General features: G+C 45.2%; 1 protein-coding gene across 2 annotated transcripts; it reads right to left on the bottom strand.

Annotated features, from left to right (window-relative positions):
* Nucleotides 1–45,409: 45,409 nt before the first annotated feature.
* OSR1 (odd-skipped related transcription factor 1) lies at nt 45,410–68,900 on the bottom strand. 2 transcript variants are annotated; one of them, XM_083431804.1, is made up of 3 exons: nt 67,514–68,900; nt 50,856–51,536; nt 45,410–46,610 (listed from the first exon to the last, which is right to left on the bottom strand). In XM_083431804.1, the coding sequence occupies exons 2-3, from the start codon at nt 51,500–51,502 to the stop codon at nt 46,475–46,477; spliced, it is 783 nt and encodes a 260-aa protein (XP_083287930.1). In that variant the 5' UTR covers nt 51,503–51,536; nt 67,514–68,900; the 3' UTR covers nt 45,410–46,474. The 2 variants fall into 2 exon arrangements, with proteins under 2 accessions (XP_083287930.1, XP_083287929.1); XM_083431803.1 differs by lacking the exon at nt 67,514–68,900 and adding an exon at nt 66,686–66,798.
* Between the last annotated feature and the right edge of the window lie 3,189 nt (nt 68,901–72,089).

Raw genomic sequence — 72,089 nt, 5'->3', positions numbered from 1 at the left:
AAATGCAGAACTGTTTCTCACACATCTTTTCACATAGACAGTTACATATTATAGGCCCAACACTGTATTTCTGTTCTTTTTCAGACACAGAAGTGACTGATGAAGCTGCCTTGAATCACAACTGAGGTACCGGGAAGAAAACCATAAAATATCCTTCATAAACGTATCCCACTGTGTCGCAAAACCAATGAGATTCTTTCTTCCCACAACTGCTCCAGGGAGACCTAATGCTTCTATTCACACAAATTGACCAAAACAAAGTACATCTATAAAGCCGTAAATCCTCAACACCAACACCACTGCCACTGATTGCTGCCACCGCCGCTCCCAAAAAGAGTTGATAATGTAACATAGCACACACGGTGCTAAGTGCCTTACAGCAAAAGCATAGTTAGTACAGGCAAAGCCTGACATTATCCATTATGAACAGACATGATTTATGTGCCTGTCAGCAAGAAATCAATCAAGTCAATGGAAAGCCAGCAGCAACGTCAACAACAGTAGCAAGAGGGGAAATATCATAGCCAAGACGGGATGGGTCCTCTCAACCACCTGGGGAGAAGGCAAAGAGAAAGAGGAAGCAGTCAGATTCACAGTGTGCCGTTGTCCAAAAAATAGTGACGCTGCATTTTACTTCTTCTCTTGAGGTTGACTAATTCTTCACATTGCTTTTGATTACTGATAGGGTTGTGATGGAAAGGGGAAAAGAGATGACAAGTAGAGATGTTTGGAAATGCCATTAAACGAGTGGTCTGGATTTCCAGAAAGGAGGGCAGTGAGATACAAACATCACATCAAAGATGATTAAGGAATTGGTCATGGAAGAAATGTTTTACCAGATGAAGACGTTTGGGTCTGCGGTTTAGCACAGATGGCGCACACACACACACACACACACACACACACACACACACACAGGAAATGAAAACTTAGAACTGGCAGAAGAAACAGAGGCAGAAAATAAAAGCTCTGGGGACAAGGTTTTCATAGCCTGTCTTGCAGGTCACTGTTTGGTCGACCAGCTGCAGTGATCATAGCTCTTTGATAAGTACATGGTTAAGATGCAGAAATGCTATATCTTAGGTTGAGGATGAGACAACCGTGGTCCTTCCATGTAGACTCTCATCAGCCCCAGACAGCATGGCCAATGGCCAGGGATGAGCAACCACATGACACTTCACCGCCTGAGACTGACCAGCCACTGTCTCCTCCTCGCCACTGCCTTTTCCCTTCTCCTTCTGCCTCCTTCTTCCTGTTTTTGCAGAATTAAAGTTGCAATTTCTTCTCCTGCAACAGAATAGTTTCATACCTAAAATCCTACAGCACTTATGCAACATAGCTAAATCATTAAAGAAACATTGTGCTCCAAAAACATCCCAGTGCTCATTAGAGACAAAATTATCTACTTTGTCCAACAGATACATGTTATCATTTAATGAACCTCTCTGCTAAGAAACAGAAATGTGAGCACTGGTTTTAGCGCCAACCCTTGCTAACAGTAACAGCTTTGTTACAGGGACTATTAATTAAATGGGACATATGGTACGCATCTTGCCAAAATGCCAGTTCTTTTAACAGTTGCACTACTTTCTGGTCTGTTCCTGACCACAATTCAAAGTGCTGGTTTTGACCTACAAAGCCCTAAAGAGCTTTGAACCAGGTTCGTTAAAGGATTGCCTGTAACCACATGAGGCTGGTTCTGAGGCCTTGCTCCAGATCCTACCATCTTTCTAGGTGAAGTGGATGGTGACAATAGACAAGGCCTTGTCTGTTGTAGCACCCCATCTATTGAACTGCCTTCCTCAAGAGGTGCTAGCCCTCTTTGCTTTTTGGCCAGTGCTTGGTGAAAGCCTTTCAGGTATTTTAAGTGTCTGAGCTGGCACTTGTTGTTATGCTGGCATTTGTGTCTTTATTGCTCTACTGTGTCTTGCTGTTTTCATGAGTCAATGTTTTAAACTGTGATTTCATTATTATACTGTAAACTTCTCCAAGAGCAATGCTAAACAGCAACCTGTGTGCTTTCTAAATGTGTACAACCAAAATGATTTCACTCTAGTATGCTATCTGTTGCTATCAAGTCTAGTAGTATCATCTTCAAGACCAACCAAATATATTTTGCTGCCTGAGACAAAGGAAGAAGAAGAGTTTGGATATGATATCCCGCTTTATCACTACCCGAAGGAGTCTCAAAGTGGCTAACATTCTCCTTTCCCTTCCTCCCCCACAACAAACACTCTGTGAGGTGAGTGAGGCTGAGAGACTTTAAGAAGTGTGACTAGCCCAAGGTCACCCAGCAGCTGCATGTGGAGGAGTGGAAACGTGAACCCGGTTCACCAGATTACGAGTCTATCGCTCTTAGCCACTACACCACACTGGCTCTCTATGTACAATACGGACAATATGTCCCGGTACATGCACACTCAATGTACAGAAGCCAACTAAACTAGCAACTGAATATTTCTTCAGTATTAATTATCCACTTCACCTGAAGGCAGCCAACAAGCTTGGCACAGAGAGGGCCACATAGCTGTGTTTGACTGCAAACCTTTCACCCCTAGCATCATGTTAGCGAAGACTGTGATAGTCTCAAGGCCAATTTAGCATGACTGCTTTTGCTATATAGAAGAAGAAAACCTCACTACATGGTTGCCAGTTTATGCAGAGAGTAAAATTCCTTTTCAGCCCTGCTCACCAGTGGCTGACCAATGTTCACAGAAAGAATATATCAAAATAGAGGTGAGTGAGTGAGGAAGTCACTGCAAACTCTGGCACAGAGTAAACAAACCTGTTTTTAAAAAATTCTTGGCTTTGGCTTTACCTGCCCATCAGTGAGAGAACTAAATATCTTCTTCTTTGGTGATCACTCATAGCTGAGTAAGATTGTCTTCCATAAACACGGTTTTAAGAGTGAGTCCGTAAGTGACTGAAGGCCAGTTCTGGATCCACACGTCCTTCCACAGTGGGGACATAGGTTTCCGGGTGGGAGTTGATCATGGTGAGGGTTTGCCAAGTGTGCCTTCCTCTTAGCACGTTTCTCCCTTTCGTCCTGAGTTCAAGCGTCTTCAAAGTCCATGACACCATTGGGAATGGCTGTTCTCCAATTGGAGCGCTCGCAGGCCAGTGTTTCCCAGTTGTCAGTGTTTATACTACATTTTTTTTTAGATTTGCCCTGAGAGAGTCTTTAAACCTCTTTTGTTGACCACCTGCATTACACTTTCCATTTTTAAGTTCGGAATCAGTGGAGAACTAGATATAATTTCAGGATAACATTAATATCTGCATATACAAAGAAATAACCAAATACTGCAAAATGTAATGAGAAGAGGCCCTGAGTTACCTGAGATAATTCACCAGCGATATGAACCTTCAGCCATGGAGATGAATCTGTCATAACAAGACACACATACACAGAATAAAAAGACAACACAAATGATATATTTGTTTGTAATGGATAACACTACTGTGTAGCTTGCTTGGCAGCCACACATACCCTTAGGCCCCAAAGGAAGACAGACAAAGACACACAGTGAAGAAATGCCCGCACTCCTTCCTCAGTACAACACAACTCATTGTTCAAGCTTTCAGATGATAAAACAATAGAGGCTGTTTCCTCCTCCCAGTCCTAGTGCAGGAAGCCGAGAACATGTCTCTCTCAAGACTTGGATTTTCCTTTTTATTAAAAGAAGTTGCTTTCTCTACAGAACACACTGGCACCGAAATATTGGCCAATACCTTTAGGTTTGTTGTGCTCAGTTACATTTTCTGTTGGTTCTCTATTTGGTTTGAAATCCATACCAAGAGTGTGCACCAGGCAACAACAATCTGAGCTCCAACTGCAATGATTAGCGGCACAAATATGTTTATGTTCTCCATCAAGTTCGACCCGGCTTACTTCCAGGTATAAGACTGCAGCCGAAACCACGTCCATCTCACACTATTCTTGGCTACAAAGGTGGAGAAGAAAGGTCTATAGACCTCTTCAGTTGAGGCTTGAGGAAAGGGAGTTATCCTGATATAAATGTGCAATCCTGTTGAAAGGATCTGTCAGAGGGATCATCAAACTGATCAATGCAATCAGCTACTTGCCCACTGATTCTGGGCAATCAACAGAGCAGAAGATGGCTATAGAGACAGGGTTTATAAACATGGCAAGGCAGTGTTATCTCGCACTGACAAACACTGCTTTAACATGCCTCAAAGCTTAATGTGAACTATGGATGGATGGATCTACCCCAGCCAATTCCATCGTGTTTCCATAAAGTAAATCACATTCCATTTCTGTGCAAATTGTTCAGGATAATTACAATGAAATCCTAGAACATATCCGTGTGTGCACACACAAATTAAGGAGTAGCACTTAAATGGTATACCAAGAGCTGTTCTCTCCATTTTCTTGCTTTTTCACAGTGTAAATCTGCTTAAAGCAGCTTCAAAGCATGGCACTTCCATCACGTCAATGGGTGAAGGGAACCCAGAATAGTACAGTGAGTTACAAACGCCTCAGGTTCCAAATGCTTCAGGTTACAAACTCCGCTAACCTGGAAGAGTTACCTCGAGTTGAGAACTTTGCCCCAGGATGAGAACGGAAATCGTGTGCTGGCGGCACAGTGGAAGCAAGAGGCCCCATTAGCGAAAGCACGCCTCTAGTTAAGAACAGTTTCAGGTTAAGAACGGACCTCCAGAACGAATTAAGTTCATAACTAGAGGTACCACTGTATCCTAAACATGTCTCAGGAAACCATCACTAAAGAAAATGAGAAGGTGGAAGAGTATTTACTAGAAACAAAGGTTCATCTTCCCCTTTTTTACACTTTCCTGAAAAGAAGCATGTTAGTGTTGGATTGCAAGAAAATTATAGATTCTCAATCTGGGGAAAGACTGGCACCCGTATACAGTGGGACCTCAGGTTAAGAACTTAATTCGTTCTGGAGGTCCGTTCTTTACCTGAAACTGTTCTTAACCTGAGGTACCACTTTAGCTAATGGGACCTCCTGCTGCCGCCACGTCGCTGGCGCGCAATTTCTGTTCTCATCCTGAGGTAAAGTTCTGAACCCGAGATACTATTTCTGGGTTAGCGGAGTCTGTAACCTGAAGCATCTGTAACCTGAAGTTTCTGTAACCTGAGGTACCACTGTAATAATATAATTGGCTCTGCAGTATTACGTAATTTCCTAGCTAGATGTGCAACTTTCTTAGGAATAGCTATTCTCTTCTCCTATTTTGTAAGGGGGGGCGGGGAGACAGGAAGCAAACCAGGAATGCTGGGACAGTGGTCCCCATGTCCATAAAACTCCCGTGAAGCGTGCAGCTGGCATGTGGTAGCACAAACATCTCAAATAAGCAAGTGGTATTTGTGTCTCACCAACAGGGGGAAGCAAAAACAACTCCTCTTCCAAGTATTGTTCAAAGGGGTATTCAGGACTGAGCACATAAAAAAACAACTGGCAACAGCTGTTTAATGTTAAAATCTAAGGTGATGTTTTATTTCTGAACACAGCTTTCTTCATTAAGCCCGCAGTGTGTTTGCCACAGCATCCCCGCAGCACAGCGAACAGTAGGATGCTGGCACAGTGTTCACAGTCTTGTACGAACACTAGGAAGCCGCAGAAATATCAGTCAGCCCATCATAGCTTCATTTCCCAAATGCTTGTAATGAAATAGATTTTATTGAACTAATCAGCATGAAATCCTTAGCTTTGTTTTTGCAATTGGTATTGTGTTTGTGGAGCCAAATGTAGAGAACTTTGATACCAAATACCTCATATGTGTTAATTTTGGCAACAGCGAAAGATTCTGTGGATGCCTTGCGATGTTACTACCACCTCTGCCATCTACTCTTCAACTTCTCCCCACACTTGCCCCCACCTCCTGGGCCCTGGTCCCTCTAAACCCTACAAAAGTGTTTCTTTTTCAATATGTTCTACCTAGGGTGTGGGATGGGGACTGCAGAGAACTGGTGTGATATTTTAGCAACATGAAACCTGATCTCCAAGTGTCTGAATGACCAGAAGTTCTTAAAGAAAACACTTCTTAATTTGTGTGTCTGCTGCTGCTTCAGAAAGCCAACTAGATGTGATGGGAAACTCTAGAAAGCTTGTCGCCAGGCATTGCAGCAAGAATAGCAAACAGGACCCAAAACAAATAAACGAATAGGCAAAAGGCGGCCATCTTCAGCACCCTCCTAGTCAATGACCTCCTCTTCGTGGTCAGTAGGATGGCTGAGGTATTAGATGAAGACCTTACAGGTTAATTAGATCTGACATTAGTTAACAGCAGCAATTACTGGAGAGCAATTAATCAGGGAAAGTCTCCAAACAGAAGGTGGAAAAATAAACAGGCAGCAACATTTTGATCCATTTACCTCTCAGATAAGGACATGGCCCAGGTGTCATGCTGAGGTGGAGATAATCCGTCTTGCTCCATTTCAAGTTGGAAATTCAGCCTCTCCCTTCACCCATCTGTCTTCCTTCACATTCAGGCAAATGGACTTTTGCCGTTTTCTAAAAAGTGAATTATAACACACTGGGGTGGGCGTGGGGTTGGAAAACAAATATTCACAAATAATTCCTTATTTTGGGGTGGGGTTGGATGGGGGGGTTGAAGTCTACAGAATGCAAAGTTATGCCACTGTTGAAATGGAAAAGAGAAGAAGAAGAAGAAGAAGAAGAAGAAGAAGAAGAAGAAGAAGAAGAAGAAGAAGCAGCTTTACTATACCAGAATAACATTTAAATTGTTGATCTGAGTCCAACTAGCATCAAAACACATAGCTGAATGAATGTAATTTGTCATGGTACAATTTTGTGGTTCTGAATGGCTCCCAAAACCATATGCCAATAACTTTCCAATACTACAAACTCCTCAAGCAATGTTTCCCTGTATACCTAAAGGACAGACCATAAAATTTTATCAGTTGTGATGACACAAACACCAGAAATAGAACTTCAGGAGATGTAAAATGTAGCCATGACTGGCAGCCGAGAAACCCAGTTTGTGTGGAGAGAGCAGACTTGCTGAACACTGATTGGTTGTAGCACTGACAGATTGCATGGTGTGCTACATGACAGGAATCAAGGAAAATAAAGATCAATATCATAAAGTATTTCCTTAAGAAATGTTAGAAAAATAACCCAATTTTCCCCACTCTCACCCCAAAGAATTTTAAACAAACGACCACCTGAGAACTTTGAAAAAAGCCCTGTACTTTATAGCTCATAACTATTTCAGTGAGAAAATTCAGGCTTTTTGTTGTAAGTGGAAGCAAAAAACCCGAACTATTTTTAAAAATGCATTTACAGCAGTAGTTTATGCTGACATCTATGCACAACTTGATTTGCTTCACAAGGCCTGGTGAAGAGCTCTTTGAAGCCTGCGCCAATTTTTCCCCAGAAAAAGATAATGTATTAATGCACAGGGACACAAATGGCTGCCATTTTGATCTAGTTCAGAATTGCTTAAACTGCATGGCAGTGTCTCTCACAACACTCAGAGAGGATCAGCTGAACCCCACTTAGTGCATTCATAGAAACGTAGTATGGTGTAGTGGTTAAGAGCGATAGACTCACAATCTGGGGAACCTCCACATGCAGCTGCTGGGTGACCTTGGGCCAGTCACGCTTCTCTGAAGTCTCTCAGCCCCACTCACCTCACAGAGTGTTTGTTGTGGGGGAGGAAGGGAAAGGAGAATGTTAGCCGCTTTGAGACTCCTGAAGGGGAGTGAAAGGCGGGATATCAAATCCAAACTCTTCTTCTTCTTCTTCTTCTGCAAAGTTGAAAACTGCAAAACTAGCCATGCAGTTTTCTGTTTTAAAAATAATAAGTGAGATGTATCTTCACCAACATCATAAACCAAGAGAGCACCACAAGTTGAACATTAGCCAGAAGGCTGCTCAGATTGTGGATCTCACAGACTTGGGTTCCAATAGCTTCCAACTGTGTTCAGCCTCTTGCATTGTGAGCAGCAGATAATCATCACTGCTTTGCCTCCTAGCGCAAGCCTATTCCCCTTGAGGAACAACAACAAAAAAAGCTCTAAATATACTGTGAATGTTTCCATGTTCACCTCATATAATGAGCAACACAATTTTGATAGCCAGCACAAAGGCTATTCTGTTCAGCGCAGATAGGCTTAAATAGCTTTAACCTAGTGACCCCCTTTAAATAACACTACAACAAATCACAATTAAGTAAATACCACTTGAGAGTTTGGATTTGGCTCAGCTGCCAACATATTTGCGGAGAAGGAGTGGGTAAAGCTTTAATTATAAAATGAACATTGTTTCCAAATATTATTATGAATTTATCCCGAAGGTAAATGAAAAGTAGCGAGCGCCGCTATGAGAAAAGAGCATGGGAGAAGAAGGAGAGCCAAAAATAAACAAAGAAAACGTAGCCACGGAAACTATGAACAATGCTTTAAAGTCACTAAATTATGAGGACTAGTTATATGTGGCAAAATAAAGGCAGATACTTTCATGGGAAACATGGCAATATAGTGCCTGGAAGTTGAGAGAAAAGAAAGCTTAATTTTAGTCACTGCTCTTTAAGCAAAACGTTTTGAGAGAACTGTATGTAGCTCCAAAGAGGGACATGGAGCATGTAAAGTTATTTCGTATCAGAACTAGCCCACCTCTGCCACAGGAAATGGTTGCACAAAAGGTAGGGATGGACAGATCACTCAGTTTCTGATCCACCCAGGTGCTGGGTTTGACCTAGAAAGTAGGGTTGCCATATTTCAGTTCGGAAGCAAAAGATGTTAAGGATTTTTGGGCAAAGTTACTGAATTATTATTCTTATTTTGCCGAAGTTGTTTTTAGTTTTATCCACATTTGTTGAGCTTTTTTTGCAGTACAGTGGTACCTCAGGTTACATACGCTTCAGGTTACATATGCTTCAGGTTACAGGCTCCGCTAACCCAGAAATATTACCTCGGATTAAGAACTTTGCTTCAGGATGAGAACAGAAATCGTGTGGCAGCAGCGGGAGGCCTCATTAGCTAAAGTGGTGCTTCAGGTTAAGAACAGTTTCAGGTTAAGAACGGACCTCCAGAACGAATTAAGTACTTAACCCGAGGTACCACTGTATCGCTATATTTTGATAAAATTCTGAGGATGCAGGTTGCAGATTTTCCCATGCATTTACCCGGTTTCTTCCCGGAAACTGTTTCCAAAAGTTGAATCCTGGTTATGTCCAGGAACTTCTGGACATATGGCAACCCTACTACTGTGGTACCTCAGGTTAAGAACTTAATTCGTCCTGGAGGTCCGTTCTTAACCTGAAACTGTTCTTAACCTGAGGTACCACTTTAGCTAATGGGGCCTCCCAATGCTGCTGCGCCGCCACCGTGCGATTTCTGTTCTCATCCTGAAGCAAAGTTCTTAACCCGAGGTACTATTACTGGGTTAGCGGAGACTGTAACCTGAAGCGTCTGCAACCCGAGGTACCACTGTATAAAGCTCTTCACGGCTTAGGATTCCACTATCTTCCGGAGCCCCTCTCACAAAATAATACCCAGTCACTTTGATCTTTGATCAGCCCGGATAGCTCAGTTGGTTGGAGCATAATGCTGATAATGCCAAGGTTGCAGGTTTGATTCCCATATGGGACAGCAACACATTCCTGCATTGCAGAGAGCTGGACTAGACCAGGCTTCCTCAAACTCCAGATGTTTTGAGACTACAATTCCCATCATCCCTGACCTCTGGTCCTGCTAGCTAGGGATCATGGGAGTTGTAGGCCAAAAACATCTGGAGGACTGAATTTGAGGAAGCCTGGACTAGACAATCCTCAGGGCTCCTTCCAACTCTATGATTCTTATGAAGCCATCCATCAGAGGTCTCCCCTCTGACAGAGGTTCAGAGGGCAAAGGTGAGCCAGAGACTTCTGTGCTGACGTTTAAATAAATGCCTGCTGAAAACGTTTCTATTCTGCCAAGCCTATGCAGGCAAATAAGAATAAATCCCCCACAATGGCCTATTGGTGTTTTTTTAATCATTATTCTTTTGCTTTTAACTTTTTATGGTTTATAGTTTTTATATTCTTGTAAACCACTCTAATATATATTTATGATACAGCGGTATATAAATATATGTTTTTAATAAAAAAATAAAGGTCAGGGGATTTCAACAGGAGGTTACAGGATATGCACTGATTAGAAATGAAGCAATGTGGCTGCCCCCCCCCCCTTTTGGAAAACAAAATCAGGTTTGAAAGCAGAATCGCATGCAGCGCCTCTGATAGCATCATAAGCAGAAATGCTCACTAATGCACAAGGAAAAGGATGCATTCAAATACCAGAAACGGGCCCTTGTCAAACTCCTTTCCTAAAACACTTGCCCTGAAAATTCTGCATTGAACAGTAATGAAACTCTTATTTTAGACTCTTATTTGAGCACTGGTCACTGACTACTATAATAATGAGGAACGTGTACCATTTTGAAGAGTTTAGAGGGAAAAACAATACCCGCTGAGTAAAAGAAACCTTTCAAAGTTCTGAGGAGTGAATGAAAAAGTGAGGGAGAAAGCAGAAAAATGTGCAGAAAAATGTGCTTGAAGGTACATGAGGGTTTTAAAAGCATTGTTGAACCACTTGTCAAGAAGTGTAGTAAAACAGATTTCAAGTCTCCATTTTCCTTTAGCCAACAACCACAAGCCGGAAGCATGCAATGATATCTTGAGTATCTTTGTACAGTATGTAAATATCGCCAGTGTTTGGCCACGCTAAAGATAAAACTGTAGTCATTGCCTGCAAGGTTTCAGTGAAGTCTGATGACAAAGGATGATAACGTTTAACTACAGGGAAGCAGCGCAAAGATTTGCTGCAGGTCAAGTCTGAGATGAGCAGTATTTTATAGAAACCATGTGAGAACCAGTATAACACAGAGCAAGAGAGAAGAGGTGGAATAAACTAGGGTTGCCAAATGTCTGGAATTTCCCAAACATAGCTGGCAATTGGTTGTTGGAAACAACTTTAAAAAGCTCTACAACTTTTCTTTCCGGATTTTCACTTTTTGAAATATGGCAACCCAAAATAAACAATAGTCCTGGGAGCAGGGTTCCCCGCCCCCCAGTCGGAACTCACTGGAACTCAGTTCTGGCACCTCTCGGGTGGGTGCCATTGCCATTATAAGAGAACGAGGGAGGCATTCAAGGTGAGTTCCGGCACCTCTTTTTCTAGAAAACAAATAGCACTGCCTGTGAGGCTTCAGAACCTGGGGCCATCAACATGGTTGAGAGCAGGGATGGGCCAAGATGTTGTGCTGGCTGAAGTGGAGTAGCAAATGGTACCCCTGAATCGTAAAGGTAAAGGACCCCTGGATGGTTAATTCCAGTCAAAGGTGACTAATGGGTTGCTGCTCTCGTCACTCTTTCAGGCTAAGGGAGCCAGCGTTTGTCCACAGACAGCTTTCTGGGTCATGTGGCCAGTATGACTAAACCACTTCTGGCACAGCAGAACACCGTGATGGAAACCAGAGCGCATGGAAATGCCATTTACCTTCCTGACGCAGTGGTACCTATTTATCTACTTGCACTGGCGTGCTTTCGAACTGCTAGGTGGGCAGGAGGTACCCCTGAACTACTACATGACAAGGTGCATCATAGGGATGAATGGACCCTTTCCAGGCCATGCCATTTCTGCAAGGAGTTGGGACTAAGTCTGCCCTCATCCCACTTCTGTGCAGATTGGCATCGCACAGCAACTCCACCACTTCCTGCACTCATAATGTTGCACAAAGACAAAGCTCTCACAATACCCATGCATGGGTAATCAATGCATCACAATCACTGTATGACTCCATGGCACCCAACCTAATGCTCATATACTCTCTGCACTGAATGTACTGGTATAACCAAAGAGTCAACAATGCTTTCCCCTTGCACAAGCCTCCAGAGTGATGCAAGTAGGAAAACTTAAATGGGAAGCCCAAAGATGTCTTAGGTGGAGGTTTAGTAACTGCTATGGCAGCAGGGCACATAAATGTCATAACCTCGCACCCAATATGTTTGCGTTGCTAAGGGAAAACAGGATTTCCCAGGAAGGAGGAATTGTGGGGCTACTTGCATGGGGAATAGCAGAAGTGACAGCAACAAGCAGGAAGTACTGTGAGCTCTCTGGTAATTCAAATGGTGAGGGCAATGCAAAGGAGAGGATGTTGAGTCCCAGCTTTGAAAGATACTGAGGTCTCACTAGCTTCTGGTGGTTTGGCTGGCAACAGTGAGTTCAGAAAGAGGAAAGAGAGAAGCAATAGGGCCAAAATTCAGATCGCGGCATGTTTTGCAGCAAGAGACACGCCTTAGTTGTGAACAGAGGTAATGTGATTGAACTGAGGAGGTGGCAATTAGAGAGATGTTCAAGATACTTGCAAAAGTATCCCAAGAAACAAAGACCAGCCACATGGATTGAATCCAGCTTCCTCTTGTTAGAATGTTTTTGCAAAAGTCCCTTTTAAAGAAGGGAAGGGCGTGTATAGCCTTGTAAATGTAAGTAACGCTTGTAATAAAAAAAAAGAGACACAGGGAAGTATTGATTTACTTTTATAGTGACTTTCTTCATTAATTTATTCTTTAATTAATTGTTATGGCTTAGATGCTAAAGTGTTAGCTCATTACATTCATGTTATCTGTGGATCTACGTATACTTGGAGTTCATGGCTTTTTAATAGAACTTTAATAGAAATTAAAAAGAACTTGCATCCAATCTTAACATGACATGAAGTATATTAATGGTATCTTTAAGTGCCACTGATTTCAGTGATTACAGTTTAGCAAATGATAACCCATGAGGCCTATATATTACAGGGGTCCTAAAGAGGGTACAATGTGGGCCTTGAAGAGGTGTGGATCTCAAATGTGGAGGAAATTTCCTTTCAAAATGCTCTGGGCCTCAATGAGAGAGGTAGAAGTTAAAAATAGTGCAAAAATGGCAAAAATGGCATGACTTGTTGATCGGAAGGTCGGCGGTTCGAATCCCCGTGATGGGGTGAGCTCCTGTTGTTCGGTCCCAGCTCCTGCCAACCTAGAAGTTCAAAAGCATGTAAAGTGCAAGTAGATAAATAGGTACCGCTCTGGCGGGAACGTAAATGGTGTTTCCGTGCACTGCTCTGGTTCACCAGAAGTGGCATAGTCATGCCGGCCACATGACTGCGGACAAACGCCAGCTCCCTCGGCCTATAGAGTGAGATGAGCACGCAACCCCAGAGTTGTCTGTGACTGGACCTAATGGTCAGGGCTACCTTTACCTTTACCTATTATAAGTGGGACATTCTGGGATCAAATCAGAAAGCAGTGTGGCTTCTGTAAATCTGGGACTATCCCTGGAAAATAGGGGCACATGGAGTGTTTGATTAATAAATATTTTATTGCTATTGGTAAGTCCAGAGTCTAAAATCACCTAGCAGCACCACTTGGTCTCTACTCCCAGTGACTGGTGTAAAGAAGTATTTTAACTCCTTGCCAACAGAGTCCCAAATTGTAGCCTGTTTATTTTGTCCTGCAGAGGCGCTGGAGATCAAATCCACTCCTGTTATGGGTAGGCTAACCCCTTCTTCGTCTGCTCTGTTTGCTGGTGGCCCTGATGCTCCAAACATTTTGGATGTCTCTCTAGACGTGTTGAGCAATGAAACCACATGGCTGAAACACTGGAAGACAAGAACCTTGGGGAGCCGGATATCTAAAATGGGATAATACGCTAAGCAGACTGTGTGTTCCAAGGCTACCCCATCAGGAACAGTCTTATGCAATGTAGACAGTCCTGAAGCACAGAAAGATTGATTACAAAGGATCCATGATCCAAAATAATCGTCACAGTCCCTGGTCCAAGTGTCCCATTGGCTTTAGTCTACAGACACAGGCCATTTATCTAATAACAAACACATTTGTAAAAGCACGAATACCTTACACAGATAATTTGCTAGGAGAAGCAGGATGCTAAGTGCATTAGATAATTTGCTCTCCACAGAGAGTTCCTCAAGGCCTAATTGGGATTACTGTACACATTTCTCACAGAGCAGTGAACATCCATCACTGAGGAGACTCAGCCCTCTTCATCCTTTCCCCTGCCCCTTCTGCCCTGCAGCCTTATCCCAAGGGCTATAAAGTCCTTTAACTCCCCCTCTCCTGTGCATTTTGCAAATCTTTTAAGCATAAAAATGGAAACAAAGAAACGTACCTTAAAGATGTGTAGAAAGGACAGGGGGAAGGAGGCGGGGAGGTTTAACAAGTTTCTGAGCCAAACACGTCTTACCACATGGTTTACATTACAGCCCAGTGTATTAAGGCTTTTTAGACCACCGCAAGTTGCAGGTGGAAGTGTTAGTCTGGGAGCCATTGAAGTCTGAACACTGAGCTTCAAACTTTCCCAGTGTATCACAATTACAGAAACATCTGTGCTTCAATAACTTTGTGTGCTGATCTGCTGTGAAAATTTAGTGCTCAGCAGCCGTCCACATTTCTAATTTCTTTGCTGGTCACAGGGTGGTCTCGCATAGAGCAGCAGCGCCAGAGAAAGCAGCAGCAGCAGAGTCTCAGATAGTTCAAACACTGGCACTTTGTTTTAATTGGTGCTTAATGCTCTCCATAGACAGTCGTTTTACACAATCTATGGTGGGTGCATGTTTACAGGCAAGGAATAATAATAATAATAATAATAATAATAATAATAATAATAATGCTCCGTTTCCAAACATCCCAAACTCATAAAAAGCTATGGACACAGTGTCCTGGTGACACAAATAGGAGCGTAACTGTGTTTACTTTTATGATGCTACATTTTTACATCCTGTCCGAATTAGCTCAGGTCCTCCAGAGCAAACAAGAATGCTTGTTATGCAATTAATAAAAAGGCGTTTCTCGACGAGGTATGTATGAAGGCAGAATGACCAAGGCCTTTTCTGGACAGAACCTTTTCTGGAATTCTTGAAATACAGTCATACCTTGGAAGCCAAATGAAATCTGTTCCAGAAGTCCATTCAACTTCCAAAATGTTCAGAAACCAAGGTGCGGCTTCCAATTGTCTGCAGGAGGGTCCTGCAGCCAATCGGAAGCCACAGAAGCCAATGAAGTTCTAAAGAACGTTCGCAAACTGGAACACTCACTTCTGGGTTCGTGGCGTTTGGGAGCCAAAACGTACGAGTGCCAAGGCATTCGGCTTCCAAGGTACGACTGTACTGATTTCAAGATATACCGTATTTTTCCGTCTATAAGATGCCCCCATGTATAAGACAACCCCTATTTTGGGGGACTCAGATTTGAGGAAATGGGGGGGGAGAGGTATCCATCCCTAATTTTTGACATTATTTTTTGGGGGGGACCTAGTCTTAGACACGGAAAAATATGGTACTTTCCCCAGCTATTTTTCACTGAGATGGCCAAACGAAAAGCCATGGGCTGAATCCAGTCATGGGCTGAATTCTTGAGTCAAGGTACAATAAAATGTTTTGCTCATGGTAATCGATTTCAAGGCATTTTGTTTTGTGTTGTATTGTATCGTATTCAGTGGCGTAGAGTGGGGGGTGCAGGGGAGGCCGGCCGCACCGGGCGCAACATCTGGGGGGGCGCTCGCACTCACAGCTCTCTGCCCCTACTAAAATCCACGGGTTAGGGGGCGCAAATTACTTGCCTTGCCCCGGGTGCTGACAACCCACGCTACGCCACTGATTGTATTGCATTGTGTCTGCTGGTCTGCTTTGGGGGGGGGGGCTCTTTCAGGAAGCAGAGTACACCCTCATCTCACACCACTAATGATGAAATACCACCCTGTTCATGCAGGGCAAAGGTAGACCATGGCCTAACCAACCCTCCTTGTGAATTGTCTGTTCACTATTTGGAATCCTTTGCAGTGTGCTGGGGTTTAATGGCAGATGTGGAGAGGTTCCTTAGCAGACAAGTTGATGTGGGAACAATTCCCTGAAAGCAGAAAGTGTGAAAGTCCCACTGATTTGGTATATATGGAACAAGCTAATGTGAAGCTATTAACAGATACTGATGGTGAGGAAGGGGGGGGGTGGAGAGAGAGAGATGTCTGGATCTAAAAACGATTATTTGCTTTCCAGCATTTGGTCCCTCTATCTAAATAGTTCGCCCTAAAAGCAGAACTATGTAGGCTCCTATAGAAGATCATGTCGCACCAAGGGTTGCTTGCATAGTTACTGTCCAAAAAAAACCCCTCCACAAACCGTCAGCAGATTTATGATGTAGTAAAAACAACGATCATCGGGAGTAACATTCCTCTTTCAAACCATTTCATTCATCTGACTACAAAGCAAATTGTGATGGATATAATGTTGGTGGGGCGAAGAAGCAAGAGAATTAGCTTAGCGGGGCTTTGGGTAAGTCCCTGCAAGCTGACTGCCACTTGGGCTCCTCTCCCACATGCTCGCGCTCCTACACGCTGTGCCAAACTCTCCGCCGTGCTGCTCAAAGCAAACATTGGATATGATGGACAAACACTGCGAGCCCAGATGTGTCCATGATCATCAGCATGAGATCCTAACCCCCTCCCAACCCCCCCAACCCCCTGTTTCCATGCTTTTGATCATGAGGAGTGTTGTCGCTTCTGAGAATCCAAGGGTCTCTGGCTGAGAAACAGCAGTAGGGTGTGAGTACAAAAGAAGGAGATGCTGAGATGTGGGGCAGGGCCAAAGGTTCATTAACAATAGCCAAGTCCCTGCCTTGGACTACTTCGAAGCTGAGGAGACATTCCGCAATTACCATTGGCTCCCCTTCATCTTCTCCCTCCCCTTTCTCTCTTTTGACACGGACTGTCTTTTCTTTTCTTAATATATACAAGGAATAGCCTGCCGAAAGCCAGCTTTTATCGTGCTCAAAGCGATAGCTGGGGGCATGGGAACAAGGATCTGCAGTTAGGCTTAGACCCCATGTCACTACGCTGCTTCATAATTCTTTCAAGAAACATTCACGGACTCCCTGCCTGCTGAAGAAAAGCAGAACTTCAGTTAGACATCATTCCTTTTCCTTTAAAGCCCCTTAGCAAACTTCCCCTTTGCAAAGAGTTGAGAGTCCTCCACCGCTTTCGGCTGCATTTTCCTGCCATTTTCATTGCTGCAAAAGTCCGATCTTGCACTTGATGTTGACTGCTTTCATATTTAGCCAGGCTTTGGGTCAGACACACTAGCAGGCAAGGCTGGGTGAAAATGTGTTTCATATCTGCCCCAACCAGAGAGCAGAGGTAACTGTCACATGCATATGAAAGGAGAAGGGGGAAACAGAACACACTCCAAAATATTAGAACAAGCAGCACTGATTTCAGGTTTTGTGGAGCCATTAGGAAGGACATTGTCAATGGGAACCCTCCTTTCTTATTACCACCCATTCACTCACCATCATCTCCTGGGCCTAGTCCCACCACTATCCAGAGAGAGACAAGCGCTGCTGTTCCTTCTCTTTACCACTTGCCCAGAAAGGGCAGAAGAGCAAGTGGCAATGGGAGGAGCAAGAAGATTAGTGAGTTGCAGTGGGCCCTTTGCTGAAGAGTTGGCCTGGGCTGTTGCCTGACAATGCAGAACCAGCCCTGGAATAATGGTTTTGTCAGTTTCCTCTATGACTTAGAGACCCAAGCCTTACAAACGTCCATATGTCAGCATCTATGCTGTGCTCTGTGGCAGCTGCTGCCTATGTATCCCTATACACATTTAAGGTGAGCATTTAAAGTCCCCAACCATAATCTGCGGGTTGCCATCTGATTAGATTTTACTCTGATTCGGATTTGATTCTAGGATAATAATAATTATTATTTATTATTTATACCCTGCCTATCTGGCTGGGCTTCCCCAGCCACTCTGGGCGGCTTCTAAAAAAATATTAAAATACTGTAATACAGTATTTTAATTGATTGCTTGATTTTATATTGATGTGTTATATAATTGATGTTAGCTGCTCTGAGCCTGGTTTTGGCCGGGGAGGGCGGGGTATAAATAAAAGTTGTATGCGACAACGGCCGTGAGAGTTCTGGTAGCACAAGGATGGAAGACTGAAGAAATCCCAACTAAAGAATCATGGCAAGAAAAATTGATGGACTATGCAGAACTGGCAAAATTGACTCATAAGCTACAGGACAAGGATAACTGTGACTTTAAGGATGCATGGGAACCTTTCACAAAGTATTTGAAGACGCAACAAAGCGAACTGGACTCCTTGGCAGGTTTTGAATAAACATCCACATTTATTTTATTTTTTTACTGATAATAATTAGCTAAACAGTTGGAGGATCTATACAACTCTGTAACATGCGGAAAATAGCATTATTGGAGAAACCAAAGACTGGAACTGAGGGAAGTCAGGGGGTGGGGTGGGGGGATGGGTTTTGTGGGGGGAGGGGGGAGGAAAAATGGGGAGGGAATAAGGATATGTTTTTGGAAAATATGTTTTGTTATAACTTTGAATTTAAAAAAATTTAAAAAATAAATAAATAAAAGTTGTTGTTGTTGTTGTTGTTGTTGTTGTTGTTGTTGTTGTTGTTACACTTAGGATTTTGCCACTTGCTATCTTGGGGTAGGTATGCATCCCATTCTCTAACAAACAGAGCAGCATTTCAGTTCAAACTAACTGTGGTGGTAAGGATTTCCTTCAGCCAGTCAAAATCGAGAGGAATGATGCAAAGAACAGACTTTTAACTACTACACCCTACCAAGCAACTAGGATGATTTATTTGTCTACCAGGCTTTTGAGGGGACAATTAGGTGCTGCCATCTCGGTCAATGAATTAGCACGAGGAACTGCTGCAGATTCCATTTTCTTGTAGGGCCCAGTGCATTACCCAAAAGCCACGGACTGGAAAAATTACAACCTACAAATGGAAAATTGAAAAATATTGAAATCTTACCAAGAGTTTGGAGACTAACATGTCTCTTGGAATGGCTCCTGTGCTGGCAGAAGTGACTGGGCAAAGGTCCCAGTAGCCTATTAATCTCTAGTTGAAAAGCTCACACAGGAGGGCCATTTATGTATTGGGAAAATAAAAAAAAAGATTTTATAAACTCAGGTTTGGGACTAATCATGAAGGGATTAAGACCTGCTTTGGATTGTCTATCCAGTCTATCAGAGGAAAGGAGAAAGGTTGAGAAGCAAAGTAGTAGGCATAGTGATAGCTATTAAAGGAATATGGTACAAAAGTCTCATCTTGCCCCCTTTGACTCACAGAATTCATTTCATTCTGAATGTGGCATTGTGTGGCATTAAGCTTTGACACAACATAGATGCTCCTGAGCAGATTATGTGATGTGTGAGAACAAGCATGGAAGAGCAAGATGGGGCATGTATCCTCCTGGTTTTTTTCTTGCGCAATCTCCCCCACTGTGTTCTGTCACCAAAACATATGCTTCATTATTCATTGCTTCTTTTAATTTATTGGTCCTGAGTGTCACTTCTGTGGTCCTCTATTGAATGTTAGGTAAAGGTAAAGGGACCCCTGACCATTAGGTCCAGTCGTGACCGACTCTGGGGTTGTGGCACTCATCTCGCTTTATTGGCCGAGGGAGCTGGCGTACAGCTTCCAGGTCATGTGGCCAGCATGACTAAGCTGCTTCTGGTGAACCAGAGCAGCGCACAGAAACGCCATTTACCTTCCCGCCAGAGTGGTACCTATTTATCTACTTGCACTTTGACGTGCTTTCGAACTGCTAGGTTGGCAGGAGCAGGGACCGAGCAAGGGAGCTCACCTCGTCATGGGGATTCAAACCGCCAACCTTGTGATCGGCAAGTTCTAGGCTCTGTGGTTTAACCCACAGTGCCACCCACGTCCCTCTATTGAATATTACTTCTGCTTATTTTGAAGCGCACATGGGTGTGAGCCAACAGTGTCCTGTCTGAAATGGGGACTCTTGACAGATAGCAGTGACTACTCCTGTGATTAGGTATATCCCAAGACGCATTGTTTCATGGAAGCAACAGCTGTGATCTTGCAGGATTTCCTGTTTCAGACACTTACTGAAGTATGAAAATGGAATAACTTTTTTTTTTAAAAAAAAAAGTAACAGCTCTGTGAGAAGAAGTTAAAGGGAAATGGGGAGATCCACCAGTTTCTAGTGTCACACAACGGTGTCACACAACCAGCGCTGGCCCTAGCAATAGGCAAAGTGAGAAAGCCATCTTTGGCAGCAGGTGTAGGTGAGAGGCGTGAGAGACTATTGGCAGGATGCTGAAGGGCATGGTTATATATATCCTACACCCCCTAAGCAAGCCTGCTGTCCTCAGGTGCAGTGTAAGCTGTTATCCCATCACTAAGGTCAAAGAAAGATCCACCTACCAGGAATGAGAAGGTGCCATCTTGTCCACTGCCTCAGGCAACAAAATGTATTGGGTTGATACTAAACATAATATCTACCTTCAACTGAACCATGGCAAGAAATAGATATTTATACGGAGCCTGTGTAAAGAATCTGAACCTCTTCCAGAAAACACCCTGGTACTTTTACCTGAGACAGCAGGATTTTTCATATCGACAGCAAATTTTGGAGACCTATAAACCTAAAATGTTAAAAATGAGTTATGAGCTCTCATGACATTCTTAGGTTAAAAGATCCAAAAGAGGAAATGGGAAAGAGTGTCACTCTTCCAACTTCTTTCTTCATCTCTATGTACATTTCAAGAGAAAGAAAGGTAACCACTCATGACCCCAGAGCTCAGTCACTACAACAGGTTCAGGGCTATGTGCAAGCTGCTGGAGATTGGCAGGACACTGAGCCTGGCAGACAAAAACCTCCAGAAGAACCAGGGTCTGTAGGCTGAGGAACCCAATGTCTTCCATGGTACCTTACTGGTCCAATATTGCAGAGAACACCAGGTTGGAGGCTAGGAAATGAAGGGTGAGTGCCTTTTGGCCAGAGGGTTCACCCTTGAAGAATCAAAAGTTGCCCACAAAGGGACAGAACCCCAAAATAGTAGTCTGGGACATTAACAAACATTTCATTTGCTCTAAACCAGGGTTTCCCAAACTTGGGTCTGTAGCTGCTTTTGGACTACAGTTCCCATAATCCGTGACCACTGGTCCTGCAGGGTGAGGATGATGGGAGTTGTAGTCCAACAGCAGCTGGAGACCCAAGTTTGGGAAACTCTGCTCTAAACCTTTGTTGGACTAAGGTCGGAGCTATCCATGGTCCTGCAACTCCTGAACCACCTTGCCCCATGTGAGCAAAACCACATTTGCCACTAGACCAAGGAAGCAATGAGTGGGGTGCCTCAGAAGTTTCATGGGCACCAAGGGAAGACCATAAAGATACCATCACACCTATTGCTATCCGTTAGGTAAGCACTAGGGCTGGGTGATATCTGGTTTTCAACATCATGATATATCACCAGCTTAACATTAAAATATCTCGATATATCACCATATATGTTGAGATGTGGTGGTGGAAGGCCTTGCTGGGTCTCCCTGCGGTGGCAAAAGGTCACGCCATACCTTCTTGCAGAAGCAGAGGGTCTTGATGAGGCTCACTGCGGTGGTGGGGGGCCTTAAAATGTAAGGAAGTAGTAGATTTAATAAAAAATATTACATAAACTTCCATATAATACATTTAATCTATTTTCAACTAATCTAAGAGTAGTTTAAGTGATTTACTAGTCAAGTTGCATCTGCTTCCCCACACAGAGGTCTAAATGGAATCTATGCAAGCCTAATGCCCACTGAGTTCAACTAAACTTACTTCTACTTTCCTGGAAAGTAAGCTTCATTGAATTTAGTAGGGCTTGCTTGTGAGTAGACATGCATTTGCTTGCACTGCTTGCTGAAAAACACCCTGAGCTACCCCCTCGGTTCAGCTGAGCTACCTCCTGAGAAGCTATCAAGTCTCCACCTTTCTTTCACCGGTATATTGCCTTGTTGAAAAACTTATCACAATGTTATTTCAATACCTGTATTCAACAATATGGCAATTTATCACGCAGTCCTAGTAAGCACATAAGTAACAAATCAGTGGAAGGGTTTTTACAAAATTTCATTCTCCAGGATCTTGTAAAATAAGTGAAAGTCCTTATTGTGGCAAAGGTTATCTGTTCGTTTTACAACACAACACGCACCTTTCGTTGCTATGAAAAAAATATTCCTTGTTTGCAGGTGATCCCAAGTGCAACCTTTGACATCTCTAGCTTAAACCAAAGGATCAGCTAGCAAGTTTGCTAGTTAAAGCAGGCAATACTAGATAGACAAAATGTCTGACCAGAAAAGGCAACTTTCTATATTTCCATTCCTAGACATAGCAGGGACATTCATTAAGCTATTCTTAACTAGCAGAATCAACACTGAACATGCTAGGAATCAGTTTAGATTTCACTGGAAGTGACTGCTGCATAGTTCAGCTTGCACTGCTCTGAAGGCTGAGGGGCAAGTGATCCTAATTAAAAAGTAAGATAGTACAAACATAGAAAGACAGAAATCCAGTTTGCTACAAATAGACCAGGTTGGCTTTGTCTGGTTTCCCTTTTTGTTTTTCTTCCTGGTGATATTATCAATTGCATCCCACACAATAGGTGACTACATACCCAGGTGAGCCTGTTTATCCACCTGCTTACTGCCTTCTTTTCTGTTTTAATTTGGGGCATTGTTGTTTGTGCAGCTGTCCAAATCTGCAGCATGGGGTTGTTTCACTGCTTCCATACGCAGGCGAATACTGCGATTCTGCTTTTCGGTGAAAGGTTTGTGCAAGTGAAAAAAGATGGGGAAGGGACAGCTTTTCAGGGAGGCAAACTCAGCAGGAAAAATCAGTAGGAACGAGTAACAAAAACTCACCCACCTGAGACTTTGCTTCCGATTTAATAGCATTTCAAAGGGGCAGACAGATATTTGGGGCAAGTCTTGTGGTTCAATTCTGCAGACATCTGAGTTGTGATCATAAATATGTGTTTGTGAGAGGGGAGTTATTTGTTCATTTTCTTTTTAAATGTATTTTGTGTTCTCATTTTGCATTTTTTTATGTTGTTAATCACCCTGTGAGCTTCAAATGAAGAGCAATATGCAAATTGAATAAATACATAAGTAAATACAGTGGTACCTCGGGTTACAGACGCTTCTGGTTACAGACGCTTCAGGTTACAGACTCCGCTAACCCAGAAATAGCACCTCTGGTTAAGAACTTTGGTTCAGGATGAGAAAAGAAATTGTGCTCCAGCGGCACAGTGGCAGCAGGAGACCCCATTAGTGGTGCTTCAGGTTAAGAACAGTTTCAGGTTAAGAACGGACCTCCTGAACGAATTAAGAACTTAACCCAAGGTACCACTGTAAGCCACTCTAGGACAGAACGTCAAGACTTCTCTGATATTTTGGCTCCGCTAATTATTCATTTAAAGGGACATGGGTGGCGCTGTGGTCTAAACCACTGAGCCTAGGGCTTGCTGATCAGAAGATCAGCAGTTCGAATCCCCACAACGGGGTGAGCTCCCGTTGCTCAGTCCCAGCTCCTGCCAACTTAGCAGTTCGAAAGCACGTCAAAGTGCAAGTAGATATATAGGTACCGCTCCGGGGGAAAGGTAAATGCCGTTTCCATGAGCTGCTCTGGTTCGCCAGAAGTGGCTTAGTCATGCTGGCCACATGACCTGGAAGCTGTACACCAGTACAGTAAAGCAAGATGAGTGCCGCAACCCCATAGTCAGCCACAACTGGACCTAACGGTCAGTGGTCCCTTTACCATTATCTTCACCATAATTCATTTAGTCCTGATTCCACTAAAGCCCTCCGTGCTGCTCACTTACCTTTCATGCTGAAACTTACCAGCAGTAAAAAAAAAGACTCCTGCTTCAACCTTCAGTGCCTGCAAGGCTGTTTCTTGGTTACTTCGCATCCATGAGCCTTGTATGCTTTCATTGCTATGAAAATTTTTCTAAAGGATCATTTCAAGGCAGTATTAAAGGCTATTTTTTAAAAGAAAGAAAGAAAGAAATTTCCCCTGCTTTGTTGAAAACAAGATAAATGGATAAACCTGAAAAGACCAGGCCAGGCACTAAGCATTTAACTCCCAGTTCCTTTCCCACCTCATTTTAAGCCAGTTCTTTTTTATTTTTGTACAACCTCCAAGAGGGTGGGACGCAAAGATTAGCCTGGAGAGTGTAACGCAAATGAATCAAATTAATGTTTGTTCCCTATCTACTGCTTATATTTTAACACAAGGGTAAATTAGGTTTGTGTCACTTTCAAATCCCAAGCAGCCTTTGTCGAGAAAATAAAATATCCATTAAAAGGATGTTTTTTATGCTTATCAGAAAGGTTTGCGAGCCAAATGCACAATATTCTGTGAAGTACAGAAATGTGCTGGCCATCCTTTGATCTCTTCTGTGTTCTCCAGTTTGGTTGGTAGCCAGAGGTCAATTTATACTGTCTCTTTACAGATTACCAGGAACAGGAAGAAATGAATGAGCCTGGATTTTTTGCTCTTATGCACATCTCACTTACACCAGCTCTGCGTGTTTGGCTCCAAATCTTTCAGTGATTTACAACTGGTGTAAATGACATCCAAACTAGAGGGAGGGGGAGATTAAAATGGGGGTGGTGGAGTTAAAACACTCTTCTGCTGAAGAAGAAAATGAGAAGGAACAGATTTGAAAATCCTAAGGGCCAACTTTTCTTTTCGCAAAACATTGTGCAGGACTTCAAGCTCCTGATCACAGTTTTGGGCATAGGATAAGGGTGACCAAAAGCTTGTACCATTTACGGTAACTGGTATGGACTTTGGGTTTCCTGAAGATTTTAAGAGTTTCACAAGGCCATTCAGAAACTTATATGCAGAATTCATCATGCAAAAGGCTGGGCTGGATGAATCCCAAACCGGAATTAAGATTGCCGGAAAAAATATCAACAACCTCAGATATGCAGATGACACAACCTTGATGGCAGAAAGTGAGGAGGAATTAAAGAACCTTTTAATGAGGGTGAATGAGGAGAGCGCAAAATATGGTCTGAAGCTCAACATCAAAAATACAAAGATCATGGCCACTGGTCCCATCACCTCCTGGCAAATAGAAGGGGAGGAAATGGAGGCAGTGAGAGATTTTACTTTCTTGGGCTCCATAATCACTGCAGATGGTGACAGCAGCCACGAAATTAAAAGACGCCTGCTTCTAGGGAGAAAAGCAATGACCAACCTAGACAGCATCTTACAAAGCAGAGACATCACCTTGCCGACAAAGTTAAAGCTATGGTTTTCCCAGTAGTGATGTATGGAAGTGAGAGCTGGACCATAAAGAAGGCTGATCGCTGAAGGATTGATGCTTTTGAATTCTGGTGCTGGAGGAGACTCTTGAGAGTCCCATGGACTGCAAGAAGGTCAAACCTATCCATTCTGAAGGAAATCAGCCCTGAGTGCTCACTGGAAGGACAGATCGTGAAGCTGAGGCTCCAATACTTTGGCCACCTCATGAGAAGAGAAGACTCCCTGGAAAAGACCCTGATGTTGGGAAAGTTTGAGGGCACAAGGAGAAGGGGATGACAGAGGACGAGATGGTTGGACAGTGTTCTCAAAGCTACAAACATGAGTCTGACCAAACTGCGGGAGGCAGTGGAAGACAGGAGTGCCTGGCGTGCTCTGGTCCATGGGGTCACCAAGAGTCGGACATGACTAAACAATAATACTACATTGCCCTACCACCACCACACAGAGGAAGAATTCCCCAGGTCTTTTTTGTTTTCTTTTGTTTTAAATTGCTTCTTCAGGATCTAAATCAGCAGCACAGGATGGTATCTTGAGAGCTTCCAACTTGTCATCTGCACTTAAATTTAGTGAGTTTCCAGTGAATGATTGGTTGCTCCACGCAGGATGATTTATATGGAAAAGGAAGCATATTCATATTAAGCATATAATGAGGGCCATGGAACATTATTTTGCATTTGCTGGCAGTCATGCGGGGTTTGGCAAGTGGTTTTAAAATGACCCTAACGTTCATGTTTAAAACACATGTGATAGCTGGCCTAAGCTTTCACCCCACTGCCGATCTTTGGAACATTGAACATGAGATAAAGATCTGTTGCAGTTCCTTTCTCAGCTGTCCGTAACATTTCAGGGGGGGAAATAGGTCACTTTTAGCATGTTTATAGAAATTGATTCCCCTTCTGGGAACACTAGGTTGCAATAATAAATATATGTGTGTGTAACTAATTGGAAAAAACCAACAACTTTAGTGCGACTATTCCTGCTAAAAATAGCTGACAGAGAAGCGTGTTTCTCAATCGGGAAAATATTTTCAGTTGTCCCGGCTTATAAATCAAAAGCTCTCTTACCAATGCTTTGCTGAAGTCTAAAGATTAGGCGGCTCCTTATTGGATTCTTCCTGCAATTCTGGGTGACTAACTTCTGTTAAAAGGCCACAGGATCAGGGCCAGCTGAAAAGCTGTTAACCCTAAATGTCTAACACTCAACATCCAATGGCATTTAACTTTCAGGGTTCAGTATTTCCTAACCTATATTTTATCATCAGCCGTGTTCCACATTCTATGTATAACATACAAATCACCCTTGTCCAATTCATATTGTTTTTCCTATTTTCTTTGTCTGATAGCAGGGGCTTTTTTTCAGCCGCAGCTCACTTGAACTCAGCTCTGGCACCTCTCAGGTGGGTGCCATTGCCATTCTAAGAGAACAAGTTCATGATGAAGTTCATGGTGAGCTCTGACACCTCTTTTTTTCCCTAGAAAAATGGCACTGCCTGATACTCAGAAGGCCAAACTAGATGTGGTAACGCATGCAACATTCTTATTCTGTTTCCAAAAAGCAGCTGAGAGAGATTGTGGCCCTGAGTGGAAGATCCACAAAGGGGACGCGCTTAACCCTTTCCCTTCGGGGCCATTTTCCCACTCAAATCCCCATACCCTGTTAATTTTCTCCTTTTGGGAGAGAATATTAAAAAGGTGAGGGGAATCAGAAAATCAGCACCACCACAAATTTTTATGAGTCTCCAGTGTAAGAAACTATTTCCTGTCTGAAATACTCAGAAATGGTAAACAGATGAGAAATTGCAAGAAACAGCTGCCGGAGGGGTGGGGGGTGCAGGTTGAGCAGAAGTGTTTCTTCTCGAAATGTGGGGCCAATTCCCCACAAGTGAGTGACACTAATCATACACTACCTCTTGCAGGCAAAACGTGCTGCTTAATATATAGAAAACATCTCCAAACAGTGCACAGAAAACGGAAGCAACAACGGACCACTCAAACAAAATATTACAAAAATACACTGTCACGTATAAAAATGTTACATTGGTACAAAGTTGCTAATATATATAAATCAATTAATTCCACTTCCCCCACTATTGGGAGAAAATGTTTTTAAAAGAGAAAGAACTAGGGAACCAGCACCATCATGTTTGTTTGTCCCCCCCCCCCCCCCCGTGGTGCTTTCTTGCATGGAGCCATGCATTGTTTATATGACTGGCTGCCCATGATTACAATTGAATCAGGGTTAATGCCTTTAGGACTGAGTGATGGCACATGGGTTTCTCCCTGTGCCTTCACCTCATGATATTTCAGATGATGCACGGTTGTAAGCCAGGGGTTTACCAAATGTTGGTCCCATAAAACAAGGTTGACCCAGCCTTGCGGTTTTATGTTTGTCTCAGTAAAGGATAATAGGTAGTTAGCAATATGATTTGGGGATAATTAGTAGTGGGGTGTATCTTACGCTCTGAAATTTGTTCCTCATAAAATATGTTAATTACCGCTGTAATTATATACCTGCCAATTTGCATCCCATTTGAAGGGCAGTATACTTTTAAGCATGTGGGTGCCCAGGAAGATGAAACTCCCCAAGACAAGCTTGTGGTGCTTGAGGTGGATTCGTTCACGGTGTGTGGGATTTCATTAGAAAATGAACACACAAAGCAGAATGTACAGAAGGCACTCAAAAAGCAGTTGAATGAAGTTTATTTTGGTTGCAGAACTGACTTTTTAACCTGCATCTCATTTCCAAAAGGGACTCTTGGAAATCTGAACTTGGATGCTTCTGAACTATTTACTTGGAGGCTATCATCTCATCCATGCCTTTATTAAACAAAGTAGTTAGGCAGATGCTTTCACCATAGCATGTTGTTCATTCCACTGATTGCAGACAAGTGTACTTAATTTTGCCTTTTCTTTCTTTCTTTCCTCGATCCAGGTTCAAAATGGCACATAATTCAAATGGCACTAAGAGTTTCTAAATGGCAAGTCTGGATAACATTTTAAGCTGCAGTGAAACAAACAAGGCTCGGCACATTTTTGAACTCATAAGCAAAAACAGAAAATTGGTTTTGTTGGACAGAAAATTCAAATTCTATCTGAGAGCTTTTAAAAACAGATATGGTACTAAATATTAGTCTACTAGGAAATTCACTCAAGGCAAGATGTTCATCATCATCATCATCATCATCATTTAACTGAGGGTTGGAAAAGGCTGCTCTGGAGTACTTGTGTTTTCCCCAAGATTAAGAAATGATGCACAGGATTTCTCTGGAATAATTTAATAGCATCACGTTCATTATTTCCAATAGTAAAGTCATTTGTAAGCTTTTTTTAAGCTGAACAAATACCTGTGTGATGGTGGGATGCCCATAATTCATTGATGCATTATCCCAATTAGCTGTGAGTCCAAAACAGTCCACACCCAGAACTTGCATTCTTGCAGCTGTATGAATTACTGATTGCAAGGACAAAACAAAGGATAATCCCAAGGATATAAAGCACACCTCTCTCTCTCTTGCTCTCTCGTTCAATGTGTTCCAGCTTCCCAAAGGGTCAATGAGATTCTACAGTCAGCCTAAGTCACTCATTAAAATAATGTGAGCTGGAAAGAACGTTAAAAAGTCAACCTTGAAAAGCTTTCATGTTGGTTCGCAAAATGATTGGACCCTTGTTCTTTCACTTTCCTTTTTTTTATATTGCCTAGATTAACTGAGTGAATTTGTTTCGGAGCATTTTCCTATTAACTAACATCTCCCAGAGGCTGCCTGGTATTTGCATTCAATACCATCAGTAGCAGTTACAATGCAGTGCCTCGTATGCCATCTGCCATCCCAAGGGAGCTGCTGAGGAAATCAGGCACATGTTCCTTGCAGATGTTTGACCTGAGGCTGTTCAATCTACCTACAGTTAACTTGCTGGGGACCTCCAGACAGCAGGTTCAGTCACATATAAATGAGCTATCTCAGTGCCTGCAGTTAAGTACCCCACTCAAGGTAGCTTGTTGTTTAAGGGTGTTGAGTTCGCCCTTTTTTTAGATATACAGAAAAATGGCAATAAGCGATTATACATCTGAAAATTGACAATGGATACAAAGCAAAGGAATTCTTTTTGGGTGTCCAGACCAGACAGCTATGGCTACAATCTTATTACATGATTATTTGAGCATAATCTAATATTGATGCTTGGAATAAGAGTCAAGGCTTTTTGCCAGCTGGAACTTGCCGAAACTCAGTTCTGGCACCTCTCAGGTGGCCGCCATTGCCATTGTAAGAGAACAATGGAGGCATTCATGGTGAGTTTCTTTTTGGATTTGATATCCCGCTTTATCACTACCCAAAGGAGTCTCAAAGTGGCTAACATTCTCCTTTCTCTTCCTCCCCCACAACAAACACTCTGTGAGGTGAGTGAGGCTGAGAGACTTCAGAGAAGTGTGACTAGCCCAAGGTCACCCAGCAGCTGCATGTGGAGGAGCGGAGACGCGAACCCGGTTCCCCAGATTGTGAGTCCACTGCTCTTAACCACTACACCTCACTGGCTCTCATTTTTTTTCTAGAAAAAGAGCACTGCTGGGGCAGACCAAAGGTCCATTTAATCCAGCACCTTTTCGGACAATAACCAACCAGATGCCGGTCAGACCTCCATGAGAAAGACACAAGAACCACATCACTCTGCCAACTTGGGATCCCCAACAACTGGCACCCAGACACATACTTCTACCAACACTAGAGGTGGCACACAGTCAGTGGCTAGTAACAATTGATAACCTTATCGTCCATTGATTTGTAGGGATGCAGGTGGCACTGTGGTCTAAACCACTGAGCCTCTTGGGCTTGCCAGTTGGAAGGTCAGCGGTTCAAATCCCCACAACAGAGTGAGCTCCCGTTGTTCTGTCCCAGCTCCTGCCAACCTAGCAGTTCAAAAGCATACAAGTGCAAGTAGATAAATAGGTACCGCTGTGGCAGGAAGGCAAACGGCGTTCCTATGCGCTCTGGTTTTTGTCACGGTGTTCCGTTGTGCCAGAAGCAGTTTAGTCATGACCCGGAAAGCTGTCTGTCGACAAATGGCGGCTCCCTTGGCCTGAAAGCCAGATGAGCGTTGCAACCCCATATCACCTTTGACTGGACTTAACCATCCAGGGGTCCTTTACCTTTTTCTCTTTTTTACCATTTATCTCCATTTTAGTATTGTGTGAGAGAGGGAGAAACTTCTGCCTGTCCCTTTTCCCTGCACCTTGCCTCATTTTATGCACCTCAGTTGTGCCCCTCCTTAATCATCCTTTTTCTAAGGTAGAAAACCCCAAATGCTGTAACCTTTTTCATAGGAGAGTTGCTCCCTTGCTCATGTTGGTTGTCTTTCTGAACCTTTCTGAATTCTACAGTTTCCTTTTCGAGGGGTGGCATCCAGAACTGTACACCGTATTCTAAGCGTGGTCTCAACTGTAAATGTGCATAACACTGGCAATTTTACTTCCAATGCTTTTCTTAAAGATCACTAACACAGAAGTTGCCTTCTCTACAGCCGGGTCAACATCTTCATCAATATATCCACTACAACCCCAAGGTCCCATTCCTGGTTAGTCGCCACCAGTTCAGTCCGATTAGCATATATGGGAAATTAGGAATTGTTTCCCCAACGTGCAAAACTTCACATTTGCTTACATTCCATCACACTTGGCCTTTTAATACCCAACCTTTAAGACAGTCTCCAAATATAATTATTCTCTTACGGCAAGTCAGAGGCTACCAGTCATTTGTAGAAGCCTTCTGAGCAGGCTATGGGGGAATTGTGGCAGGCAGGGGTGCCAACTTGAATAAAATATGGGGACACCCTCAAATATTTTATGGACGGGTGAAGGGACCTTAGCCCCTAGGAGTTGGTTCCTACAGCGGCAGTGGTGATGGTGAGGAGGTGTCAGGGACTGAACGTTGGACCTTCTCCAGAAAAGCATGTGTCCTACCAATGAGATATGGCTCTCCCCACATTATCTCTGCAAACACTGATTTGAGAAGACACATTTGTCAAGAAAATAGACCTTCCCTGTAACTTCAGTTGGAAGTTTATTAGCTTCACTAACCTGAAAAAATACATTATTTGGTGCTTTCCCCATCCCCCATTTCTCCAAATGCAAAATACTTGGGAGTCAATTGCTCCTATTTGTGTTCAATCACACATATTATGGTCTAAAAATGAAGAACATTCCCAGCTGCTCATTAAGAACAGGAGAAGAGTCTTGGAGGGCCAGATCAAAACCCTATCTCGCCCAGCATTCTGGTCCCACATTGGCCAACCAGATGCATATGGGAAGCCTGCAACAGCACTCCCCCTAGTCGAATGAGTAATCCTCTAAGCCATCACTTGCATCTTGTGATCCTTCCCTTTGTCCCCTCACTCCCCTTTCAGCAGTATCTCAAAAGAGTTTTATCAATCCATGGAGGCCAGTAAGCAGTTGGAAGTCAACCTCTCCCTAAAGCTGCTTGATATCAGATGCTGTCTGTGGCTCTGTGCTATATAGCAGAAGGCAAAGGGTTTCCTTCGCCTGTGTTTAGTGAAGAGTTCAGCAAATGAGCATGGTCTGAATCATCCTTTTAGCAGTATCTGGCTGAAGCCGCAACTCAGTTTGGATGAAATATTTAGGGAGACACGAAGGCTCGAGTGCTGTTTCAAGCCCATCCAGCATTCTGACATGAGCAGTGCTCTCTTCCCTTTGGAGCCATGGCTACACATACCAAAGGACAGGCTGGAATGCCAGGAAGAAGGCCCTAGACAGGAAACAGAAGTGGCCCTGTCTGCTCTGCTTACATCAGCCACAGCCTCAGCTTGTCTGGGTTTGTAAGCTAAGTTGGGTTGCAAATAGATAAGCTCTCTGAATACACAGAATTGCTTTCCTCAGGCCTTAGTGTAACCCCAAGCTGTAACAACAACAACAACAACAACGGGTGACATAGCTTCTACTTAGCTAGATGGAAGCTGAAAGCCAGGTTTGGACTTTATGCTAAGGTGATGGAGGGGCAAAAGCTGCAGCGGTTTGGATTTAGGCAAATAGAAGGCAGTTGTGCCTGGCAGCGAGGTGAAGGAATCTGCTTCAAGTAGCATGAGGAGGCACAAGGAGGGGAGAGAGACAAAAGAAGAAAGGAACTAGTGTCACCATGGAGCAGAAGCATCTTGGCCCCAACTGGAGAGGCCAACTTCTGCAACTTCATTCATTCATTCATTTGCAAATTAAGATAGCATTCTGTGTACCTGCCTGTTTCCCACCAGTTCTACATATATATAGAAACTAATGTCAGTGTAGTGGAACAAGCCAAGATCCCCAATGTTGAAGCAATAATTCTTCAACATCAACTTTGTTGGACTGGTCATGTGGTTCCGATGCCTGACTATCGTCTTCCAAAGCAACTACTCTATTCTCAGTTTAAGAATGGAAAGCAAAATACTGGCGGACAACAAAAGAGGTGTAAAGACTTTCTCAGGGTAAATCTTTAAAAATGCTGTATAAGCATGGAAAATTGGGGGAAATTGAGCACTCCAATTGGAGAATAGCCTTTACCAAAGGTGTCATGGAGTTTGAAGAAGCGCAAACTCAGGACAAAAGGAAGAAACAAGCTACAGTAAGAGGAAGGCTCATTTGGCAAATCCTCACTGTGATCAACTCCCGCCTGGAAACTTCTCTCCCCACAGTGGAAAGATGTGTGGATCTAGAATTGGCCTCCACAGTCACTTACAGACACAGTGTTAAGACCATGTTCATGGAAGGCAATCTTACTCGGCCATGAGGGATCGCCAAAGAAAGAAGCCATTTGTCATAATTAAACACCAACAGCAAGGTAGGTGAAGTCTCCAGTGTTCTCCTCTGCCAGGAGCACTGGACCAGTAAGGGCACCCTAAAACTTCAGAACACTTGAGGAAGTGGTGACACAAATTTGAGTCCCCAACCCAGCCTAGTCATCACTTCAGCCAATTCCAATGCTTTATTTGGTAAAGACTGTAATCCTTTGCACACTTACCTGGGAGAAAGCACCACAGGAGACAGTGGGATTTACTTATCAGAAAGCATTTGTTTCTTTTGGTCAGACCTTGATGCTCTGCTATAGAAATGTATTTAAATGAAACACATATATCACTCCTATCTACCCATGATGCCACACCTTCTCCTGCTTGCTTCTGGGTTAATGAATGAAACACTCAGGTAAAGCAAGGTAAATCTTTAAACCGAACATGGAAAGCTAATATACTGGGGAAGTATGTTCTCTAAGTCCAGAAACATGAGTGTATTATTGTGCAAACCTTGATGTTTACATTATTTCAGAGATACTTTCATGCCTAGATAAGATATCAACTCATCTCTAGAGCTCACACACATTTTCTCAAAAACCCAAAAGCAGAAACAGTTCACAAATGCCTAATAGAATACAGATCATATTTCGTGATGGGGAAAGTTCTCCCCCCCCCTCCCCCACAACACTAAAATTTGGAAAAGATTTTCTTTCTCTCAAAGATGGGCATGATTGAAAAAGAAGCAGGGGCAAACTTTCTCACATGAATTTATTCCAAAAATCCAACAGGCAGGTCTATCTGATAGTCATAAGCTGGAACAGAATTTCCCCCAAAGTCAGATTCTGTTGTATGGGGGTGAGGTTTTGACTTCCACTGAAGCCAAGCTGGCTTGTTGTTAGAACCTAATATTTCTTTCCATCTGGCATGGTGAATCTTGGTCTTCGTAGCACATTGTCATCTAAGTTAATAATAGACTGCATTCCATTCCTTCTGTTGCACAGGCTCATCTACTGGGAATATTTAGAGAATCTTGTCTCCATGCTGGAGCAAGAAGGTTTGACTAGATAATCTTCATATCCATGCAAGTTTTACAGTTTTATAGCTAATGATAAATTTGCAACACCCCACACACTGAGAGAGAGCTGTACTGCATAAGGATTTTAAGTATGTAGCAAGATATTGTTTCAGAAATATGTCTCCTCCAACAACTGTCACTATATATTCTTCCATATTGTTCCTGTCTTTGGAGCTATCTCCATGCACCTAATAATTAAAGCCACCTTGCTCTTTTAAAGGTTTTCTCAAGATCCACTTCTTTTAGCAGATTTTGTCCCGAGACATTATAACCTCATCTTTCTTGCTCCTTCATCTGATCGTGCCAGCAAACAATCTTAAATTCACTTAAAATTACAGGTCATTGTTGTTTGGCTGGATGGGCTTTGGAGTTTGATAATTCCCCCCCCCAAAAAAAAAAAAAAAACCCCACAACACACCCTGTAGTGGCATGCCTATAAATTGATAGCACTAAAAGATGGGTGAGGCCTTTGAAAAAGAGGTGGAGTGAAAAAAGAATGATCTTCATGTGAAGATAGCCAATGAAAAAAGTTGCAGGACAAGATTGATACGTGCAGAGTCAGAAGACAATTTCCTTCCATCTTTCTTCGTTGTCATCCTTGTCTTCTTCTAAACAGCATTTAAGACTAAACTGAAATGATGCCAGACAAAAAGTAAGGCCAAAGAAGTCTTGCTATTTAAAAGTCTGGGAGCGAGGCAAAGCAACAAGGTACGTGCATAGATAATGGCTGCAGTCTGAAGTTAGAAAAATTGAAACTGGAAACAGGACAAAAACTGTCTGGACAGCAAGAACAAGTCACTGCTGGAGCAGCCCACCAAAGGAAATAGTAAATTCATCATTGCTTGCAATCTTGAATTTAAGACTGGATTGCTTTCTGAAAGATATGCTCCACTTCAAGTATGAGTTGTTGGACTCAATGGTATTCAGTTGCTTCTCAGAAAGACAAGTCATTCCTTCCAGTGAATGACTACCTAGGGAAACTTTCACCATCCATGCTGGAGAAGGTCAGACTAGATACCTCTGGTACTTGAAGATGGCCCAGGAAATTTACAGCAAAACCATCACTTACTCATAACCTACTCATCTCGCTTCAGGCCAAGGGAGCCGGTGTTTGTCCAGAGACAGCTTTCTGGGTCATATGGCCAGCATGACTAAATCGCTTCTGGCATAACGGGACACCGTAACGAGTGCCAGAGCACACAGAAACACTGTTTGCTTTCCCGCCACAGTGGTACCTATTTATCTACTTGGACTTTTGAACTGCTAGGTTGGCAGGAACTGGGGGATAGCAATGGGAGCTCACCCCGTGGTACGGATTCAATCCACCGACCTTCCGATCAGCAAGCCAAAGAGGCTCAGTGGTTTAGACCTCAGCGCCACCTGCTCCCTTACCTTCCCATCTATGACACCATCGGTGGGTACAGACATGGAAGGTGGGATGGATTCCCAAGAGAAGGAGACACTTCATATAACACAGCCACATATCTGGAAGCCTTTCCTCCCTTTCATTTCAGCCAGGAATGCATGTGAGCACTTTCTGCCTTACTGAAGATGCTAACAAGGCAAGAATGGCTACAGAAAGCTAGTTGAGTAGACTGACAATATTAATAGTGAACCACATCTGCAATTACCAATGTAGGTGACTTTAGGCCAGGGGTAGGGAACTTGTGGCCCTCCAGATGTTGTTAGACTACAACCTCCATGTCCCCTGACCATTGGCTGGAGCTGATGGGAACTGGAGTCCAACAACTGGAAGGCCACAGGTTGTCCATCTCTGCTTTCAGCATTCTGCTGTCTTTTAGCCTCAACACTCTGTCCCCCATCATTGACAATACAACTGTTTGGCACATTCTCTCTTAACATTTACACAAAGGGGTGCAGGAAGTTGCTCTATTGCAGACTTTCTTCCTCTCCTGAAGAATCCCAAACCCTGGAGAACCAGGTTCCAGTCCATACTAAGTCATGAAGCTCACTGGGCAGACTTAGGTCGGTGACTACCCACCTGAACTTCCCCATATAATTGTTACAAAATTAAAGTAGGGGGCATGTACACTGCCCTGAGCCCCCTTAGATGGGTATGATATAAATGGTGGGGGGGCATGAGATTGACACACCGAGGATGAGATTGATACCTTTCTTCCAAATGCCCTAAGTAGTCCAATTCCTGAGCTAATTTATTGGTCATGGTATTTGGAGTCAAACCCATTTTTGTTTTGGTCAGAAGATTCACTGCTTTGCTAGATTGCTTAAAATGAAGCATACTGAACATGATGATTTGAGGTGCTAGTACTGCAAGGACACTGGGCCAGAATCACCCAGTCAAATATTTAGAATTGGAATGCAAATTCCACTGTATGATTAAATTGGATTCAATCCAAATAGTATTTGGATTTAACGAGTTTATGGGTTTCAAACAGCAGAAATCCCATCCTACGAATGTCAAAGGCATGAAGCTCTGAATTCACTTGTGTGCTTTTTATGTTGTATCTTTATAAAGGAACTTAAACTGGATAGAAGTTTAGAGCCATCTTAATCTATGTCCAAGTGGAGGAGGTCTTTGACTCCAACCCCGCTCAGATACATTTTTCATATGAAAGGAAGGGAAGGCTATCTTTGTTTTAGCAGCAAGCCAAATCCACAAGTGAATGCAGCAAACATTTGCCCAAAGTCAGCCAATTGACTCCAGCACAAAGACTCCTGCAAAAACTATTGAGTTCAATTAGGTTCCTCCAGGGATGAATTCGACTCGTGGTGCTCGATCCATTTATAACCACAGTACATTTAGTTAAGACAGAAAGGCATACTGTGCTTCAGCTCTGAGTGGAATTCCACATTTACAAAGATCTCCTAATACTTGACACAGATTAGAAACCAATGCTATACAGTCTTCCCTCTCAGATTCTCCTACAGTCAATCAGAGCCTGCTGTCACAAGCACACATGGATACAAAGCATCTCTCATAAATCAAAAGATTGCCTTTATTTTGCCTGTCATGTAGAACTCTGGAGTCCATGTGATAAGAATAATAAACAAATCTGTAAAAAAAAGGGGGTTCAGAAAAACCAATGGTTGCGTCAGACTTTTCCAGGGTGAACCTAACCTCATTTGTGCACATGGGAGATGATGCTATAAAACTAGGATAGGGGACCAATGACCACTCAGGGGTTGTTGAATTCCCATCAACCCCAGCCAAAATCTTGGGGAAGGGTCCATGGGCATAGCCAGGAATTTTTTTGGGGGGGGGGGACAAAAAGTTGCTGAGCTTTTTGGGGGTGATCACAGGTAAAATTCCCCCGAAAAAGGACATTATGGGGAACAGGCTTTTGCTAGGGGGGCAGGTGTCTACTGGGGGGACGGAACCTCAGTTAATTTTTAATGCTTCTCAATTATTTTTGAGGATTTGCCCCCCCCCCCAAAGCTATGCTCAGAGATGCCTTTGCCAAGGATTGGACCCGGAACGTTCCGTGTGCAGAGTGTGCTCCAGCCCTGGGTGATGTGCCCTCCCCGAACAACCTAAATACTCATTTTTAAGAATAGACGTTGACCGAATATGGACAGCCCATGAGCCAAACTAGGAATGGCACCAAAATGATTTCGTTTTGTTTTCACAGCAACCGGCCCAGCACTTTTAGAAAATATTTACTCGGCGTATATTCTTGATTAATCTTTAATTCTGATGTCAATTTTTGTCTTCTCTTTAAATCGCAGCACATTAAAGCACGGAAAGATTCCTGGCAGCGCCAAGCGTTCAGGCAACCCTTCTCAAACTTTTGGACCGCCCTGTGATGTTTCTGCCATTTATTCCAATCCTCCCTTCTCCCCACTATCAATGTTTGCCCTTTTTCCAGGGTGAAAGCCCTTTCTGGGGGATCTGTTTTTTAAAAAAACAGGGCAGATTTCTTACCGTGCCTTGAATTCCCCTTTTGAATTCAAGGGACCCTAATCTTGTCTGATAAGAACTCGTGGGCAGGATTCTCTTGGGGATCTTACCTCCCTGACCGATCACCTCTTTGGACTCGAATCAGAAAACTCTCTTTTATTTATAACTCAGATAAAAAAGATGACAGCGCTCCAGGAGATAACTTGTGTTCTCCTCAGCTCCCAACCATGTGTGGGTTATAAGGGAGACATTCCTGCTCATGTATTCCTTTGCTACAATGGCTGGGGGCGGGGGGAACCCCAATCACAGAGAGGTGTGCAGGCCTGTCTTTTCTTGACGCCTCTGAAATTTGTAGCTCTTCCTTCCTTTCATAGAATTATATATAAAGGTTGCGGTGCCCAGCTTCAGAATAAAATATGCACTCCCAGATGCTTTGCATACCTTCATGAAGGCAGCAACATCTATTTGCCTTCCCATTATTAAATGCTTCAAGCCTCAGTTTTCCTAAAAGGAACAACCTTTCTCTACAACTTCCCTACTCTTCTCTGAGAAACAAAACCAAGTCAACAGGGGAAACATTTGAGGACCTGAGAAAGGAGGGAAGGAGAGGTGGGAGGAGCCATTTCATATTGACGGACAGGCCTAACTTTTGATGGCTGTGAGTGGTTGCTCCATTGCCTTCCAATCACAGTAATTGGTGGGAGGGATCCTAAAGCAAATAAGCAGAGTTGTTCTTCAGGTGGGTTGTCATTGTCTGAGTTTTGGTTCAGAGAGGAGGGTGTGAGTGGCAAAGTTAGGCTACTGGGGTATCCTAATTTCCCCCCAGTAATTCTATTTCCCAACAAACAAAACTGTAGCTCTCTTCTTTTTTTTTTCTTTTGGGTACTTCCAAGAAAGTGAGGAGAGTTCTGGTGAGGAAAAAATTGTTACTTTTCCAGTTTTTTCAATAACAAACTCACCTGACAGTCCCAGGACATATTTGTTTGGACTGTGGCAGGATTCTTACCCAGGGCACCTCCTTTGTGTCCCAGTTTTCAAACTAATTGCCCCAAAGACCCTTTGAGAGGGTATGTGATTTCTATTTCTCCACTCCAAGCCAACAAAGAACTACTATACCCATCCTTCTAAAAATTGTCAAGATTCATCCCCTCAGAAGGGATGATCATGCCTGCAATTTGCATCCCATTTTGGCAGGAATTTTTTTAAAAAGTTTCAGGCTTAAAGAGAAAAGGTTTAAAGGTTCCCCTGTATGATCCCACCCCCTGAAATTTGGCAGGTTTAATCACTCCTTTGCATGCATTTATTTATATGAAAAATGGGTGAGTCATCGATTCCCCATGATTGTCAAGGGGGCGAAACAGCTTCAGATTTCACAGAGCAGATTCAGACCCAAATATTGAATCAGAATGATGCAAAGTGGATCAGGATGCTTCCAAATGCCACCAATACAAGGTGTATTTGGGGGAGTTGCTGCACACACCTAACATTTACCTACTGACAACCTTTAAAGCGGCAACCATGCGTGTGTTATCAGACAACATCAGAATGGACTATTTGTTGTAACAGCTTTATGATTTTGCTATCTATATACAGCAACATAGCTATGTGAAGCACACACATCCCCCCCGCCCATCCTTAAAGTTACTCTCCTGAAGAATCATCTGTTGCTCAAGATACACTGGGACCCTTTCTGACAGGAAATATCGGTTCACACTATTTGCAATGTAATAAGCCACGCATCGGAAACCATTCTTCTCTCTTGAGTCCAAGCAGATGGAAGCTTCTCATTCCGGAGAAGCCAGGGGGTTCACACTTTTGCATTCCAGCAAACTCTGTGTTGGGGTGTGGCTAGAGGCATCGCAAGCCCCACTGGTGCCCGGGAGGGAAGGTGCTGCCTTGCGCTACCCCCACGCTGCTTTCTTGGACAGTGTTGGGCCTGCAGGGTGCCCAAGCTGCCATGTGCCTCCTGGGTGGACACCCGGGAGGGACATGGTGGCTTGGGCACCCTGCAGGTCCAGTGTCGCTTGGGGCTATCTGCCCCTCCTGCACCCCCCCCCCCAGTCACACTGCTGGGAGTGGTACATGCTGTGCTTCACCTCACCTGCTTTGTGCCGAGATGAACTTCACAGAAGGCTACAAGAGTTTCAGTGAAGGAGGTTAACTTTTCCAAGCTACTGAGCCTATGGGAAAGTAATGCAGACTTCTTGGGTTCTTGTAATATGTACAGTGGTACCTCGGGTAACAAACGCTTCAGGTTACAAACACTTCAGGTTACAGACTCCGTTAACCCGGAAGTAGTACCTCGGGTTAAGAACTTTAACTCAGGATGAGAACAGAAATTGTGCTCCGGCGGTGCGGCAGCAGCAGGAGGCCCCACTAGCTAAAGTGGTACCTCAGGTTAAGAACAGTTTCAGATTAAGTACAGACCTCCGGAACGAATTAAGTTCTTAACCCGAGGTACCACTGTATTCATTTACTATACATGTGGAGTCAGTGTAAAGCAGGCAGACCCACATGGTGCTCCCAGACAGGGAGTCTGCTTTTTCAAAAGGGTTGTAGGGATATTTCTAATGGGTCATTGACAGCAGCCTTTTTTAACATCCGATTTTCTGCAGAAAAAGGTAAATCCTTATTGACATTACAACAATGCCATGTGGACTTGGTAGAATGAGAAGGTGCTGAAAGTACTTCGCAGTTAGTCTGTAAACAAGAAAAAGAATTCTCAGAAATTTAGAGTGCAAACACCAACAGATGTTTCAACAAGAAAAAATGTAAAGCATTATGTACCAGAATCTCTGGGTTTTTCTAGCACTTCCTTTGAAAAGTGTAACAAGCATTTAACAACAGAAACAGCAAGATTCAGCCGGGCGGCAGCAGTGTGACTCCCCTCGGTTTGTGTATTGGAGCATTTGCAAACAAGGTTTACTCTAATCTGTTCCCCCAGAGAGTTTCACAAAAGCATGCAGCTTTAATCTGATCAAATAAATTAGTGCTCTTGGGCTGCCCCACTGAAAATCTAATCCTCACCTTCAAAAAATAAAAGGCGGAGGGGGTAGAGAGAGATAGAAGTCCCATTCTGGTTAAGTGTTTAGAACTTCCCCAGCCAGGGATGAATGGGCAGCTTAAAACAGAACGGAATCCCCATGACACCATGATCCAAAGTAGTGTTTCTTTGAATTGCTTCAAAGGAATATAAGTTGATTAATTGATTAAAATATGGATGGCTGATCAATTTGTTATAAATTTCTGTGCATTTGCAAAACGATTTGCAAGCTGCTTTGATTTTCATTCTCTTTAGAAAATAATTTTAATTTGGGTTTTTTCAGATTTAAAACAGTAGCAATTCAACAATCAGCTGCAATTCAATGATCAGCTACAAACCCTTTGAGGAACAGCATTCCAGAATCTGATGAACAATAGTTCAGATACTCTTTGTGAGATACAGAAGGGAGCATGAAATAGCTGTTCTGTCTTTAAAATCCAATTGTCAGTATATGAATAAAAGAAATCTGACAGTGCAATTCTATCCATGTTTACTTGGTGTGGAACATGTGGAGGGACTCTTTCTCCTCCACAGGATTGTAATTGCATGAGCGGTAAAATGTTCTCTGGAAGCTGATTAAACCATGCAGTCTATGCGGCTCTCTCCAGGAACCCTCATTTTAGGACTACCTTGTTCTTTCTAGACCACAGAAAGACCTCCTTCATCATCTGAGTTGCTTTTAACCTCTGTCTGTTGTGCTTATATTATTTATTAGTACAATGGTACCTCGGGTTAAGAACTTAATTCGTTCCGGAGGTCCATTCTTAACCTGAAACTGTTCTTAAACTGAAGCACCACTTTAGCTAATGGGGCCTCCTGCTGCTGCTGCATTGCCGGAGCATGATTTCTCTACTCATCCTGAAGCAAAGTTCTTAACCCAAGGTACTAGTTCTGGGTTAGCAGAGGCTGTAACCTGAAGCGTATGTAACCTGAAGTGTATGTAACCTGAGGTACCACTGTATTTTAACTAATTTTTAATATTTTTTCTGATGTTTGTTTTACAGTGGTACCTCTAGATATGAACGGCATCCGTTCCAGAGCCCCGTTCGCAACTAGAAGCAAACATAACTAGCGACAGCATGTCTGCGCACGTGTACGTCGCTTTTCGACGCTTCTGCTCATGCGTTTGACGTCATTTTGAGCGTCTGCGCATGCACAAGCGGCGAAACCCGGAAGTAACGTGCTCCGTTACTTCCGGGTTGCCGCAGAGCGCAACTCAAACGCGCTCAACCCGAAGCGGATTCAACCCGAGGTATGACTGTAGTGTTTTTGTGAAGTCCAGTGCATAAGAGGAGTGTTTTCCTCTTGTTTTTGCACACTAACTAGAGGCTGCATGCATACTAAACATTTAAAGTACATTTCTCCACAAAGAATCATGGGAACTGTAGTTTAACACACACACACACCCCACACACACAGGCAGCAAGCTCTCCATTTGTTTCCCAGAACCAGAAGAGGGCTGAAACGGGCAGAGTGGTGACAGGCTTCATGGAGGCGCACTCTCTGATTGCTTGGGGAAAGCTCTGGAGAAGAGGGTACATGGACAGCTGTGGGAAGAGAGGACTTTCAGTCTCAGCAACTGATTTTGTGGAGCAAAAGCCAAGCCTTATGAGGAACGGTTGAAGGAGCTGGGTATGTTTAGCCTGGGAAAGAGGAAACTGAGAGGAGGTAGCCTTCCTCAAATATCTGAAGGGCTGTCACATGAAGGATGGAGCAAGTTGGTTTTCTCCTGCTCTGGAGGGCAAGACTCAAACAAATGGCTTCAAGTTGCAGGAAAGTAAAGGTAAAGGGACCCCTGACCATTAGGTCCAGTTGTGGCTGACTCTGGGGTTGCGACGCTCATCTCACTTTATTGGCTGAGGAAACCGGCATACAGCTTCCGGGTCATGTGGCCAGCATGACTAAGCCACTTCTGGTGAACCAGAGCAGCACATGGAAATGCTGTTTACCTTCCCGCCAGAGTGGTACCTATTTATCTACTTGCACTTTGACGAACTGCTAGGTTGGCAGGAGCAGGGACTGAGCAACAGGAGCTCACCCCATGGAGGGTATTCGAACCACTGACCTTCTGATCGGCAAGTCCTAGGCTCTGTGGTTTAACCCACAGTGCCACCCGCATCCCTTGCAGGAAAGTAAGTTCCAGCTAAACCAGGGGTCTGCAACCTTTAAGACCAAAAGAGCCACTTGGACCCATTTCCGAAGGAAAAAAAAACTGGGAGCCACAAAACCATTGCGACATTTAAAACAAATATATCTCTGGAGCCGCGATCTGACAGCAGGCGGGAAGGTGACGTCGGGACGGTGCGTGACTAACACACGCACCGCCCCCATGCAACATCACAGCCAGTACAGCGCCCGCCACAGTGGGGAGTGTCGGGGCGCACAATGCACCTCCTCCCCTCGCTAGTATCTGCCCCGGAGCCACGGCAAAGGTGTAAAAGAGCCACATGCGGCTCCGGAGCCGCAGGTTGCAGACCCCTGAGCTAAACATACAAAAAAAATCCTTCTGACACCAAGACCTGTTTGACAGTGAAACAGTCTCCCTCAGGAGGTTATGGGCTCTCCTTCGTTTGAGGTCTTCAAACAGAGGTTGGGTGGCCATCTGTCATGGGTGCTTTAGCTGAGATTCCTGCATTGCAGGGGGTTGGACTAGATGACCCTAAGGTCCCTTTCAACTCTTAAGAGTCTATGAAAACACCAGGAATAATGTGCTCATTAGGCCCGACACTCAGCCATGTCTGTGGAGATCGTGCTTATGCTAATGAAGAGTTAACTCCAGCTATGTACTGTGTGATTACTGAGCATACTCTGACAGTAGGCCAGTCCTGGCTCAAACAACAACTGGGATTTGAGCATCCTCCAGACGCGACCCGTCTCTGGCTTCAATTTTATAGGAAGCAGCTCTCTCCCACTCCAGGTGCCTCCTCTGCCTTATCTCCCAGGATGGTGTTATCCAGACTCATTTTTCACACTTGGAGAAGCCAGAGAGGGAAAAGTCCATAGTCTAGGCCACTTTCTGAAGTGTTTTGATCTGGTGTTACAATGAGCATCCATGGTTTGAGTATGTGGATGGATGGAACTGTGGTCACCTTGTGGAAACAACTTCTAAATAGGTAGCTTAGGGCTGCAATCCTGCACAGGGAGCTTGCCACTGCAGGCATGCACTTCCCTGGGAGTAAGCCACATTGACCATAGTTCTGAATTGCCGAGCATTTTAAGTAGTGCAGCCTCACAACACCATCCATACATTATCGGTATGCCTGGAAGAGATTGTGTAGGGTTGCCATATTTCAAACAGTGAAAATCCGTACATTTCAGTGATTTCTGCCCAGACACTGCTTCTGACTGGATATGTCCAGGAAATTCCGGGTGTATGGCAACCCTAAATACTGATATTGTAACAACCTGAATTTTAATATATTAGAACCAGGCAAAGTGTGACAAGGGACAAAAGAGACTTAAGCAAGTCCTAAAAAGATTTGTGTGCTTTATGGATGGTCCCCGGCAGTACAATCCAATATATGCTGTAAAGGTAAAGGACCCCTGACCACTGAGCCTAGGGCTTGCCGATCAGAAGGTTGGCAGTTCAAATCCCCGCGACAGGGTGAGCTCCCATTGCTCAGTCCTTGCTCCTGCCAAACTAGCAGTTTGAAAGCAAATCAAGTGCAAGTAGATAAATAGATACCGCTCCAGTGGGAAGATAAACGGTGTTTCCATGCACTGCTCTGGTTCACCAGAACCAGCTTAGTCATGCTGGCCACATGACCCAGAAAAACTGTCTGCGGACAACGCTGGTTTCCTCAGCCAGTAAAGCGAGATGAGCGCTGCAACACCAGAGTCATCCGCGACTGGACTTAACGGTCAGTGGTCCCTTTACCTTTACCCTTGAACATACTGGGATTTTACTTCTGGGCAAACATGCATAGGGTTACACTGGTCAATGCTTCATGGCTAAATTCTTAAGTCTGTTCAAGCAAAAGCCTCTGTTTTAAATTGATTTGCACTGCAGCCTTATGCAGATCTGTTCAGTTGAATGGGGCTTGCCTCCCCCCCCCCGCCCCCCACCTGCAAGTATTGCAACACCCCATTGCAATACTATAATGCTCCATCTTAATCCTGCAGTACGGATTTGGCAGCCCAGTTCTATGCATGTTGGGACCCAATCCTATACATTTAGTCCCCTGCATTCACTGTCACCTCCAAGTATGCATAGGATCACAGTCTTCGTTTGTTAACTTGCAATACAGACCTTTACATTTCTACTCTGAAGTAAGTTCCACTTAGTTCCATGGGGCTTACTGGGACGTGGGTACAGGACTGCTGCCTTTATCTGTTAAAGTTAAGACCACATTTAAATGAAAGCTGTGCTTCTCGAAACCAAGGTCATTAACAGATTCAGTGTCTACAAAACAATACCAGATAGTAGCCGCATAAGGTCTGGACAGAAATCACGGGCTTTTTTAACAGAGGGAGTGAAAAGGTCACCCAGCCATGTTTGCCTGTAAAATGCCAATTTATTTTAATACTTAAAAAAAAAAAAAAAACACGCACACACACAAATAAATCCAGTGATAAATGTTCATTATCAAGAATCAGCATAAAGTGCCAAATAGCAATAACTTTAACCAAAAACATATTGGAATGTCTCATTATTATTATTATTTACACTGCTAAGGAGGGTGGGAAAGACAACTGGGGATAAAACTCTCAGGCTGAGATTTGTCAAATGCCCCCCACCCCACCCCCATCAATTCCATTCACTCCCCATCCAGACACATGCTAACTTGAAAGTACTACTAAGACCATACTGGGCACAGCAGTCACTTTGATTTATTGTTGTCAACTTTTGCCCACTTTCGGTGTTTTTATGTTTTGCTTTGTTTAAATAAATCCACCAGTGACAAACCACTCCCAAGGCACTAGACCACAAACAAACAAACAAACAGAAACCCCAGGATGTTTGCCAGTGTGCAGGAAGGAGACCCACTGATTGGAAGACTTGGGTGTTAAAAATCTGTAGAGAACAGCAAGATCCATTACATGGGAGGATCATTCACTTCCTTTCAAGCACAGAGTTTATCAGTGATCTTCCTTCTCATCTCAGCAGTGCCTAAAACATGAAGCCGATTTCTCTTTAACCATCTTCTGGATTTTCTCTTTGGAAGTATGATGAACGATAAGCCTTTTAAACAGTCACACACAAGCATACAGAAAGGATAAAAATTTTAAAAATTAAAGAAAAGCAAAAACTTCAGGAAGCTATTTTGGGTGTTGTTTGCCTCGTAACACAATGAAAATTCCTCTCTCCAATACTTGAGCACCACCTTTTGACGTAAAGTTTAGCAGAGTCATGCAAGGTTTACACTCCTCTGTGTAACTCGGAAGCACCCAGGTTTTTGGGACGGCTGGCTGCGTTTGTATGCAGAGAGGGGATGAGTTTTTCTTTTCTTAACAAATTTAAAATTAATAGTGTTCAGTGCTCCACAATGTCTCTGTCAAGAATTTGGTCTAAATTTCGGAATGCCGGGTGTGGGGTGAAGTTCATGGGGGCTAGAAGCTTTAGCATTTCATTTTCGAAGGTTTAAGTTCCTTTACTTGTGTGTGAAGTGTCTTGTGAACAGCTAGAGTCCTGGATTGGCAAAATCCTTTCCCACATTCTTGGCACTTAAAGGGCTTTTCTTTAGAGTGGATATATCTGGGGAGAGAAAATAAGAGAGAAAGAGAGAGAGAGATTTTAGATTTGATCAGATGAGCAACATACATTTCTGTCTTAACTTGCTACAGTGTACAGGTGGAAGGTCAAAGTTTTGGTGAAAGTTCTCAAAGGGGAACAATGATATGTTGAAGAAAAATCTAATAGCAGGGCATATGGACCTGGAAATTCCACTTTGAGCCTCCTGTGTGCTTCTGTATATCATGGAGAATTCAGTACATGGACGTTTTTCCATTCACATCAATATATGGTTGTTCTCCAGGTTCAAAGGGAGATTTTTTTGGAGGCATCTTCTCAATTGAACTGAATGGGATCAAACACAACCAGAGCTCCCTTGCCTACACGAGATAATTGGATTGAAATGCTCAGCTGCAATTTAGCACACGATAGATGCACACAGCTTCCAATGATTTCAATAGACTTGGGATGTACATCCTGTATTTAACTGAAGTAAGTCCTGTTATGTTCAGTGGGGCTTACTTTCAGGGAAATGGATGTCTGGTTAAACCCTTAAAAAGCACACAAATTATAACTATATTTTGGTTTGTGCCCCTTGAGTTGAAATCCCTGGTTTGCACATGGACTATCCAGTTAGCCTTGGATAAAGGGAGATGAACCATGGGAAATCTGTGTTCAGATCTCCAAATACTTTTCTTTTTATCCCAAAACAGAGCTCCAGATTTGATCAAAGCAGCAGTGATGAGAGAAAGGGATTGAAAACCACTATTAGCTCCACAGCAGAAAACATACAGGCATCTGCCCCCGGTGTAAGATGAGAACCATCGTAAACTTTCAGTTCACCTTAACTAAATGCATTGTTATAAAGCTTCTGTAGCAGGGCAGTCTATAAATTAAATAAGTAGAGCTTCAATCCTATGGGATCTATTACTGGGTGTTGCAGTTTCTTTCTTTTTTTTTAGTTCTTCAGAAGTTCACTCATGCTTCCCTGCACAAAATAATTGTCAGCAATAAAACAGAGAGGGAAAACAATTGTTGGGAAAGTCCTGAAACACTGAAAGTAGAATGAATATGATGTTTAGGGGGATATGATCCTTTCAGAGGACAAAGGGACTGTCCCATCGATGAGTTTGCCATGAATCTAGGTTGGTACCTTGGCACATATTTACACTGCTCATTTAAACTGGCTTGAAACCAGTTTAACTGTCACAGCTTCTTCTAGAGAACTGTAGTTAGCATAATTTGTCAGGGTGCTGATCAGGGGTGTTATTAGGGAAGGTCAAAAGCCCCCAGGGCCTGATCCTTTTACCCTGGGGTCTCAGATCTCTTGTTCCTTATTTTACATTTTGCTTCCAGGGCTGTGGCAAACTGCAATTCTGGTGAGACCCACTCTATTTGCCCAGAAACCTAAAAGTACACCTATGCATAGAAATTAGCATACACAAAGTCTTGCTGCCATCTGCCTTGAGACTTTTAAGTTGTCAGGGACACTCCTGTAGCTGAGACTTTCTCTAATGTCCCTACCGTGTTCATAGTTCCTTGGCTGAGAGACACAACAGTATGAAATCAGATTAAATAGCTAGCATAGACATGTTTTTATTATAAATAACTGGAAATGTTGGAATCAGTACCAGGTGGGGACTGATTTTATCATAAATGAGATTTTTTGCTTATTTTTCTCTACTACCTGCTTTGATTCGATGAGCATGCCAAACCTACATATAATATCTGAATAAATAAGACTATTTGCAGACTAAGATTGCAGTCCTAGTAATCAAGAACTGAGTCTAGCTGGGCATTAGGCTGCTAAAACCTTTGGTGTCTTCAGTGGGTTTCATGCACATAATATTCATGAGTTGCCCTAAAAAATTATCACTGTGCAAAAATAGAGGGAAAGAACATTGCATATATATAACAGAGAGTTCTAAACAAATAAATGCCCTGATCCACAAAGGAGCTATCTAAGTCTATCTGTATTTAAGCATCTTCCTTCATTCCTTAATCCTAAATGGGACTAAACTCGCAATCCTGTAAATCCATTAACGTGCTTCCACAAAAATGTGCTCAGGACTGGGCTAAAAAGGATTTCAGCTGAAATACGTGGCTTCATTTAGGCTGTGGGTAGACTTGGAATCCAAGGGAGCTTGTTATTCATGAAAAGTGTAAATGCACACTCATTTTGTCTTGTATAATTAGTAGATAGAAGGGTTGGGGGCCCTATGAGAGTAGAAGAGCACATAATGAAGACTGAGGTTCAACCCTCAACATCTGCAGCTGTTAGAAGGATCTTAAGTTGGTGGGCTTGGAGAGACCTCCGTCTGAGGCAGTGGAGAAGGCTTCTGCCAACCAAAGTAGGCAATATACTGTGATAGGTAGACCATTGGTCTGACTTGGTACATACAAAGCCCTTCCTATGTTCATAAGGACCTTTGCCACTGCTATCAACTTCTGTTGGTTTTCCCTTGCATAAGCAGTTACCTGTACATCTATATGTAGGAAGGCCATTGTCCCTTCTTGAGATGGCCATCTCATGTGGGGAAGAGTTGGGTAGTGCTTGTGGACCCTGCTCCAACCCCACCCTCCATGCATTGGAAAAGGTCTGAAGCTACATGCATGTTGGCTCCTTACATGGTTTAGAACCCTGATTGCATGGCAAGTCATGTGATAGTCACTAGAGGAGAAGACCAAATAAGACTTAAGTCAAGGAAATCAGATATCAGGACCTAGGACCTACCAAGCCCGTTAGCATCTCCATTGGTCCCCCTACCACACTCTACAGCAGGGATACCCAATGTGGCAACCTCAATATCTCCTATCGTTCCTTGTCATTGGCAATGCTGGCTGGGGCTGATGGGAGCTGGAGACCAGTGACATCAGGAGGGTATGCTTATCTGCATGATCCACTGGTGAATCAACTCTAGCTTGTCATTTAACAGCCCAATCCGATTCACGTCTGCCCAGAGATAAATTCCATTGAGCTTAGATGAGGCTTACTCTCAGATTCATAGGACTGCAGCCTGCATCAGCAGTGCTCACACTTGGGAAGGGAAACAATCATCAAGTATAATTTTGGCAGTGAATCCTCTCCTGATGCTTTCTTTTCCTCCTGCCCCTGACAGGGTTTCCCTCACCTGGAATCTGATCCAGGAAGTGAAAATTCAGCTGTGCAGGGCGGGGAGCCTCAGGAAGAGGAGTTTAAGGAATGAATGTTTGTTGACCACCATGATATTCTCCGTGGGGATTGTGGATGTAACCCCTGGTCATCTGCTCAGAAAACAGCCTTCCAGCCAACATCAATGGTACAACCCTGACGCAGGTGAACTTTGGTGAAATAATGTTATGCAATTACGAAACCCCAAAAACTCAATAAATGCATTTTCTGCATAAGAAAGAGAATATGAGATCCTTCACACAGATCATTACTCGCTTGGGCATGACAGTAGGAAACAGGATGTAATAGTAGAGCAGGTGTTGAGCGCCTCACACTCGGGGGGTAGGGGTGCTGAATGTGGTCCTCCAGGCCACGAACCCTTCTTCCAGGTCACACCTCTCACTTGCCTCATTTCATCGCCCAAGTGTTTTTTGCCTGGCTGGAATGTATCACTGAACTCTTGCTTGCCTGAACCTCAAGGTGAAAAATAGTTCCCAACCTTGCAGTAGATGGAATACGTCACTTTACAGATCTGTTACTTAGCTGAAATTTCAGCTAGGAAACATTTTTGGATTTTCCAGCTCTGCCTGAAGGAGCGTCTCCACCGCCATCGTTCAGCCCAGAAACTGAGGTCCACCTCCAAGGGCCTTCTGGTGGTTCCCTCTCTGAGAGAAGTGAAGCTACAAGGAACCAGGCAGAGGGCTGTGGAATGCCCTCCCATCAAGGAGATAAAGAATTACACAACTTTTAGAAGGCATCTGAAGGCAGCCCTGTATTGGGATTTTTTTTATGTTTGATGTTTTATTATGTTTTTATATGTGTTGGAAGCTGCCCAGAGTGGTTAGATGGTCAGGGTATTATTATTATTATTATTATTATTATTATTATTACTAGCAGCAGCAGCAGTATTAAAGTCACAATGGAGCGTCACCATTAAGCATATCCAAGTATTACCTAATGTGTAATGGGCATTTTTTACTGAAGTAGCACCATCTCATTTGTCTGTGATAACAGTTATGCATGACATATAACTGGGTAGAGCTACTAGATGAGACACGGTAATTGTTGGCAGTTAAGATGGGCTTCAGGAGACAGATCCATTAAACACTCAGGCCTACCTGTGATCCCTCAGGTGATCTTGTCTTCTGAAGGCCTTGTGGCAAATGTCACATGTGTACGGCCTTTCGTCCGTGTGGGTTCTTTCATGGATCAAAAGGTTGTACGACTTGGTGAAGTGCCTGCCGCAGAATTTGCACACAAATTCCTTCTTGGTTTTGGAAGGTAACCTCCCCCGCGTGGGTTTCTTCTCCGGTGAAAGCTTGGTCACCTCGAGCAAGGAGCCCAGGCCCGGAGGGGAGCCTTGGCTATCGATCTGTCCCAGTTTCGAGTGGTCCTCCTGAGTGGCTGCCACAGCGAGATTGGCAAAGTCAAATCGGGGCTTGGCTTTGAGCGGCATGTTGGCAGCTTCGTGTTTGGGGTGGATGACATGCGGGAAGAGAGGGAAGGCCGGCAGCTGGAACCTGGCGTCCACCAGGCTGGCCACGCCGGGCACTTTGGCGAAGGACGAACGAGGCAAATGCATGGCCGGGTAGCCCAGGGTCCACTGGTGAAGATGAACGGCGTGGAGGGCGCTGAAGCCATAAAGGTTGGGCAGATGTTCCGAAGGCACGGCGGGCAGGCCATTGAAAGCTTGCAGGAAGGAATAGTTGGTGAGCTGGAGGGAAGGGTGGATGGGCACTGGAGCTGGCAAAGTCTTGCTACCCATGATAGCAGAGAAGCCTGGCAGCAAAGGCAAGTGCCTGTAAGAGAGAAAGAAGGGAGTGGGGAAACACACACACAAACGTGTCTGATTACTGGATGGAACAAATAAAGCTGTGAATCCGAAAGACCCTTGTTCAAATTTCACCTCTACCATGAAATCACCAGAGGGGGTCATAGACAAGCCTCTCTCTCAGACTCAGCCACCCACCCCCACCTGCAACGACATGGGGTAATAGTAAGGATTCCAAGGATACCAGTGGGATAGCCCATAGTTGGTAGAGCATGAGACTCTAAATCTCAGGGTCATGTGGGTTGGAGCCCCACGTTGGGCAAACGATTTCTGACTTGCAAGGGGTTCGACAAGATGCAGGGGTGCCAACTTGAATAAAACATTGGGGGCCCCAGGTAAGCCCCATTCTGCATAATTGATCATGTGCCTGGAAAGCTCAGTGGGTTCGAGTGAGGTGCTTACAAAGCCAAGGTTGCAGATTCGTTCCCCGTATGGGGCAGATGCATAGTCCTGCATTGCAGATGATCCTCAAGGTCCCTTCCAACTCTACAGTTCTATTATTCTATGACATGGCACCCTCACACCATTTGAATGGCAATGCCCATCAACTTTGGGAGGGCAGCCCCCCTCAGATATTTTATTGGGAGGGTGGAAGGGACCTTGGCCCCCTAGGAGTTGGTTCCTATGACAAGATGACTCTCGTGATCCCAACTTTGCAATTCTATGAATGCATGGGAAGTGCTCTGAACACTTGTAAGTGCTATACAAGCATTGTGTGCAGTGGTACCTCGTGTTACAGACACTTCAGGTTACAGACTCTGCTAACCCAGAAATAGTACCTCGGGTAAAAAACAGGATGAGAACAGAAATCGCGTGCCAGCAGCAGCGGGAGGCCCCATTAGCTAAAGTGGTACCTCAGGTTAAGAACAGTTTCAGGTTAAGAACGGACCTCCAGAATGAATTAAGTTATTAACCAGAGGTGCCACTGTATTCTTATTTGTCTTTTAAATGATTTATTTAAAGTATAAAATGCATGCAAGAATGTTTCCTGTCCCAAGTAGAATGTAAGGATGGGCAGAAACTAAGAGAGATGGGGGAGAAGTCCTCAATAGTGGGCAATGAACAAGATGAGATCTTTTGTAGAAACCCCTGGCACTCTCAGCTGTGGCTCCAATTCACAAGAAGCTGCTGTTTGCATACTAAATGCATCATGATGGGCATCGGACCCTGTGCTGCCCATTGCGAAGGAGAAGGGAAAGACAGGAGATTTGGGAAGCAAAGAACTGGTGTCCCCAAATGTTTTTGCCACAGTAATAATTGGCAGGAGTTTCTAGCTTACATATAATAATAAATAATAATAAATTTTATTTATATCCCGCCCTCCCCAGCCGAAGCCGGGCTCCGGGCGGCTAACAACAATCAAAATAATCCAGCATTCTAAAAATATTCATTATAATATTAATTAAAATCAAATTGATGGCAACCATTAAGCAAAATTCTGTGCAGATTGCCAGAGGAGGGGGTCAGACTGCGCCCTGACCAAAGGCCTGGTGGAACAGCTCTGTCTTGCAGGCCCTGCGGAAAGATGTCAGGTCCCGCAGGGCCCTAGTCTCTTGTGACAGAGCGTTCCACCAGATTGGAGCTGCAGCCGAGAAAGCCCTGGCTCTAGTTGAGGCCAGCCTAACCTCTCTGTGGCCTGGGATCTTCAGGATGTTTTTATTTGCGGACCGTAAATTTCTCTGTGGGACATACCAGGAGAGGCGGTCCCGTAGGTACGAGGGTCCTAGGCCATATAGGGCTTTAAAGGTTAAAACCAGCACCTTAAACCTGATCCTGTACTCCACCGGGAGCCAGTGCAGCTGGTATAGCACCGGATGAATATGATCTCGCAGCGAAGACCTCATAAGGAGTCTCGCCACGGCATTCTGCACCCGCTGGAGTTTCTGGGTAAGTCTCAAGGGCAGCCCCACGTAGAGTGAGTTACAATAATCCAGTCTGGAGGTGACCGTCTCGTGGATCACAGTGGCTAGGTCAGGGCGAGAGAGATAAGGATATAGGATATAGGAAGAAATGCCCCTTCTGGAAGTTGGTATGGATAGCTGTGCCCCTGAATTCTTGATGGTAGAACTTCTGCTACTCTTTAGCCACCAAAATTAGCTTCCTCTTGCGTAATTTAACAAGAGCAGAGTCTTATACTGAATGTAACTAAGAGACTCTATGATTGGGGGGAGGGGTGGACGTTCTTTTGTAATTCAGTAAAATCTTTAATAAAAAATATTTTCCCCAAAAAACACAGGAGCCACTCAGCTTCTCAAGGGACACCATCGATACAGAGGCAACATCACAAAAATACCTTGTTTCTTGGTCAAAACAAGGGGTTGGTGGAACTGCTTTTTTCTTGCGTCATCCCCTAAACGGCGCACAGTAACACGCAGGTTGTGTTCCCATTGGCCCTAGGACCTTTGGACGCAACCCAATCCTAACAGATGCGTGGCAAACCCGCCAACGCCCCTTGGCCCCACCCAAGAAGGTGAAAGTCCAGTTTGGTTTTGGAGATCAGGCAGCGCGAGGTCCGCGTAGCTGCTGGCGAGAAGACCTGGAAGGCCTGGACCTTCTCATTCAGGCAGGAAATTCCCCGCTTTGCTCGCGGCTTCTCTGCCCTCTCCTCTGCTCCCCGCTCCGCTTCAACTCTGACCTCCAATTTGCTTCGGAAAGCAGAGTACAAGGATTTAACATAGCTGACTTCAAAGCTCTGCGTCGGGGCCCCCTCCTTCCCTCGCCTCGTCCATTGCTACAAAACGAGACAAAAATCCCACACACCCAATTAGGGGTGCCAATTTGAATAAAAGGGGGGGTGGACAAGCCCCACCCCGCATAATCGATTACATAGGAGCCAACTGCCAGGGGCCGAGGCATAGCTGTCAACTTTTCCCTTTTCTTTCGAGGAAACCTACTCGGAATAAGGGAATCTCCCTTTTAAAAAAGGGAAACGTTTGACAGCTATGGGCCGAGGGGGCTCCGGACCCCCCAGAAAATATTTGAGGGGGCTGGGCCATAGCCAGGATTTATTTTATGGGCAGACATTGTGTTGGGGGGGGGGAGAACCGAGTTATCTGCGATGCGGTTGGTCAGCTAAGTTTTTTTATTTATTTACTTGATTCAGGGGGCAGCTGCCCACCCACCACGCCTATGGACGATGCTCCCCAGAGTTGATGGTCATTGCCATTTAAATAGTTGCGTTATGTGATTGATTATCGGGGCGGGATTTATCGGGCCCCCACGCAGTATTTTATTAAAGATTGCACATCACGCGGTACACACCATTTGATTGGCAATGCCCATCCGCTTGGGGGCCGGACCCCTCAAATATTTTACTGGGGGGGGGCGAAGACCCCCTCAGCCCCTAGGAGTTGGCTCCTACGCACTCCATTCCTTAGGGGTGAACAGGAGCCCTCTAGAGAGGGAATGGGACCGCGCAACCCTAATGCGCGCCCAGAAGGAAGTCAGCGCTCCTTGTCGCTACCTCGATGGGCGCCTCCTTACCTCCTGTTAAGTGTCCATGGGATGGCAGCTGATAGCAATGGTAAATTAAGAACTGTCGCCTTAGGCTGTTGGACGGCCCTAGGGATACAGCTACGTGCCCAAAGCGAGGAGAACGACCCGTGCGCCCTTGTGTTTGAGACATAGGAGAGTCAACTCCCTGGGACTAAGACCATGGGCGTATCCAGGATTTTCTTGAGGGGGGTCAGACTTTTGTTAGGGGGGCAGAACCGAGGTCCCTTCGGCCCCCCCCCCAATAAAATATGTGAGGGGGCCGCCCCCCAAAGTTGATGGGCATTGCTTTTCAAATGGGGTGCGTGCACCACATCTTGCGATCAATTGTTCGGGCAGGACTTACCTGTCCCCCCCCCCATTTTTTTTTACTCAAGTTGGCACCCCTGATTTCGGATCAGCTATAAAATCTAGAGAGTGTTTCTGTCAATTCTGGGGGAAGGAGGAGTTTTAAGCCAAGGCTGTACTTTTCAGTCTCATTTCTCCAGCGGAAGGAGATGGGGGGATGGGGGAGAATGACTTTCCTAAGGTAGGAAATAAAACCTGCAAACGATCGGACTTTTTATGCACGTTGTTGAAATCCAGGGCCCAATGGTCACGGATGTGATTGACACACACACCTGCGGGCTGTCATTCAATGGGCGCGCTCGGCCCTCGGATTGAAGCCTGCAGCGTGTTTTAGGATAGGGGCAAAAGACTTGGGTAGATTCGGGGACTGGGGTCAGAATTGCACTCGCAGGACAAAACGCTGCCCTTCGCTTTCAAAGTGAGAGGTTGATTTCGATTTCCATCAATCAACTAGCGCCTAAGAAGCGTCCTCGGTGCGGCGGAATGGTTAGGTTTGCAAAGGTCGCTGACGGCCTCGGCAAGCTGTCCTTTAACCAGTTATGCCGGAGTTCAGATGCTTAAGGATCTGGAGCCTGATCCAGAAAAAAATCAACCCCTTCTAAAGTCTTGCAGATTTCTGCGAGATTTAAAACACGTGCATTAAGGCTGCAGCTGAAAACGTACCGTATTTCGGCGATAATTGTGCGGGAGTGCCTGTACTTTCCGTGCTTGGGGAAATAAAACAGCCCCCCAAATATGTTATAATAGCATTTGCATGGGGCTTGGTTCTTATTTACGATCGTTGCACATGTTTGGGTTTAGACCTTGCTACTTATTCTGAGCCCGCAGCAGATTAACGGCTGCTGCAAAGCTGCGGCCTTTTACTTCTGAGTAAACATGCTGGGGATCGCGCTGCGCGTGCCCACGACGCAGCGCAAAGTTGCAACCAGAGAGAGCATTTGCCTCTGCTCAGCGCTCAACGAGTTCCTTTTATAGTTTGCATTTGACGTAACGGTGACGCGTAGCCTTGCCCTGTGACGTCACGCCTATGCTCCGCCACGGGTGCTTGGAAAGCTCTTGCCAAACAAAATAAAATAAATATGGAGGGGGGGGATTTTGAAGCCTCTCGATCGAAAATTATTGTTGCTAAGTTTGATGTTTAAGCTTACTTCCCCCCACAAACACACCCAAAGCGACAGCGAAACAAGAGCGCGCGCGCACCAAACTGCTGCAAAAAAGGAGCGAAGCGAAAGCGCAGGGATTGTTCACGAGCAGCTGAGATGGGATGGATCTGACGCGAAGCCGAGAAGATTAAAGGGCGACGCGCTGTTTGTCTGGCGGTTCTGCTGTTCACGGATCTTCTCACTAAATATCTGCCCTGAGTCCACCTTTCACACCACTTTACATAAATCAGCCTTAAGAAAAGGCGGGGGGGGGGGGGAGAAGGGAAAAGGAAAGTCTACAGAAATTCCATCGCACTGACCCAGAATAAACGAGTGTGACATTTGGCCAAGATTTGCCTTTTCTAATTGGATAAATTTGGTATACCGGTCGATTAAAACACACACGCTGCAACCTCCCCACCCCCACCCCCTCAGTTAAATTTAACTGTTTAAGGACCAGGGTGCTGTGTTTTTTAAAAGGTCTCCCCCTCAATTATTAATTTTTAAATTCTTCGCATCCACAGCCGCTTATTACCAAGAGATATTGATCCAACTCCTTATGTTTAGGCCACTTTTGAAATAGAGCCGGGCAGCTGACACGCGGATGGATCCTGTTCCTTTTCAGGAGAGACGATAATAGCAGATTCCCTAAGCACCGTTTGCAAGGAAGTACGTGTCCCGTGAAATCAATAGGACAACTTCTGAACAAGTGCGTCAGAAATGGCATATTCTTCAAGGAACGAACATGCTGGACCCGTTCGCGTCCCTCCTCTTGAGCATGTGAATCCGTGCGGGGTCCAATGGGAAGATTCACTGCGATCGGAAATCGTGCCTCAGTATTTTGGTTTACAGGCTTATTTTGAAGGCTTGGTGGTGGGCGATTTATGGAATGCAGTTTAATTCGGAAGGTGGAGAGAAATCTCTGCTACGGCATATCCCCACGTACTTTAAGTCTTGCCATGTGTAAATATTTAAAATCCGATTCACAGCCCAGCAAAGTCCCTGTATTTTATTTAAACACGTGTATTCATCCTGATTCTTTTACTAAGAATTAAGGCTCCAATCCTAGGATTATGCTCCACTAAAAACAGTTGCCTTGCTTCCGTATGTGTGTGTGTTTAAGGTACGGATTTCCCAGCATATTATTAATTATTATTATTATTATTATTATTATTATTATTATTATTATTAACTGTCAACGTGCTTAAGCATGCACCCTTCAGTTTTCAGAACTGCTTTTTTTATATATCGTTTTAAATCCAAGGACTGTGGTTTAACCGGATAGATCTGTTCCTCGTAAATCTAGCCCTGTAAGAGAATGTCGCGCTGGGGCAAGTGTGTGTGTGTGTGTGTGTGTGTGTGTCAGTGTAAGAGAGAGGGAGAAAGAGTGGAGAGGGAGATAACTTTCAAAGTTTTAAGTCACACCAATCGAATAAGAAGCGGCCTTTCACCGGTTCTCCTGAAAGGAAGAGGGAAGAAAAGAAAAATCGTGATTCATAATAGCATCCATTGTGCTAATGATTTTGGTCGCTAGAAGCAGTTTAGCTTAAAAACAAAGGGCAGCGGAGAGAGAGAAAGAGAGAGGATTCAGGCTGTTACAAGTTTGCTGGCCTTGGTCCAGATCTGTAAGTTACACTTTTCCTCTGTTACAACCGAGGAAAGAGACAGAGAAGGGGACGAGCAGCTTGGGGGAGGGATAAGCGAGTGGCGGGACCCTTTTAGGACATCAAAGCCAACGATTCTCTGGAGGTCTGCAGTGACACTCACCCCCCCCCCTTGCGCTCTACTTTCCTCCCCACCGCAGAGCCGGTTGATCCTTTTATTTCGGTGTCACCTCCACCTTTCAATTCTGCTTCATGTCAACAGATCTTTATCGGCTCCCCCCCCCCTTCTTCCCCTAAATGAGAAGAGTCTGGGAGTTCTCAACCACCTTTCCGCTGCCCTCGGTGGCAATAAACAGAGTCCCGTTTAAAATAATATTTCTTTCTTTTTTAAAAAAAAAATATATATATAAAAAATTCAGGAGACACGTCTCGCTGGGTAAATTGAAGCAGCTACTCGGGGACTTAACAACTTTGGGGGTTGGTTGTTTGTTTGCAATCAAGCGGTATGTAAGTTTTGTGAAACAAAAAATACGCAGCAGGCTAACCAAAAATAAAACCTTCCCTGCTACACACACACACACACACACACACACACACGACTGCAACCTCAAACACGCCTGGGAGCAGCAAGTAAGCCCTTTTGGACACAACGAAACTTACTCCGGAGTAAGCCTGCGTACACCGACTCTGCAGTCACGCAGTCCCATCTGCGCCGCTTTGCTTGGAGGGCAAGAATAGGCGTAGCCAGGATTTGTCTTAGGCGGGCAGAACTTCAGTTAGTTAAGTATTTTTATTTATGGGGGGGTAGTTGCCCCTCTCTGCTCCCCCCCCCCCCGCTAGGCCCATGGGAACAAGCTCCCGTGGACACAAGCGAAACTTACTTCCTAGGTAACCTGCCGTATAGGCCCGTGCCCAAAATCAGCGAAAAGCCTTGCATGCGCCTTAGGCGACTCAACTGAGCTTAGGACAACATCTTCTTTTCTTACTAGAGTCCCCTTCCTAAGAGGAAGACGGGCCCCATTGATTTCAACGCAGGCGAAAGTCTATGGTCAAACTTCCCTGGACCGACAAACCCATTGACTCCATCCTAAGCACGTTTACAGTTTGATCCCAGCGATGATTTACTCCGTGAAATCTTTCCGTCCTATCGCTTTCAGTGTGGGATCGCTTCCGACCAGTTTCTAAGCTTCGGACTGAAGTGCTAGACGTGAGCTCCCCCCACCTACAAGCTTGCTAGATAAGCGTGCTTAGGATCGCAGTTCCGCAGCGCAATCCTACCTATGCATGCTCACTCCGAATCGATAGTCCCGTCTGCTCTCGGTAAGTGGGTCTAACGTCACCATCCCAGACGTATCTGCTCAAAATTAAGGAGGCCCCTTGAGTTCAATGAGACTTACTCCCAGGCATGGGCGTAGCCAGGTTTTTTTTTGGGGGGGAGGACCCACGTGATTGGTCAGTTAGTTATTTCTGTTTTACTTGATCTGAGGGGGCAGCTGCCCCCTGCCCCCCCCCCCCTACGCAGGGGTTATAGGACTGAAACTGAAGCCTGCCGTCCGAAGTGTTGCATTCTACCAAGTCTTACTCAGAGCAGACCATCTGAAATTAATGAAGACTCAGTTGACCCCCCCAGGGGTGCCAACGAATAAAACATTGGTGGCGCAGGTAAGCCCCGCCCCGCATAATCGATCGCATGATGCAGTGCACATTTGAATGGCAATGCCCATCAGCTTGGGGTGGGGGAGATGTCCCTCGAATAATTTATTGGGGAGGCCAAAAACCCCTCGGCCCCTAGGAGTTTGCTCCTTTGTTGACCCCCGGGCCTGAGTTTCTCCTTACAACCCAATTCCAGCTGGGACCCTAAGCAGGGTTACATGGAAGTGAGTCCTTTGAATTAAATTTAGTTATTAAAACACACACATCCTAATAGGTATATAACAGGTTGCAAACCAAGCCAGATCCACGCAGGCTTTGTTTCAAAGGACTTGCTTCCAAACGGATGTCGCCACCGGGATGCGAAAGGAAGCCCGCTGGAATCTAGAGAGAAGGAGGGGTGTAAATCTTACCCTGTAAATTCGGGCTGTAAGTCCACCCGCACCTTGATTCTCGCAATAGCAACCAAATCCCTGCGCTTCCAATGGATCTTTGCCCGCCAAGGCAAGAAAGGTTTGTCTACATTCGGAGTTTAGCCCGGATTTGGGCCGAGTGGAACCTGTTGCGCAACATCTGCGCTGCAACCCTGTGGAAACGCAGTTTCCCTTCTCGCCCCTCCCCAAGCCCCCTTCAGCCGTTGCTTTCTGTCCGCCTCAAGCTTATGAGGAACGGAGGAGCATCCCTGGTGTAACTTAACAGGGGGGTGGGCTGTTTTAGGGGAGCTCTCGTTTGTAAATCAAGTCACTTTCCGGCTTTAAAATAAAAATTGTGAGGATGTTTGGGAGGGTGGAATTGAGAAAAACGCTGGTGCAGAAAGATGCCCCCTTTACTCGGTAAAACATAACCCTCTTTTCCCTTCCAGAGCGTCGGCCGATGCAAAGGCGCACTCGAACGAATGGAAACTGCTTCACAGAATCGTAGGGTCGGAAGGGACCCGAGGGTCATCTAGCCCAACCCCTCCCAAATGCAGGACTATTTTGCCCAAGGTGGGACTCGAACCCACGACCCAAGATTAAGAGTGTCATGCTCTACCGACTGAGCGATCCCATTAATTTCATGAAAATGTAATTGCGATGCATTTGTCCATTGGCGTCACTTTGATCTGTCACTCCCTGTATTTGAGAGAGGAGAGGCCGTCTCTCTTTGACTCAGTGCCCTAGTCCTCACGTGGTAGAAGATAGATAGATACCTTCGCTCCTCCTGTGGGGCTGGGAGCTGAGCGGGCAGATCTGGACGCTCTGTTTCTTCACCCCTGCCACCCTTTTTGCTGTAACTTTGTTGCTTTGGGCTACAACTTCCACCCTCCGCAGCTAGCAGAGGTGTTCTGCCTGAGGCAGCCGGGAGCTAACTCTCACCCAAGCTGGCGAAGGCTGTCTTGGAGTCTCCATACGCTTTGCAGGTGATCAGACGTAACACCTGCCTGGAACGTTGCTTGCCTGGGACTTAATTTTAGGCTTCAGCAAACAGAAAAAAAATGCCAAATGTTCTTTAAAAGAAGGGACAGGCATAGGCATTTTTATGGCATTGTAGGGCCGGCTTCAGGAGTAATTGAATTAGAATATAATAAATAATAATAATATTAGGGAGGAGGAGGAGTCCAAAGCGGTCTTCACCACCGACATACTGCTCTATCTGTGGCTTGCCAGGCCACGGTTCTTACTTAGTGCGCTACTCCCGTGCAACTCCGATCTTATGATGCATGCTGACTCCGAAGTTGTGTTCAGCCATAGCATTGCAGCCTTACCGTCCTATCAAGAGGTGTTACAAATCAGACCCGAGGTTTGCATCTTAAAGGCTGCCCATCCTAACTCTACTTACCTGGGAGTAAGCCCCGCTGAATTCAAAAGGAGTTACTTCTTCGCTAGGATCGCAAGGCGCCAGTAACATCCTTTATGAGTTAAGATAAGATAGACTGCAACAAGCAATGGAGTGTTACTCGTTGGAGGCAATAAGCTCGCTGACTTTCAAAGCAAACTGTCTCTTGAAACCAGAGGTCTTGTCAAAGAAGGAAAGCCTAGCAGAAAGAGGGTTTCAAGGTGGCTGGGAGTTCAAGTGGCGGTAAGTTCCGCCGACATCCATCAAAGGCCTTTCCAAACTCACTCTATCCATATAGAATTATAGAGTTGGAAGGGGTTCCGCGGGGTCATCTAGTCCAACGCCCTGCAGTCCAGGAATCTCAACACGCGGTGTCCTCCGCTCCAACTATACTCTGCTCAACTGATTTACGCACTGAGATCAGTTCAGGCCTCGGGAAGACTTTGGCCTTTGGGAACTGCCAATCCGTATCAGCCTAAGGCACTATGTTTTGGAAATAGTAGTGGAAATCGCATTTTTCTAAGCTTCCTCGCTGGGGCGAGGAAGTCTCTCCCCAAGGGCGAAAACCTCGCGCTGCCATTCTTGTCTCAGGACTGCAGCGAAACTCTCCCCTTAATTTTATGGTCATCTTGTGGTTAGTTTGTTTTTTAAAGTTTAAGCCTGAATTATCCACGCGCCTGGCATATCTATTTTTTTTCCAACGGCGGGGGGGGGGGAGAGGATATTTGCAGATGAAATACTCGACTCATAAATAACATGTTGGGCTCTTTTCGCCCCCCCCCCATTAGTTCCACATGCAGAAATGGCCGAGGTAAATTAAGTTGCTGGCTTTTCGAATGATAAAATCCAAGCAGTCAAAACTCGCGCTAGCCTCTCCCTTCGCAATGCCACAGGCGTCGCGAGCAAAGCCCACGGTCAGCTCAGCTATAGGATTCCAACGCGTTGGGAGTGAACAGAACTCTATGGAGGTGCTGCGTCTGGGTGCGCGCGCGGGGGGTTAATCTATTTATGCTCAGTTTTTTTTTGTTTTGACCGTTTTACAAGAAGCGAAAAATAAAAAGCTCCTCCTGCTCCAGATCCTCTAGGCCCTTGAAGCCGAGCGATCCTATATCCACTTGCAATTCATCTTGATGGGCTCTATCTCTGGGTAGCTATGTCTAGGATAGCAATGCCTTAAATAACGATTGCAACCTTATTAAAAAAACAAGCACAAACACTTGGGAGCACCCGCCATTCATCCAAAACACAGGACAATCTCTATTAAATAAAATTTTTGTTTTTCATTTTATAAAGGATTGGGGTCGTTTTATTATCTAACACGGTTGTTATGAGAAACCTTCCTATTTCCTCCTGCCCGCTTGCGTTCAGTTTGTAAGATCCTCGGGGCAGGGGGTGCGTCGTGCGCTTTTCGATTATGTCACCTACGAAAAACGCTCACCGCGCTAAATTTAAAAAAAAAAAAAAGTCGTTTCAGACGAACACGTGAAGGAGATCCCACGGATTTCCTTCCCCAAGCCAGGGTGCCTGGAGCAGCAACCCGGCCAGAACTAGAAAATAAACCGTCTCCCCTTGAACTCTCGAAGCTGGAGGGACACTGCTCGTTCGTTCGTTCTCTCCCCCGCGCCCCCTTCCATTGCTGCGAGCAGCGCAGGAGGAAATCGAGCGTGGCCTCTACCTGTGTTGAGGAAACAAAACAGGAAAGGGGAATTGGCGTGGCCGGCGGGCGGGCGACTCTCCTGGCTCCAGCCGCGCGGAGCATTCCGCTTTCTGCAAAGGGTGCGACGGGATCTCCTCAAACGGAGTTATGTACGGCTCTAATTGAGCGTGAACGAGTTAATTGCGTCCCTTAATGAGCGCTGGAAGGACTCCAGCGGCCTCTGCGCCTTTGCCTGGCGGAGCCGAGCTAAACAGGCTTCGTTAATTTCTTGCTTTCCTTTTTTTAAAAAAAATAAGAATCACGTTTTATCGTGCAATCGGTGCTGACAAGCCCCGCGGACGCCCTCGCAGTTGTTTGCTCACACACCAGAAATCAACCCCTTCCTCTCTCCTTCCCCCCTCCTTGCACCCCCCCCCACCACACACACCTAAGCTTTGAATACTACAGATCGCCAGGATCAAGTGTTCACAACAGCCGTTTGAAATCGCTCCTACTGTCAAGCGGCGGCAGTTATGAGCTGCGAAACAATTGTGGGACAGTAGTCTCTCTCTCTCTCTCTCTCTCTCTCTCTCTCTCTCTCTCACACACACACACACACACACACACACACCCTCCTACACAGAGGAAATAATGGGGCGCTAAAATCTTAAAAGGTATCCTTGTGGCTAATGGAGGGAGGAAAGCAAAAGAGCAAATCAACAAACTGCTTTTCATCTGATGTCCCCAAATTCTAGAAATCCAAACTAAATAAACAGCTCGAGCCTAAGGCTTTGCAAGCAAGGCGAATCTAGATTTATGGGACGTAGTTCTATACAGATGTCCTTAGAAATTGGAGGTGCCAGCGTCACTTGGTTTAGGAGGCCTTCGAGATATTACTGACCGAAAGCAGCATAACCAAACTGATGCCAAGGGACTTTTGAATCCACAAATTAAGCGGCGGTGTCCTTGGAGGCAAGAGGGTTCTTCTCACCTGACGCTAAAAAGTGCCTCTCTCCCTCTGTTTCGCCCGCTTGTGTGAATGAGGATGCAGGACAGAAAACGAGAGACCATTTTTTGAGGGGACAGTTCTTGGTTTGGTGGCTTATTTCGCTTGGTTACTCTGTTCAGGGGATGGAGCTATATAGATAATAATTATGACCGTCACTTTTACTCTGCGGGATCATTATCTATTTGAGCCACCTCTGCCCCCCTCTTCGACATCCCATTATAGTGTTTGCGCGCAGTGCATAGCTTACAAGACAAATAAAAAAAAGCGCAAGTCAGTCCTAAATTACTGTGCCAGTAGCATTACCACACTGGGGAATCTGGTTTGGGGAATGAAAAGGAAGACCAGGGATTAGAGGCTGCCATCCTAAACACAGCTGGATTTACTTCTAAGTAAACGTGGTTAGGATCGGGCTGCTGATGTCATGCATAGGAATTCTCTCCCCCCCCCCCCCGCATCACCACCGCAACCCCTGACCTAAACCACATGACTTTGCAGCAACTTCCATTGGAGGAATATAACGCACTGTGGATTGCTCATGTTTACTCAGAGAGAAGCCCCATCGATATTAAACGGGATTCACCTTGGAGTAAACGCGCATCGCAACCCCGATGGTCCGCTAAACTGTAATCCAAAATCCTACGAAATTAAAGAGTATCCTGTTCTGGACGGCGCTTTTGCTAATTGCAATAAGGAACCGCATTCTAGGACAGCTAATGGCGACTGATAAAATAAAATAATAATAATAATAATAATAATAATAATAATAATAATAATAATAATAATAATAATAGCTGATTGAGGAAAGAAATAATGGCTGGGGGCAGGAAGCAGAAGGAATGCCAAAGTATTTCAACAGTCTTCGCTTTCCTCGATCCAAAATATACATTGTTCCTGGATAATGCCTGAGGCTGAAGATGCTGACTTTCCCTCCGTCGATCACATTACTTGGAAGCTGAGCGCCACTGGAAGTGGATCCCGCTGACTCAAAATAATCATTTCAGGTCATCGAGATGGAAACTAATCTATAACAGTTTTCGGACATCTACTACTTCTGCCTCTCTCCCCCAGCCCCAAACACATTATTTACACACTAATTCTGAAAAGAGACTGAATTATTCCCACAAAGGAAGCTACTTCCCCCTCCAAAACAAAACAAAAACCCCTGCACCTCTTTGAACATGCAGACAGACATAGACGGGCGCTTTCGGTGCCAACGTTGCGCAAAGAGAGATCTGTCTGTGGGTCGATTTAAATCAGCCCGTTCGCTCGAAGTACTTCTGTTTATTTAACCAGCTGATATTCGCAGCACAAGAGTATTTCGGATTAGATCGGCTCCCCTACATCTAGCAGTGAAAACGGATATGAAAAACACGTAAACCCGAAGAGCTGCTGAAAAACTCCTGCAGGCCTGGCGGCCCCGGGTGAATAACGCGGACAGCCATCTCTTGCGTGGCAACGAGAGCAACACCCGAAGTTTCTATCCGTTTACGATTCGCTGCTGGTTAAATAAACTGGAAAGGAAGAGGGCTGCATTCGAAATGAATGGGAGTCTCTTTCCCTTCAAGAGGGTTAGGATGAAAAGCCTTTAAAACGGAAAGGTTACGAAGTTTTCAAGGCAGGTAAGGTGTAAGAGACAGGCCCACAGAGCAATACTAACACAGAGACAGACCTGATCTGACATGGATCAGAAGAGAACCCAGTGAAACCGAAACTTCTTGCCTCGCTATACCCCGAACATTTACACAGGCATTAGTTCAGGGTATAGCGAGATCCGCCATTGCATTTAAAAGTTCAGCCTTGCACGCCCTTTCAAGGGAGCCTTGCTGGGAAGCAAACTCCGCTGAAATTGGCGGGGATCGAGCGCGATTCTAAAATCGCAACTCCACGAGAACTTTAAGGTGATCTCGTGGAGAATTTTCAAGTAAGGGTGCAACTCTGTGCACATTCTCCGAAAGACTCAATACTTCCCAGTTAAATATGCCCAGGGTAAGACTACATACCTGCTGCAGAGATATCGCCCTAAATTCCAGCAATGCCAACGAATTGTGGCTGTGGTTTATATAGCAAGCAAAGCGAAGGATATAGAATTTCCCCCTTGTACTATCCAACGGCTCAGAAATCTCTGTGTACTCTCACACATATACACCAGTCCTAAATTCCTTTTGGAAGTATGCCCCCTTGATTTCGGCTGAACTCGTTTCCAAATATGCTATCTGCTTAGGACCCAACCGTTTTCCCTTCCACCTATGCGCAGGCAAGTAGGTACATTCCATATCACGCCCAAAGACGATGGTTTGTTGTTGTTGTTTTGCTATAGTCCTCAGTGGGCTATGAATAGCAGGCGCGAGAGAGTGATCGCGCAAACACACACACAAAATCGTACCCACCCACGCATAATTACGCTTGGTAGCAAAAACATACCGGTCTCTGGTGCGCGTGGAACTGCCAGGGTTTAGTAAAATCAGCAGCCCGACCCTTAAGCGCATTGGCACTGCGATCCTAGAAACAGATCTGGAAGGACGAATTCCCGACCTGCCTTGTGAGGAAACACGTTAAGGATCGGGGTCTTAAAAAAAACAAAAAGTATGCCAGGCGCAGCAGACGTAAGTTCCTCCTGGAACCAACGGGAGGAACTTCTGATAATATGGCGCGTTTAGGATGAGGACAAGGACTCCGGTCGCCTCGTGGCCCTTGTCTGAGCGCCTAACTCGGATAACAAGCCGGATCGCCTAGGCGGGACTCGCTTGCACTTAATCCACATGTTTAGGATCGCATCCTGGTGACATCCGTCTCCCAGTGGGACTTTTATTGCCCAGTTCGCCCTAGAAGGGTGGATAGTTCAGGAACAAACTCCTATCTCTGAACGCAACGAGGCTAACTTCCCGCCAGGTTTAGGACTGCAGCCTTGTGGGGTTAGAGAGGACCAATTCTGCCAAGGGGAAGAAGGGGCATAGGAACTGCAGGGTGGGCTGCTAACTGCTGGGACGCCTGCCTTAGTCGGACCGCTTAACAGCTGGCGCCGAAGTAGGCAGACTGTGCTCTGCGTCTGCAAGAAGATCCGAGCATCTTGGTAGCTCAGAGTTTATCTGGGGGGCGGAACCAGACGGCCTAACTGAACTCCGCAAACTTCACAACAGGACCTGAATCTCGTGAAGCGACCGGAGAATGAGGGCACGGGACACCCAGCCAGAAAAGAGGGGTTTTTTGGGGGGGTGGGGGTGGAAGTGCCAGGCAAATCTAAATATTTACCTAATCCCGATCTCCGCTCCACCGCCGGCAGATGGTTCAAGATCCTCCGTGGGCGAAACTGCACAGCTTCAAAGTTGGGCAAAGTGGTGCTGCCCGCGCCGGGCCGGGCCCTCGGCTCGCCTGCTCTCCCGCTGGCCCGCGGCAGATCCGGTGGAAGGGGCGGAGAGGCGGGCGAGCGAGCGTAGGAGCGCACCAGGTAGCGGAGAGCCTCTCCGCACCGCGCTCTTTCTTTCGGCTGACTTGGAAGGCTGCAGGCAAAAGCGCCTTGGAGCAAGGCGAGCGCCGACTGAGCGGATCCCTTCCCTCGGCCGCCTCCTTATTTCAACCCTCTCTCTCCCGCCCCCCCCCCCGCCTTCCCCACCCCTGGGCATGCGCACTGGAATGGGGGGAAAGTTTCTAACTGGGAAACTCTTACTTCGGCCGCTCGGCTCCCGGATACGGAGCAACCAACGCGCTCCGCCTTCGCTCCAGTGGCATCCCTCGCTGCCCCCACACCACGCTCGCACCTCGAACAAGCCTTGGCACGGAGTCAAGAGGAGCCCCGGGGCAGCTGAGTCTGGGAGACAACTAGGGCGCTAAGCTCTTAAGTGATCTCCCGGGAATGGAGAGAGTGGTCGCTCCCGTCTCCCATCTTAGGCTCAGAGCTTTGGCGGCGCTTTCTCCAACGGATCGGGGCTGCGCTCAAGCTTAGCAGGATCCACTGCTTGGTTGGTTCGTTGGTTGTGTGTGTGTGTGTGTGAAAACACCAGAGATTCCGTGCTTCTGTGTTCTCGATTTGAACCGGACTACTTTGGAGTAAACTGGATATGTGCGGAAGCTATCCAGTCTCCACTCCTGAAATCGACTAAGTAAGCTTTAAAAAACCCCACCTCACTTACAGATCTCCCGTGGAACCCGGTGGATCCACATCTCCTAGAGTGTCATCCATAGTAGTCCCGGATCCCAGCTGGCATTCAGGACCCACCCTTTCCTTTTCCCCGCAGATCCCATTCCAGGGGGCATCTTCACTTCCTATTCCACCCCATAATAATGACCCCCACCGTCGGAGCTCTTTCAGATCAGGAGTTGATCCTGGATCGCCGACCTGCATCTTCTGGTCTGGGTGGGCACGACAGATCCCTGCCTCTCTAGGTGGAATCAAGCCCGGTTCAGAAAACCGAGTATCCTGTGAATCAAGCTACCCACCTCAGATTCCTAAAAGGGTGATTTGGGCTTCAATCCACACTCGCAAAGGCTTCAGGCGACCCAGGCGAAGTCCGGCAGCCGGGCGTGGGGGGTGGGGAACGGGGAACCTCCTCCCAGCGCTCCCGGTTTTCGCCTCGATTTAGCTCGGCGTCTGCAGAGGGCAAAACGGCCTTCCCGAACAAGGTAGCGTCTCTCAACTAATAGGGAGGTGAAGACAGATCCGTCCCGATAAGACCAGCTGGGGTTTCAGCCCCGGCAGATCCTGCTTAGTGTCATCTAGTGCCTGCCACCGTTTGAGAACCGCTTCAAATTGCCCATTTTACAAGCGGGGGCGCTGGGTTGATTCCAAAGGCACCGACGGGGTCAGAGGAACAGAAGCGAGACGCGAGGACTGGAAGAATTGCGCGGCTGCTCCTCGTTGCGCAGTGACAGGAGCGCACCTTAATCGGAGCGCACAGCGAGCCTGCTGATGTCCCGGTCCATTTGCCCTGTTAACTTGGCAGTCAGTTCCCAAGGAGCAAATTGAGGCTTTCTTTTTTCCGAGCTGGGGCTCCCGGTTGCTTCTTCGAGGCAAGCGCCGCTTAATTCCGCGGCACTTACCTCCAGAAAAGGAGGCACAGAATCGGGCTCATCGCTTCTGTCAAGCAAGAAGGCTAGCGGATCACTTTCGTAGGAAGTGGGTAAGAGAATCAAACAAGTGAACCTCGACGGGAACCAACAGCGACTGGAGGAAACACCAAAGCTCCCCGAGAGCAGCTAGTGATCGTCGGAACGCATCTGCGGTTCCCGTGACTTCGGCAAAACTAAAATCAAAGCAGTTCTTCTTCACAAGAAGCAACGCGGCCCGCTGTTAGTAGCTGTCATCGGTGGCGGTGGGTCTTTAAGCGTTCGACACGTTTGCACAGATTTGGGTCACTATCCGGTTCGAAGCATCGCTATGATTTCGGCGAGGGAGCGCGAAAGCGCGCGCTTCAAAGTTCCCATATGCTGAATTGGATCGCGCGCTGCGCTCCCAGGGCAAGGCTTTTCCCCTCCCTATTTTCCCTCCCACTTAAAAATAAACATGGAATTTGAAAAACCCTTGAACTCTGCACCTGGTCAAAGAAAAAAAAAAGTGAAATGGAATTAAACAATTATTTATTTAATTTTTTAAAGGAAGCTTAACCACAAAGCAATGTGGCGTTCCTCTCACCTGCTGACCTCTGGGTGTCCCCCGCTTTATTCCTTTGCTCTTCCAAACACACTAAATAATGAACGCGTTTTATTTCAACCAAATAAACCTGTACAACAAAAGACACCTTAGATCCACGGGTGCTGTCTAATTCCTTCCTGCGTTTGATTTATAGCGTGGTCCCACAATCTAGTGAAAATAAAAGAACGCTGACATTATGTGTCTTTAAGCTAATTTCTGGAGTGATTTACTCCCCGGGAAGTCTGAAATCCCGAGCAGTCACCCTGACCCTCTAAACAGTTTTACTTGGAAAGAAGGTACTGTATTATCTTCTTAGTAAGCGCGTTTAAAACTACTTGCAAGTCAATGCCACCGAAAGGTCTACTCAGAAGGAAGTTCTATTGCATTCAATGGGGCTTACCCCTATATAAGCGGGGTCCATGGAACCAATGGGATATACTCCCGAGTCGAAAAGTATATACTTGCAGCGTGTACGGGGTAGACCCCATTGAAGAGAAGGGGACTTATTTTTGCGTAAACGTGCCTAGGTTAGCGCTGTTACCTGAATGCGTTTATGACTGGAGGTGTGTTTGAACTTAAGTTGATAGTTAACGCATCCCGATCCTAATCGCACCTACCTGGAGCCATTGTGCATTTGAAGGTGATTTAACTTCCCAACTGAATGGAAGAAAAGAAGGGAGTTGTTCAGAAAAGCAACAAGAGGGAAACCGGTTTGAATCCAGAAAGCGGTTTTGGTTCCATTTCAGATGGCCGGCTTCCTTACCCCAGTTGGTGGGGTAGAGAATTGTGGAAGTGGAAGAGAATTAACCCGGCATGCTGTAAAACGGATTGCGGCGAGGAATTGAGTCTTTAAAAACTGAGCTGAGTTTCCCACTGGCTCAAAGCTCCCTCGGAGCACAGCGATGTTTGTTTAAAACAGAAATATTTGGAATAGTCTCGCGGCGGAGAGGCTTGAAAGCGAAGCGAAGCGGGGAGGTTTAGACACGCCGCCTGCTTACTATCTCCTGATTGAATAATCGCTCCAGAAACCTCCAATTCTCCCGCGTGTTCAGTTCACGTCTATTAATAAATCCGCGCTCGCTCGAGGCAAAAAGGTGACAGCCCTTCTTCTCTCTCCCTTAAACACCGCGAACGGATTTTTTTATTTTTTTTTAATCCCACTAAGACATGGAGAGACTATCCTTGCTTTCCCCCCAGCGAGGATCTGTACCCGATTAGGAAAGAAGAGTCTGATTTAAAGAGTCTCATAAAAACTTTTAAAGAAAAGGCATCCGCTTCCTAAAATGTCAGGAAACATGCAGAGCGATCTCTGTAAATCTACTCAGAAATAAGTGCCACGGAATTAAGTGAGATTTATTCCCATGTAAGTGTGCATTAGATTGCGTCCTTGGAGAGCGAGATGATGATTAAATCAATAATGCTATTAATTAAGTATACCGGAGTAGAAAATTCCCCCCTTAAAAATTTGACTATTTCAAGCGGCAGGCGGGGATAATCCGGGGCCATATTAACTCGAGCGCAGGAAGCGATCCAAATGAGCTTTGATCCTCTGCGGGCAAAATCAGAAACACGGAAGTCAACGGGAGATATATATGTGTTTTGCCACGGTTGTGTGTATGGGGACGAGTGTGTATGGATGGCACCCGCGCGTGCGCCTGTCCTGAAAACTGGGCACGCGCGATCCTAAGTGCGCAAAGCAATCCTAACCACGTTTTCTTATTCAGCTGTCAGGGCAAGATAAGCACTGCCCCATCGACACTTCAAAGCGGGACTTCAAAGCGAGTCGTTTAGGTTTAATAGTGACCTCTGTGTTGCTGTTTAACCCCTTCCGGTCAGGGCTCCTCAGTTCCCAAATGTTTTAAATGATAGTAAGCGCTACAAATTTGGAAGTCAATAAGAATCGCCCCAAAAGAGCCTGTGCGAGTGGAAGTGTGAAGCCTCTCCTGTGGAAAAGCAGCGATATCTGTTTCTGTACACACGGGCAGGCGAGGGGAGCGCTTCTAAGGTCCGAAATGGTTCACACGTTCCTCGGGCTGACACGGGTTTCAGCCGATTTACGGATTGCTAGCACAACCCCACTCTATAGTCCCCCTGAGTTCAATGGTGCTTGCTACCCGGTTGCGCAGGTAACCCCACTTACTTGGGAGTAAGCTCCATTGACTTCAATAGGACATCCTTCTAAGTAGACATAGTTAGGAT

The sequence above is a fragment of the Podarcis tiliguerta genome, assembly GCF_965153285.1.
Source record: "Podarcis tiliguerta genome assembly, chromosome: 3".
Taxonomy (NCBI): Eukaryota; Metazoa; Chordata; class Lepidosauria; order Squamata; family Lacertidae; genus Podarcis; species Podarcis tiliguerta.
This window is presented reverse-complemented; position numbering and strand designations above follow the sequence as displayed.

Excerpts from the sequence above, each read along its gene's own strand:
- OSR1 (XM_083431803.1), bottom strand. The coding sequence starts at position 66,750 with ATGCGCTTAAGGGTCGGGCTGCTGATTTTACTAAACCCTGGCAGTTCC. Across the intron at positions 51,537-66,685 it reads TCCACGCGCACCAGAGACCG|GCACTTGCCTTTGCTGCCAG; the intron begins GTATGTTTTTGC and ends TCTCTCTTACAG. Across the intron at positions 46,611-50,855 it reads GATCACCTGAGGGATCACAG|ATATATCCACTCTAAAGAAA; the intron begins GTAGGCCTGAGT and ends TTCTCTCCCCAG.